General features: G+C 41.2%; 1 protein-coding gene and 1 long non-coding RNA gene across 7 annotated transcripts; both read left to right on the forward strand.

The window, feature by feature from the left end:
- Positions 1-17,139: 17,139 nt before the first annotated feature.
- On the forward strand, positions 17,140-38,787 carry pcdh10a (protocadherin 10a). Of its 5 annotated transcripts, XM_061769947.1 has the most exons (6): positions 17,140-20,208; positions 21,577-21,635; positions 22,248-22,354; positions 35,790-35,950; positions 36,019-36,173; positions 37,752-38,787. In XM_061769947.1, exons 1-5 carry the CDS (start codon positions 17,662-17,664, stop codon positions 36,136-36,138), a joined length of 2,994 nt encoding a protein of 997 aa, XP_061625931.1. In that variant the 5' UTR covers positions 17,140-17,661; the 3' UTR covers positions 36,139-36,173; positions 37,752-38,787. The 5 variants fall into 5 exon arrangements, with proteins under 5 accessions (XP_061625931.1, XP_061625929.1, XP_061625933.1 ...); XM_061769945.1 differs by having other exon boundaries at positions 35,790-36,173; XM_061769949.1 differs by lacking the exon at positions 36,019-36,173.
- Positions 38,788-54,467: 15,680 nt separating this feature from the next.
- Positions 54,468-58,375, forward strand: LOC133477341 (uncharacterized). Of its 2 annotated transcripts, none has more exons than XR_009788307.1 (3): positions 54,468-54,556; positions 55,544-56,016; positions 57,643-58,375. It is a non-coding gene; the product is annotated as an uncharacterized LOC133477341 (long non-coding RNA). The 2 variants fall into 2 exon arrangements; XR_009788308.1 differs by lacking the exon at positions 57,643-58,375 and adding an exon at positions 56,465-56,581.
- The last annotated feature ends 13,714 nt before the right edge of the window (positions 58,376-72,089 follow it).

Raw genomic sequence — 72,089 nt, forward strand, 5'->3', positions numbered from 1 at the left:
ACAGCTGATGGATCGCCCCCTTGTTGATTGTTGCTGTTGTGGCAATCAAGAGCACATACACGTGCAGACACGCTGAGCTGTGTGCGTTCAAACCGTGTTGAGAAGGACCAGGGTGTATCAGGGGCTAAATTGATCCGTTAATTGTGAAGCTAGCAGTGCAGAGAAGTGAGGATTAGATGTTCGTATATGTGCCGTGTGTATGTGTGCAATGCACACCAGGGTGCATGTGTGCATTAATTTTAAAAAGCTGCATTGTTGCTGATAGAACTGCTTTCTGTATCTCAGAAAATTCTAATTTAAAAAAAACTATATGGTCCTAGAATGTACTATGTGTGACTGTTCTACTTCTTGTACTTCCCACTTGTAAAATTGTGCCCTCCATCCGTTATCAACCTCCTTCATCCCAACCAGCCAACCAGAACTGCAGTGTGTCAGCTCCAGTTCATCATGTTTGGTCTCCCTTTAAAACATCCCACCACGATTGCTTTTCTTTCTAAAGCACACTGACAGCGTTGGCAAGGCACAAATTAGATGGGGGAGGGGGGGTGGGGCAGTAGATTATTTGGTCTTTTAGATTAATGTTAGCATACTGACTGGAAAAAATATATATAGTTCTCATTTCCATTAATACTTTGACCTTTTTGTCTTTACATTTGTTGCAATAAGAAAGCTTCCTACAATCATACTTAGTAGTCTTGCTAAAGAGAAAGAGCTTCAGCATACTATAGGAGTGGCTTATCTTTAAGGTGTATTTAATGCCAGAAATTCAAACTACTTTTCTTACTCTAAAAACTAGTTGAACATAGTTATTATAAGGAAAAGTATTGCCACTTTAATAGACTTTCATGTCGATAGTGAGGACCTACTCATAAGATTCCAGAACCATTTGAGTCTGTGTGGAGTTTGCATGTTTCCCCGTGTCTGGGTGGGTTTTCTCCGGGTACTCCGGTTTCCTCCCACATCCCAAAGACATGCAGGGTAGGTTAATTGAATACTCTAAATTGCCCGTAGGTGTGAATGTGAGTGCGAATGGTTGTTTGTTTCTGTGTGCCCTGCGATTGGCTGGCAACCAGTTCAGGGTGTACCCCGCCTCTCGCCCAAAGATTGCTGGGATAGGCTCCAGCACGCCCGCGACCCGAGTGAGGATAAGTGGAACGGTAGATGAATGAATGAATGTTGCTGTAATAAAGACGTTAATCCTTAAAACACATTCACTGCCATTGACGGCTTTAGAAGTCAAATATCCATGTTAACTGGGAAGGCTGGCAGTGAATGAGTTAATGGTCATGAACGATAAGGATTACGTAACATAAATAGTGTGTTTATGTTACCCGTAGTTTGTTGAATGTGTGTCTTATTTAACTCGCGTTACATTTATGTTGCACTTTGTTTTCATGAAACCCTGTCTTTTGGTTGTGTGCGACAGAGTGACATCCCAGTCAGTTCTTCTCCAAGCCAAAAGAGTAACTTACTGGCAACACTGTTGCCAGTAAGTTATTAGATGAGTGGGTGTGTGTCGGCAGAACTTCATCCTACACTCACAACAGCCATTTGCCTTCCGCCGAGGAATTTTCATTGAACGGACAACTCGTTTGATGTTTTTTTTATTTTGTTTTGCTTTGTTTTTTTTACAGCAGACAGTTCTGACTTCTTTTGCTACATTACAGAAAATCTAAAATCAGTAAATACTTTAATGCATAATACAGGATGGGTTAAAAAAAAATCTGCAAAGAGCTGAATTTGCGAAAGCCAAACCACAAATATGCACGGGTCAACTGTATGCACAGAAATCTGCAAATATTTCTTGTTATCTTTATTATGACACTCATTTCATTGTACACATTAGCAGCAGCATCAGTCAGCCTATTAAAATAACTTTTTGGGCTGAAAGATTAAAGTACCATTGACAAACTTAATTACAACTCAATAAGATTATCTTGGATAGTTTTGATATTATTGTTGGTATTATTTGTCTCAATATCTGGTAGATTACTGGGATGCAATACAATTCTGGATGAATGCCAAACTCTATTGTAGTGTACCTGTATAAAATCAATGTCATACAATTGAATCCAAGAATCTAATCTCTGGAGTATCATTTATGTTGCAGACTATGGAGTAAAAGGAAGCACTTGAGATAAAGAAGGTCTTTGACACATATTAGTGTTGCTTAGCCAGAATTCCCCCTGTAGACTGCATAAAGTTGTTTCTCAAGTGTGAAAGAATCAAGGACACTAATGGAAGAATTATTTGCTGCAATAGCACTGCCCAGACTCACCATTCATCACATCCCAGGGAGGGAAACACATTACGAAACACATTACAGCGGACTAAACACTCTCTATATGTATCGGCAAGAATCTAGTGGGGGAATGTGATGCCTTGTACTAATGGCTATGCAGAAACATATTTTTACACGTGCTCTTTTACAATCAATTAACTCAGAAATGTCAACATTAGGCGGCGTTGTGGACGACTGATAGAGCGTCTGCCTCACAGTTCTGAGGACCGGGGTTTAATCCCCGGCCCCGCCTGTGTGGAGTTTGCATGTTCTCCCCATCCCTGCGTGGGTTTTCTCCAGGCACTGCGGTTTCCTCCCACATCCCAAAAACATGCATGGTAGGTTGATTGAAGACTCTAAATTGTCTGTAGGTGTGAATGTGAGTGCGAATGGTTGTTTTTTTTTTTTAATGTGCCCTGCGATTGGCTGACAACCAGTTCAGGGTGTACCCCGCCTCCTGCCCGATGATAGCTGGGATAGGCTCCAGCACGCCCGCGACCCTAGTGAGGATAAGCGGCTCAGAAAATGGATGGATGGATGGATGTCAACATTAGCCTGGTCACATATTTTTGGTAAAGTTCAATATAAAGTTACAGTATATATAAATGCATAAGAGATGGTGTGATTATTGGACAAAGTGATTACGTAAAAGCCTGCCTTCATGTAAGCAACACAGACTATTCAGTCAAAAATGGTGGGACACTCATTTTTACTAGTGTACCAGTGTACACTCCTCTTGAAGGACTTTGTACAAGTGGAGTACATCTCCAGAAGAGCATTTGTGAGTTTGCAGATGTTGTACAAGAGGGTCTGTCTCACAATCTGTGTTTGATATTTGATGAGGATGACTCAGGTCATTTTCTTCCACACCATTTTCTTCACATTGAAAAAAAAGTCATTTTAATTGACTTAATTCGAAAATCTACATCGGTTTCACGATTAAAATGTGTTAAACTAACTATTATTTCATTATTTTTGAGGATAATAGGGGGAAATTATATAAGTTTACCACATTTTAATCATGTACAACCAAAAATTAAGTACTTTTTTTCATTGGCAGCATCAATTTTCAACAGATGTTTTGTGCCGCCCTACAAAATGCCACCCTGGGCGGCCGCCCATATCGCCACATCAGCCTAGAATGCATGGTTTTAGAATGTGGTTAGAAAGTACAGTCACTGATGCAGTGGTGCATTTGCCTGACTTAAGTGCTACCAGTGTGGGTTAAGTTCCCACTCAGTGGCGGTGTGAATGTTAGTGTGAATGGTTGTCTGTGTGCCCTACGACTGACTGGCAACCACTTTAGAGTGTAGTTTGCCTTCTGCTCGATGGATGGATGGATGGAAAAAGACTAGATTAATCAGAGAAAACCCATGCAAGCACAGGAGAAACAGAAAGTTCCAAGCAAATATTCAAACCCTCTCTGTGGTGGAAATACGGAAATGGTGGCGTAGATAATGCCTCCCCCAAACCCAATCTATAAGGTTGGAGGCATAGTATTGCCCTAAAAAATGTTTAAGACTGAAAAAATTACATTTGTGTTCATTAAAGGGTGACATGTATATCACCCTCTTCATCACCCTCTATTGGGACACAGCAGCATTTGCAGCGGACGGCTCATCTTAATACTGAGCGCTTCAGGAGATTCTTTGTCTCAACAGCAAGTAAACTGTTTAATGCCTCAGTTGAGTGCAGAGAATCCTGACTAGGGCCCATCCCATCCCCCATCCTTTCATCCTCACTCTGGCATTGTGCATTTAATGTACTTTTATTAGTTATCGTACTGCACCTAAAGAACACACTTTTATCATATTGGCTGACATTTTATTTATTTTTATCATTTTGACTCAGTGGTTGTTTACTGTCTGCCTGTGTTTGGTATATTATTCTGTATGTGTTTATGAATGAGCTTATCTATATATTGTTTCCCCCACCGTATATATATATCGATCTATCTATCTATCTATCTATCTATCTATCTATCTATCTATCTATCTATCTATCTATCTATCTATCTATCTATCTATCTATCTATCTATCTATCTATCTATCTATCTATCTATCTATCTAAAAGGTAGTCATTAACTAACTCACTAAGGTGTGTGTACCAGTACTTTTTTTCATATACTTTGGCTATTGTGGCAATTGCTTTCAGCTTCTTGGTACCAGTAGTTAAAACTGCAAAGACAATAACAACAACACAAATCAGTTGTTGAATTTTGACCTATGCTGGAATTACTGCATTGACAAGAATGATAGTATAGCACTCTCCAGCTTTTCTGCAGATGGCAGACTGATTATTTTGGCAAACATAAAAAATTACTTAAGGAATGATTAAGTACACTTGACAGACCTGAAAAGAGACCCATGACAGCACCGGTAGGCATAAATCAAGGGACAGATAAAGTACTCTAGCAAACTATAACTCTCAGCATACCTCTCCCGTGCAAACTCCTCTGAGCCTGAACCATACAAATTAACTTCACTTTTTCATCCAAACAAATACGAGAGGATTATGGAGTCACGACTTAAGAGATACCACCTGGAACAGCACTGAAACCATAATAATACATTGGTGTTTCCCTCTCTGTCTTGGGGGAATTGGCTTTGGAGCTAATTAGCTATAATACCAGCAAGCAAACCTTCCTCACTCCATTGACACACACAGCGTCCCCTAATTGACTGTCAGAATTTTTAGGCTTTAATACAGTGGAAAAAGAAAGCTGCATCTTGGTGATTGCGAGGTTTAGGTATATACTGAATTACACAGAACACTGCTACAAAACCAATCCAGTGTCGTGAACTTTGAATGCAACAATGCATAAATACACAAAGATATGCTCAAACATCCGAAAAAGCCCAAAGGAAAACGAAAGCATCCTCCAAAGCAGTTTGAAGTTGAAGCATTTCATATTCTGGTTGGTTCTTTTGAATGCCAAACTCTCTCTCTCTCTCTTGCACACGCGCACACACACACACACACGCACACACTTAAATGGTGTATATTGCCATAGTTTGACTATCAATTTTTCAGTGATAACAGTGGCAAGGGTGTCAGTTCACAGTTTCCTTTTGTCTATGATATTACCTGTATGTGGACATTCCTGAGCTAGAAGGTTTTCACAAACTCTCAATTGATCCTACATTCTTACGCCAAGCACATAACACAACAGCTTCAGGTTTTAATGTGGTTTAGATGGGTGGTAAGTGTTGTTGTAGGGTGAAAGGAAAACAGACTGTACTCACAATTAGTGGGGTTTTTTTTGCAATCCATTTGCAGCATATACATTATACATGCACAAATATTGATCATTTTACATTTGTTTCAGCATCTCTGCCATCTTTATTGCACTCAAGCTTTCATTGTTTCCAAGAGCAAGAGAGTGACAGAAAGAGTGTGGGAGGAATGTGATGGAGGGGGCCTCACCTAACCTTGGGGAGGAAAGGCCAGTGCATTAGACGGAGAACAAAGTTCCAGCTAAGATGAATATGAGCACAAAGATCAAGCTACTGTCTGGGGAGACTCGGAAAATGCAATTTTGTATATGCTGAAGCTGTGAGGCTTGGAGGCACAGAGGGAGGAGGGCCAGTGGAGGAGGCAATCACTGCATAATCAAACAGACCCCAGGCAGAGCACATCAGAGCCAGGGGCCAAACTGAGATATGCACAGATGGCTTACTGAGATGTTTCTAGAGTGGTGGTATTATCAACTGAAAAAGTATTGAATATCTTGTATCATCTAGATTGTGCTCTATCTTTGTGATGCAAACTGTGAAAGACAAACCATTGGGGGTTGATGATTACAACTGTAATTCTTACAGTAAATGTGTGTAAATCTACAGTATGTTCAGTTGAATAAATCGGATTTGGATTGTTGATCACTTGCTGTAAATTTCTTCCTCAATTTCCTTAAGTGTCATCATTATCATTGCTACGAGCACAGTGCACACAATTCTTCTGTGTGTGTAAGTCAGAAAAGGCACGTAATTGCGCGCTCTTCTGGCTGCGTGCATTCATCCGTCACATCTTTGATTTACGCACCCTCATGCCAGGTACACACTCTGGGTGGAGTTTAAAATGTGAGTGTTCCCTGTCAAATCTGGCCCTGATTCAGTTAACTCCCCACCGACTTCCTGCCAATGGCTGTCTCATGTTGACAATCTGGGACACACATGCCCCTTAATGCTCACCAAGGCTCACCGATTGCCCAACAGCCATAATATGTGATTATTCCAAGATGGCGCTTAAACGTGTGGTTGCATGCTCTCAAGTATTGTCTATGTTTTTGTGTTTTTCGTTTGTCTTTGGAGACATTACGCAACTCACTTACACAAGGGAATACTTGCTAAACATTAGGGAGTCTACCCCGGACTTTTTTACACCAACTTTCACAAATTTGCTCAGTTTTTTTCTCTAAGTTACTTACCGGAGCGGAAGCCGCGGTGTACGGAGCACGGGGGCGAAGACGACGCCATAGGGGAAAACGAGCCAGAGTGCAGGTCAAGCTCTGTAAGAGAGGATTCCGAATGCCGCTCCCATCGATTCACCTCACAAATCTACGCTCCCTACCCAACAAAATGGTCGAGCTTCATCTTCTCACAAAGACCAGTAAAGACTTCGGATCTGCTTGGATGTGTGGACGCGGAACGTTGGTCAGTAGCTGAGCCCGCTGCATGCATGTTCACGACTCACAACCGAAGCCGGGTGTTCAAGACCTTGCTGAGAGAGAAATAGGTAGGTGATAATTTAGCCAAAGTTTTTTTGTCTTTTTTAAAAATATTCTCCCCGCCTTTCCTAGTTTACAATACATGACAACAACAACACATAGTCCTTCGGTGAGCGTGTTGAGTGACTGTGAACCTTAGGGATGGATCATTAACTGAATGAGGAAGCACTTGAATGATTTTGTGAAAAAGAACTGAACGATTCGGTGAACAAATCTTTTGAACTAATCTTTTTAATGAACCGATTCACATGATTCAGTACACTCAAAAGAACTGCGGTGCCCATCACTAGAATGGACACGTTAAACGCTCGTGTTTTCCACTTTAGTCCAACACACGGTGTTCTATTTCCCTTTTTGTAAGACTATTTTGCTTCTTTTTATCAGTATTAGTGTTATTTTCTTTCTTTAGTTAGACCACTTTGTGTGTTTCCCTCTAGATCCCTTGTAGATGTCATTAAATATTCTATAAAATTCCACTCTTGGTTGTATTTTGTGTGTGTTCTGAGTTTAATTAAGCCTCTGTCATCAAGAACAGTGATTCCCAACGAGTGTGCCAGGGCACGTTAGTGTGCCGTGAGCGCTTTTCAGGTGTGCCGTGGGAAATATCAAATTTTACTTAATTGCTCAAAAATTCTTTTGCTTAATTGCTCAAAAATCAAACCTCCTGCAGTTTGACTACCGAGCAAACAGGTCTGTGAATGACGCAGTCAACAGGGGACTGCACTTCATCCTAGAACATCTCGACGGCGCAGGGACCTATGGGAGGATCCTGTTTGTGGACTTCAGCTCTGCATTCAACACCATAATTCCCAAACTCCTCTCCTTTAAGCTTCTCCAGCTCAGCGTCTCACCTGCCATCTGCTGACGGGCAGGACACAGCCTGTGAGGTTGGGGGACACCACCTCCTCCACATGCCCAACCAGTACTGGGGCGCCCCAAGGATGTGTCCTCCCTCCACTGCTCTTCTCTCTACATGAACAACTGCACCTCAACGCACCCGACTGCCAAACTCCTGAAGTTTGCAGACGACACCACAGTCATCCCCTCATCAAAGATGGTGACGAATCTGTGTATTGACTGGAGGTGGAGTGGCTGGAGCTGTGGTGCGGCTGACACAACCTGGAGCTGAACACGCTCAAGACTGTAGAGATGATCGTGGACTTCAGGAAGCATCCTTCGCCACAGCTGCCCCTCACACTGTCCAATTGCCCTGTGTCCACCGTCGAGACATTCAAGTTCCTGAGAATTACAGTCTCTCAGGACCTGAAGTGGGAGACCAACATCAACTCGATCCTCAAAAAGGCCCAGCAGAGGATGTACTTTCTGCGGCGTCTGAGGAAGCACGGCCTGCCACAGGAGCTGTTGAGGCAGTTCTACACACAGTATGGTTTGGTGCTGCCACACAAAAGGACAAACTCCGACTGCAACGGGCAATCAGGACTGCCAAAAATATCATCAGTTCCCCCTTGCCCACCCTTGAGGACATTCACACTGCCAGGACTAAGACAAGAGCCTGCAAAATCCTCTTGAACCCTCCACATCCTGGTTACCACCTCTTCCAGCTCCTTCCTTCAGGTAGGCGCTATCGATCAAAGCAAAATAAAACCAGCAGACATTCCAACAGCTTCTTCTCTTTCCATTAACTTCCTAAACAGTTAACTTACAATTCCATTGTAACATGCTGCCAATTTTGTCTTGAGATTGCTGTCACATCTCTGTCGGGACACTTCTACATTTCTCGTACACTCACTGTTGAAGTCTCGTCACTCTGCACTATTTGCATGTCTGTTGTTGACCAGTACTGACCACTCATGTGCTTGAGAACTATATGCACCTTTGGAAAAATTGTTACTGTTCCAGATTATTGCACTACTACTCACTTTAAACTGCTTAAATTTCTTGAAGACTTCACCATTTCACAATTGTCACTGTACCAGATTATTGGTCTTTTAGTCATTTCAAACTGCTCTAAATTGCTAGAGGACTCTCCATCATTTGCGCAATTGTCAACAAAAATAAATAAATGAAAAAAATGGTATCAGCATTACCACATTACTGGTCACCTTTCATTGCTCAGTGACTTGCCGTAGTGTGTTTTTATGTCTCAAAAGTACTTTTTGTCAAAATGGCTGTCTGTTGTACTAGAGCAGCTCCAACTACTGGAGACAAATTCCTGGTGTGTTTTTGACATATTTGGCAAAGAAAGATGATTCTGATTGTGATACACATGCATGTTTTGTCTGTCGTATGGGTATGCACAAGTACATAGTGTCACAACCAAAACAATAATGGCAGGGTATGGTGAGTCAAGGTTCCCCTCTATCACATATTTGGCAATGGAGGCTATTGAAAAGAAACACGTAAAAAGATTAAACAGACCTCACTCACCAAAACATTTCACATTCATATAACAAGAAAGGACCGCCATCAATGGTAAATAACGATCCTTGAGTGACGAATAATGAGTACACCAAATGCTCCTAAGAGGGGCCAGCTTTTGGGAAGTCAGCAGCATTTATGCAGGATGTCAAAGCAGCAGTAGCAGCTCCCTAGTGAATATGCTAAACACTTAGCAGGCCTAAGGTCCCTGTATTACATGGCAGCATGTTAGGTTAAGTATGACTGATAACAAATAGACTGCATACTGTACAAATCAGGCCACATAGGTTGTTTTAGAGAGGGAATGCATGGAGATAGATAGATTGATTGATAGATCGATAGATCGATAGATCGATAGAGAGAGAGAGAGAGAGAGAGAGAGCGAGAGAAACCAAGTATGGTAATTTATTGTGTATAATGTGCAATTTTCCCCAAAAAATTGTCATAAGTCAATAGTGCGCATTATACATAGGTATAGGGACAAATTGGGGGGAAAAATTCACATTTTATAAATGTATGCCGCCATCTAGAGGTTATGAAAAAGCTGTACACGTTCTTTCCAAAATGTCATCGCCACCTTGAGGTTATGAGAAAGCTGTACACTTTCATTCTAATATGCCACCGCCACCTAGTGGATATAAAAGGTGTAGTCTACACTTTCATTCCAATATGACAAGGTTAGGTATGACTCCATATATGTACAGTTGTTCTCATAAGTTTACATACCCTGGCAGAATTTGTGAAATATATATATATTTTTTTAATATGACTGATGACTGAACAACAAATATCATTAATTTTGTATGGTTATGTTTTGTTTAATGATAATGCTTTTCTGAAATGCTTGACCATTTAATTTGAATCCTACTAAAATAAAATTACATGTGGTTCGCCTGGTCGTTCATGTTTTCTTTAAAGAATTGTACCCATCTTACAAATTCCGCCTGGGTAATGAAATATATGAGCACAACTGTGTGTTTTATAATTTACTAAATGAAAGTAGGGCTGTGAATTTCAACATTTAGAGCGAGTAAATAAAAAAACGTATTACATGTTCCAATAAAGTGCTTAACTTCAGAATTATTCTTTAGAAAAACTAACAAAAAATACAGATAATATTTCATGTTTTGATCATATGGGTAGAAGCAAAATCATGCATTGTAAAAATGCATTATACATAGGTAGAAGGGTTTTCCAGAATTTTGAGGACAACTGTGGGGGTGCGTATTATACATGGGAGCGCATTGCACACGAGAAATTACGGAAAATCTTTTGTTATCTGCCTGATTTTGAAAATGTGTTAGTGAGCGACTAACATAACAGTGGGGCTAATTAACATTATAACCTCTCCCAAACCAAGCTTCTCCACCAAATGACATGATCAGATAGCCTGGACGAAGTTCCAAAGTACAAAAACAAAAACAAACAAAGCAAAAAAACACTTTGATCCGGCCATGAAGCACTCTCATGTCAATGCCGAAAGGCAAGCAGAGCTGCAGTGTAAACACAGATTAGCATTAGCTAACAGTGTTACCAGCATTAGCTTAGCATAATCTTTGGCAAATTGTTGACATGGGGGTAAGCAGTATGTGTTTGGCGATGTCATGCGCCACACTGCTACATTAATTGACAAGTGTAACTCTGTGGCTTGGTAATGAGACAGTGCCAACACCATTGAAGATGCAATGGAATCTCTACAGGCGCTTGAATTAACTTTGTGTGTGTGTGGGAGGGATATGGTTAAATTAGCAAAATTTCAATGTTAGCTTCTAATAAACACTACTTCCTTCATTGCTCCTTGAAGTTGTTGGCGAGGTGGGAGGCAGAAGGGTGTTTGTGTTTGGCATTGTGTGCATGTGCCTCAAAATGTTTTATTACCTTGGGCACTCGCTTATTTTACAAACTCTGGGCTCAGCTTCCACTATTAGAAGCATGCAGCTGGTTGCCATGAACACTCTCAGCTGAGTGACCCCGAAGGTGCCCACTGGTTGTCAATCTAACGACTGCTTGCTATTGGCCCAGCAGAATTTGGAACTGGATGAGGAATGCCACACTGCAGGATACAGATCAGCCCCTAAAATGAATCGATTTCACCATGGCAAGAAATATGCTATGAAAATATGTCTAAAATTTATTTGATAAACGCATGCCATTCACATGTTATTATGACACATGGGAACTGTTTTAAATTGTGAAAAAACGAAAGAAGTCTCTTTTATTACGGTGTTCTTCTCTTATCTTGCAGGCAACAGCAGAGTCAAAGGCACTAGCTACCACAGACTGGTAGAAATATATCCTTTGTTATATCAAATATATAATTAGGTTTGGGACGTGTATGCACACACACACAAATACTTAGTATTGCTGTGCTATTTCAATGTACTCACCCATGATTGTAATGTACTCACCCATGATTGTAACGGGCAGAGTGGCTGGGCAATGCTGAATCAATCATTGGAACCCTGCCACAACATTGCCTCAAAGCAGCTGCTCACTTCCATGCTCAAAAGGTGCAGATTTGCATGATATCTGGGGAATTCTCTATGCTGTAGGCAGCACTAAAGACCTCAGTTCTCCATTTTCTTGAGAATTTCATCTTACCATTAGCTCTCATCATTTGTAATTGCAATTTCTATATCCAAGTGATGTAGTAAGAAATGATCGGTACCACATGTACAGAACTTAAGATGATCCTTTGTGAAAACCAACCACTTCAAATAATGTCAGCTTCAGTTTGTGTCCTTCAAACCTTTTTTCCATTTCATGTCAGCACCATTCACTGTTGTCAAGCCCATCTCCCAGATTGCCATATCTTCACCACCTTTTCCTTCAACTCTCCTCCACGCACTTTAACACCTCAGCCTCCTGAGGCCCCTGTTCTTCCATTCACACCAACCATTCTCTCAGTCTGCCCTAATCTACAGTCCACGCCTTCCTTTGAGCCCCATCTATCCGGACTTCCTTTCTACCACATTTTGCAGTTTCTCACCACCACTCCTTTTGCTGTCCCTCCATCCATCAGCCTGAGTAATAGCCCCAAGGCCCAAGAGTCACCCCGCAATTGTGTGAGATAGACACTGATCACACACACAGTCACTTTGAGCTGAGGCTACAACCATCCATTTTGTACATGCTTCTATCCTGATCTGGGTGCACAGCACTCTCACTGGTAATCTCTAGTCGGGTATCAAATAGTTAAAAAGAAAACGATTATGCATGTTTGTTTGTTTGTTTTTATTATACGGCTGTATCTAATTTTCATCCAACAATTTATACATTTTTTTTTTACATCTATACTATGAAACTGAATATGTTTGCCTTGGTTATCCCAGTCTGTGAGGGATAAGTGTTCATCAACATTAGTTGTTTATTGACTCATCCTGTTCATTTTACAAACCCTCAAGCAGTTATGACCGTGGAACTTTAGAAAATCAATGTTTTCATCATAAAAGTTTACAAGATGTGTTTTGTTTGTTACAGATCAAAAAGGGAATTTCATCCGATTAACTTCGCTGACATTCAGTTTGAATGCAAACATTATGGACTCCAGTTCACAAAGGGACTATTGTTCCACTTTCTCCCATTACATAGACCCACAACTCAGTTCTATTGCACTCTCCAAAGTATCGTTTTCAACTGCAGCAAGGTACGAGCTTATTAGAGGGCTCTGTCATAAGCATGAGGTACTAACCCCCTTAATGATGTCATAATTGCCTTTTTGTTCATAATATGAAATTTTAATGCCCTTGTGAGGGTTAGCCAACAGACTGGCCACAGTTTGTTTGTTTGTCCCTTCCAAAATGTCTGGTTATGATATCATTTCTTTTATAAGCCATTTGTCACCACAAAAACTGAGTAGTGACCACTCATGACCAAATTATAAATTTGTGTGACATATGTGTATAGGAGTATGAAATGTTGGAGTAGTGGTGTAGAAATACATGAATTCAGATTTTTCAGTACAGAACATTTGATACAGTACAAGGCATATTGAATTCCAAAATATATTGGGTAATGGTTAGGAAGTGTAACTGCCTCGCGATCTAGCCACACCAGAGCTACATTATACCACAGCCTCTAGCTAGCAGATGTCATGGCTAGAGATATGTTTATGGTTGTAGTGTTTCCCTGCTATTTACTGCGATAAGCTGAGCCATGCCACAAAAGGCGAAAAATAAGCGCGTAATTGACGCTCCCCAAAAGGTTTAGAATTGCCTATAGATGCCACAAGATGGTGGCAAAGCGCTACTTTTGTCTAAATTAAGCTAATCAACACACTTCAACACAGTTCCCTCGCATCAAGATGTCACAGGATGCCGCGAAAGCAATATTTATTATTAGACACTGCTTCTTTTCAAGAGCACAAAAACATCCATCCATCGATTTTCTTTACCGCTTATCCTCACTAGGGTCACGGGCCGCTGGAGTCTATCCCAGCTATCTTCAGGCGGGAGGCGCGGTACATCCTGAACTGGTCGCCAGTCAATCGCAGGGCACATAGAAACAAACAACCATTCGCGCTCACATTCTCACCTACGGGCAATTTAAAGTCTTCAATCAACCGACTACGCATGTTTTTGGGATGTGGGAGGAAAGCGGACTGCCCGGAGAAAACCCACCCAGTCACGGGGAGAACATGCAAACTCCACAGAGGCGGGGCTGGGATTTGAATCCCGTTCCCCAGAAATGTGAGGCAGATGTGGCAACCAGTCTATCACCATGCCGGCAGCACAAAAACAGTGATTAGGTAATTTTTTCAACTAACAACAAAGGATAGGTTTCACAAAAAACCTGAAAATAGGTCAATCCATGATTCGCTGTACAGAGAACCTGTTAACTGATTTGAGTTACCGTGAATATCTTTGCTGCACGGAATAAAAAATCACACTCAACCTTAACACCCAGCTGCCATTTAAACAGGCATTTTCAGATTGAGCCAAGGCAACAACAAAATAAATTAGAAAATAGAAAAGATTTAAGATTGTAAATATTGTTTGACATAAACATGTTTTTATTGAATCCAATAGTGTGTTATTTGACAATATTTGTTTAATTTTTTTAATTTTTAACATAAATAAATCTGTTCAGCAAAACATTGCATTAAAGTTTTTTTTTTTCTTTTTTTTTTTTTTTTTTAAAGGAGCCAAATATAAGGCTTGCTCGACTGATTGTGAGCTAAAACTTGACCTTAAAGCCAAGGTAAATATCAAACTGATATTTTTGGGGTACGACTACAGCCCCAACTAAATGTTTTGATTATTTAATTTTTATGTAAAATATAATACACTATGCCAGCACGGTGCATGACTGGTTAGCACATCTGCCTCACAGTTCTGGGGACTGGAGTTCAAATCCCGGCCCCGCCTGTGTGGAGTTTGCATGTTCTCCCCGTGACTTGATGGGTTTTCTCCGGGCACTCCGGTTTCCTCCCACATCCCAAAAACATGCGTGGTAGGTTGATTGAGGACTCTAAATTGCCCGTAGGTGTGAATGTGAATCGTTCAATTTTAATAAAAATTTTAACTACATAAAAGTTTAAAAACACAGTTATCAAGACAAAATGCAAATTGATTGTACTAAAAAGTCAAATACAACTGAACTGTATTTAGAAACTGGTTCTTTCACCTACCACTAAAGGGAGCCCGCATCCAAATAACGGTACTAGTACCATACTTTCTGAATCACTGATGTACACAATCACGCCTCTTAGTTTGTTATTCATGCATCTACGAGTGCATTACAGTACTGTAAATTACAGTTATATGACTTTCAATGGTGCACTTGCCATTACTTTACCATGACGTCGACCACCGTTTATTGTCCTATCTCGTCTATGTCTGCTCGGGATTTAGTGATCTATCTATCTATCTATCTATCTATCTATCTAAAGTCACAAATTGCTGTCTATATGAGTACAAATGTTTTCTGAGCCTAAAAAGGGTACAGGTATGTTTCAAAGTCTCTCCTTATATATCATCATGTGCATGCACCCATGAAATGTTTGCCCTGCTTTTATCTCCTCACTGTAGAAAAGCCATTAGTGACACACTGTTATTTCGGGTCAATTCTGTCAGTATCTGTGTCCGCAGCATTTATTTTATTTCCTTCCATCTTAACCAGGACTTTGCTGAAGTGTTCGTGTGGCTCAAAGGAAAACTACGAGTTGAAAATAACTGGCGAAAAAAAATACTTGGATGGCGGACTTTCGGGGCTCCAGCTCGCCCGTGACCCTGGACTGAGTAAGTGGTCGAAAATGGATGGGAGAAAATGAGCAAACACAAGGGGGCGACGTTGGTCTCTACAATTGCTTGAGAGCGAGAGAGAGAGAGAGAGAGAAAGAGAGAGCGAGAGGGAGAGAGAGAGAGAGAGAGAGAGCGCGAGCGAGTGAGGGAGAGATAGCGAGAGCTTTGAGATCCTACTTCAGTGTCAGCTCGATTCAGTCACACAGCTCTGGCTCAGACATGGGTGAAAATTTATCGAACGTCTGTTCTTTGTTTCTTCTGACTTGCGTGGCTAGATGCAGAATCGTTGTTTAATCCACTCCACAATGGGCACGTCGCTTTGCATTATAGTCTATATTGTTGTGCGCCGTCTATTACATTTGGATTTAGAGACTTATGCTAATTAATTCCAATTACACCCATTTTCATCGTCTTTGTTATCGCCGTCTCAAAAAATGCGCACAAGTACCACCTCAATTATTTATGCCCCCATCGGAAACCACCCATTTAAAAAATTTGCATATTTAATCTATTCATTGTGAATTAAATTAGCACATGATGCAACTGCACATACAGTGAAGGCCAGCATGTGAGGAGACTTAATGATAAAAAAGTGGAAGATAGGGGAACTAATAGACTCCAAGCTATTAGCATCACGGTGGGACTAAAGCAGAATGCTTCATTAAACTGAATTAAAGCAACCCATGTGTGATCGTGTTCTGATGGGAAACCCGTTTGGTGACGACTCCCAAACAACATGCAATCGAACTTTATACAGAACATGTAACCATTGAGCCCTGAGTTATGGTCCCAAGAAGGGCAAAGGAGGCACTGTCTTCAGTCGGTGTGTGTGTGTGTGTGTGTGTGTGTGTGTGTGTGTGTGTGTGTGTGTGTGTGTATATATATATATATATATATATATATATATATATATATATATATATATATATATATATATATATATATATATATATGTGTGTGTGTGTGTGTGTGTGTGTGTGTGTGTGTGTGTGTGTATATATATATATATACTGTATGGCTCATGTAGCTATTAAGTTCCAGAGACCACTGCAATAAATACATTTTAAAAAAGAAAAGAAATGCTGGAATAATTGCACCGCTGGCTGCTGGTAACGTTCCAACGTCTTTTTGTAAAATTTTAAGCGACCGACAGTATAATTACAACAGGTAGCCAACATAACATTTTGGAGCAAAAAAAGCATTCCCTCGACAGAGTGCGTTCAGCCCCGTTGGTTCCTTCCAATCATCTCTATTATTGTAGTCTGTTATTTCAACGAATGTGTAAAACATTGAATTTCCCTGTTACCGCCGAGGCTTTGCCTGGAGGAGAAGAGGGGAAGAGATGAGGAGCGCAACTGCGCTTAACTGGTTTTGTTAAGAGGCTCGAGCGTGAGCGCTGGCTGGCATCGCGGAGCCCCAATCAGGGGGCATTACGCGCCGTCCTTGAGCTCACCATTGGCTGGTGGGGAAAGAAGCTGTGCGCAAAACCAACCCGCAGCTCACAGTCGCTTGACAGAAGCCGAGCAGAGAACAGCATCCGCTTTGAGCGCACGGACACACCGATTACATTCACGTAGAGAGGTTGAGGAAAAAGCCCTGCTATTCGTCACAGTCTAGAAATTGTAGATATTTTTCCTCTCCCCATCCCCTCTACAAGCCAGGACTTGCTTACTTTGTCGTGTGACGTTTTGTGAAGAAGGGGACAGTGGGTTTTTTTTCTGCGCACAGGAAGTGTTTGCTATGCACCCTGGCTCCAGCCCGACGCCAAAAACTTACAACCCGGTGCAGAATTGATTAAAACAGATGGCTGTGCTTCACACATCGCAAACGACTAGATGTTACACTTACCCAAGTCAAAGGAGGGGAATTTCACAAACGGAAACCTTTGTTTTCCTTTTAATCTTACTGCCATTTTTAAGGCAGATAACTTGGGAAATGCGCGCTGCTTGTAAAAAATAAGGAATAAGAGCTTTTTTTTTTTTTTAACTTTTTTTTTTTTTCTTGAAGTGCACTTCGCAGGGAGGGAGCAGACATGATTCGGTTGCTTTTTCTGGTCTCCATCCTGGATGGTGCGCTCTCTCAGCTCCGCTACTCCGTGGCAGAGGAGCAGGAGCCCGGGACCGTGGTTGGGAATATCGCGGAGGATTTGGGGCTGGACATGACCAAACTTTCCGCTCGCCGCTTCCAGACTGTGCCTAGTTCACGGACACCCTATCTAGAAATGAATTTAGAAAACGGCGCGCTCGTGGTGAGGGAGAAAATTGACCGAGAAGAAATCTGCAAGCAGACCATCCCGTGCCTAATGCACTTGGAAGTGTTTTTGGAGAACCCGTTGGAACTCTTTCGCGTGGAGATCGAAGTGCTGGACATCAACGACAATCCACCCAGTTTTCCCGAGCCGGACATTTCGGTGGAGATATCCGAGAGCGCCATCCCCGGGACGCGCTTCCCAGTGGAGAACGCCTTCGACCCGGACGTTGGCGCAAACGCTCTCAGCACATACGCCATCACCAATAATAACCATTTTTACCTGGACGTGCAGACTCAAAGCGACGGGAACAAGTTCGCCGAGCTCGTGCTGGAGAAGCCTCTGGACAGGGAGCAGCAAGCGGTTCACCGCTACGTGCTCACCGCCGTGGACGGGGGAAACCCGCAGCGCACCGGGACCGCGCTCCTGGTGGTGAAAGTTCTCGACTCCAACGACAACGCGCCCACATTCGACCAGTCCGTCTACACGGTGAACTTACGGGAAAACTCCCCCGTGGGCACCCAAGTCATTCAGCTCAACGCCACTGACGTCGACGAGGGGCAAAACGGGGAAATTATTTATTCATTCAGCAACCACAATACCCCGCGGATTAAAGACTTATTCAGCATCGATGCCAGGACGGGTAGGATAGAGGTGGCGGGTGTGGTGGACTACGAGGAGAGCAACACGCACCAGATTTACGTGCAAGCCAAAGATTTGGGGGCGAACGCCGTGCCCGCTCATTGCAAAGTGCTCGTGAAACTGCTGGACGCGAACGATAACACTCCAGAGATCGGCTTCAGCACTGTGACCGAGTCCGTGAGCGAGCAGGACGCCCCGGGCACAGTCATCGCACTTTTCAGCGTCTCGGATCGGGACTCGGGCGAGAACGGTTTAATGAGCTGCGAGATCCTGGGAGATGTCCCTTTCAAGCTGAAGTCGTCTTTCAAAAACTACTACACTATCGTGACGGACGGCCCGCTGGACCGAGAGACGACGGAGTCCTACACGATCACAGTGGTGGCGAAAGATAAGGGCCAGCCCGCTCTTGCCGCCAGCAAGTCCATTAAAGTGCACGTCTCTGATGACAATGACAACGCGCCCCGTTTTACGCAGGTGCTTTATGACGTGTATGTGACTGAGAATAATGTGCCCGGGGCTTTCATTCACGCTGTGAGCGCTTTAGACCCTGATATCGGCCAGAACGCTCTTATTACTTACTCCATATTGGAGTGTGACATCCAGGGCATGTCTGTGGACACTTATGTTTCCATAAATCAGGACACCGGTTACCTTTACGCACTGCGCTCTTTCGATTATGAGCAGCTCAAAGAGTTTAGCTTCATGGTCCAGGCTAAGGACACAGGAACACCTGAGCTTTTCTCAAATGCCACTGTGAATGTTATAATAGTGGACCAAAATGATAACGCCCCAACTGTCATAGCACCCATTGGTAAAAACGGCACGGCGAAGGAGCCCCTGCCACGCACTGCTGAGCCTGGCTACCTTGTGACACGCATCGTGGCCATGGATGCGGATGATGGCGAGAATGCACGGCTGTCTTACAGCATCTTGCGGGGCAACGAGATGGGCATGTTTCGTATGGACTGGAGGACAGGCGAGCTGAGGACCGCCCGCCGGATCGCTCTCAAGCGGGACTCTCAGGGCCATTATGACCTACTAATAGAAGTGAGGGACCACGGACAGCCCCCCCTGTCATCCTCGGCCAGTGTGAGTGTGATATTAGTGGACAGTGTGGTCGAAGGTCGCGGTGGGGATCGTGGCTCCGCCTCGAAGGCAAAGGAAACCTCTCTTGACCTGACGCTCATTCTGATCATAGCCCTCGGCTCCGTGTCCTTTATCTTCCTCTTGGCTATGATTGTCTTGGCCGTGCGCTGCCAAAAGGACAAGAAACTCAACCTGTACACCTGCCTGTTGGCCGGTGACTGTTGCATGTGTTGCAGCTCCTGCTGTAGCAGGCACGCTCGAGGCCGCAAGCAGAAGAAGCTCAGCAAGTCAGACATCATGTTGGTTCAGAGTACCAATGTGACATCAGGTGTTGGGCCTGTGGGGCAGGTGCCCGTGGAGGAGTCTGGAGTGGGGAGTGTGGGAGGGGGATTTGGCTCCCACCACCACCAGAACCAGAACTCGTACTGCTACCAAGTGTGTCTGACACCAGAGTCTGCCAAAACTGATCTGATGTTCCTAAAACCATGCAGTCCCTCCCGAAGCACTGATACGGATCACACCAACCCGTGTGGCGCCTTAGTTACTGGTTACAGCGACCAACAACCAGACATCATATCCAACGGCAGCATTCTTTCCAGTGAGGTAAAAAAACAAAACAAAACAAAAACAGCATGATTTTTCTTCCCACGACAAGACGCATGAAAATGTTAACATTTAACACTATCATATAGGCAGAAATAAATATCCAACCATGTGTTTCATGTTTTCTATTCAAGCCATGTCAAACCAAAGTCCTTCCACAGATGGAAATTGTATTGAATGACTGTTTAGCTTTGTGGCCTTTAATCATTGTCATGCCTAATGGTGATTAAACATGTCAATTGTTAACTCTCATGTGGCCGCAGACAAAGTTCATATGAGTATTTTTCCAGTCAGACTACATCTTTGAGTCTTTAAAGTATGGTTTATATTATTTTAAGTATCATTTTATTTGCTTTGATAGGAATGGTTTGACCTCCAATGCACAGACAGACCATGCATGTTTTGCGTATAGTGTGTATATATTGTGTAATTGCAAGGGCATTTGAAGTTAATTTGCAGTAGAGATCATCTACATAGTCAGTTTTATTCATAGAAATTACAGTACAGAGAATCTTCATTTCTTAGAATTTTTGTAGAAAAAAAAAAGCCAAGAACTAGACTCTCTGTGTGAAAGATGATATAGATCTAATAATGTCCGTTTCTTCAATCAGAATCAGAATCATCTTTATCATGTCCAAAAAACACACAAGGAATTTGTCTCCGGTAGTTGGAGCTGCTCTAGTACAACAACAGACAGTCAATTGACAGAGAACACTTTTGAGACATAAAGACATTGACAAAAAAAAAAACTGTCACTGAGCAGTAAAGGGCTGCTAGTTATCTGGTAATGCCGGTACATTTTTTTTTTTTTTTCAAGGAATGATTCATATACATATATATATATATGTATATATATATATAGATGACCAAAATATAATGAAGCGGCAAACATTAGGAGAAAAAAGATAAGTGAGTTGGTGGCCCCATTTTGTGCTCAGCCTGTACGTTTTGCACCGGAGAGCTTCGAGGACTTGAAGCTTTTTTGTTGATTGCAGTGTGGCTGGAGTTTTGCCAGACAGCCAGTCACAGTCTTGCCTTTGCTGTGCTTTAAGTATTCTCTGCACGACCCAGCATGGCAGCAGCGTGAACAAAGGTTGTTCAGTCCCAGCGTAGGTTGGCTCAATCATTTACACATTCAATCGCCTCCTAACCCACTCTCCACTGCTCTCTTCTCACCCAGTCATTAAGTGGATCTGTGCGTGCAAGTGGATGCATTCAACATCCGTCGTTTTTGTGCCACTGCAAAAATAGTTTTTAACTCTTCTACGCTAATGTATGCATTTAAACCTGTGTTTCTCGAATGGTTGTATTCACCTGTGTGTCTATTTGTAGTTGAGATGATCTGATTTGTTTTTATGGGTTTTCTAGAATAAACATCAACGCGCGGAACTCAGCTACCTGGTGGACAGACCAAGACGTGTTAACAGGTAGCGAAAAGCACACATTGTCTCTCTTGCGCACTTATACTCACTTTCACACACACACACACACACACACACACACACACACACACACTGGATATTAACAATATGCTGAGGTAGGCGAACCACATAACCATTCACTGTCAGAGGACCGCTAACATCCAGCTGGCCAACGGGAACCACACTCTATTCACAGATCTATAAAACTGAATACTACACCCATCAGTATTAGTCTTGTGGATTCTACATCATTAATTGTGGCTCTGAGAGGCTACATGGTTCCCAATGTGTCCGTAATGTAGCTCTTCAATTTGGCACCAGTCCCATAACTGGCAGAGCGGTGCCTATTAAAGCTCTAAGACTGGATTTCATTACATGCCATGTGTAACATCCAATTTAGAATCGTGATGGCCGCCGTGACGGTATTAATGCAGCTATGCGTTGGCGGGCTCTGATTCTCTTGTCGTCTCTCTCTCTCTTGCTCTCTCTCTCTCTCTCTTTCTCTCTCTCTCCCCCGACTTTGTTCTGTCACTTGCACTCTCCTGGCCTTTCAATTAATGAAATATTTTCGTTCTCCTATCCCTCTGTTACCAACTATATTCTGCCTCTCTCCTCCAGTTCGGCATTCCAAGAAGCAGACATCGTGAGCTCAAAAGACAGCGGTCACGGAGATAGCGAACAAGGCGACAGTGACCATGATGCCACGAACCGGGGCCACTCTGCCAGTGAGTTCTTCTAATCATAATCATAGATATCTTGCAGAATAATGTGTTTGTGCATGAGATGTGAATTGAGCTGACTGGGGACTTTTTAATATTTGACTAAGACTGCTCTGACTACATTGTTAGCTGGCTTCCAAGACCAGCGCCAAAAGGTGTTGATTGCATTCTGTATAGAAGGTGAAAAGAGAGATTATTTGGCAAAAGTTTTCTTTGCTTCCCCTCACTCCCCTCTGGTGTTCCGCTGAGTGGTACCGAAAGGACAGCGACTCATTGGTGAGGAAGTGAGGCCTGCAGTTCTTTCCTGGCATTAATCAATAAATTCACTCAAGTGAAAGGCAAAGGCACAGAAGATAAAGTGACATAATGAGATGCATTCAATCAGGTATATTAATTTTTGCATCCCATTTTTATATAAGTCAGCCAATCAACACTGTAAGAAATAGGATTATGGTCTATATCTTGTCCCTTGAATCGTTAAAAGAAAAACATGATTATGTTTGGGCCCCAAGGTAATTGTGGTTTTTTTTGGATAATTTTTAACTGATTGTAATCCCTCAGGGGGAAATTGAAACTCACACTCAGGTGTGTCTTTTTGTGTTGCGCACCACACATGGAACCAAATCACACACATGCAGGCATGCAAGGAGAGAGGTAATAATGTAAGGATGTTTGCAAACTGTGCTGCAGCACTTGAGCGGGCTTGCTCAAAGGCACCTTGGCTGTAGCTAGGAAACAGACGTGTGCAATATAAATAGACTAAGAAAATAAGGTAAAATAAGAAACGATTAGAAAAAAGATAAAAATACTTATTTGCAGTTGTGAATGTGTGCAAAGTTGCAAATGCAGCAAGGATTTGAATACAAATGCCAGAGGCTTGAATTGCACATAATATTTACATGATTTCCATGATCCTTTGTACTTGAAAAGTGTTCATCATGCAGGGATGAAGAGGCATGGGAGTGTGCGGGGTGATGCTGGGGCTACAGAGCACTGTTCAAGTTTAATTTGTATTATTTACAAAATAGATAAACATATTCCGATTTAATTTATTTACTGCCGCATCCCTTTTCTTTGGTTTACAGTGTTGAAGATTCATTTTTTGTAGACACAGCTTACCATAGCAGTCATCTTGTTTATGCAAACATTCGATTAGGTGTGTACCTGTTTATTGATCCAAGTGGAGTCAGACAAAAAGAGGAGCAACGGAAAATCAGATTTCATATTGAACTGCCCTCTTCCTTTGAGGTTTCACTTCACACAACTCATATTAGACCTCCGTCAAGACCTAAATCTGCCAAATATCATATCAGTGCTGGAAATATAAACTCGACTTCTTTGGATCTGTGTTGTGGGACAGTGAACAGTACTCATTAGGCTCTCTGGCATTCGACATTCTTTATCACCTGAGGCGATACAGAGAGCCATATATGCGCCACTGATAGTTTAAGTCTCAGCTCTTGCTTATCAAATATTTGAGGAAGGTCACACTGTGTAAACGAGAAAGGCAGCAGTTGAGATTTTAAATATTTGACACTTTATACAGCTGTCGACAGTTCTACTAAAAAAAGCAGGAAAAAAGAACTTCAGAAAAGGGATGACAGCATTTATGACATGCTGTCTTGATATGCATATTCAATGTTGATTAGGAAGACAGTTTTATCACTTTCCTGTTTGGAATGTTGAATGGCAACTAAAAGAGAGCTAAATTGTAAAGAAATTAGAGTATACTCAGCTCCAGTTTGGCTCTGACAATGTTCATTTGGCACTGGTCTGAGAACATACAGTACAGTTTCTTTACTCCGTATTTTATTTCATACATTAACACTTTTCCTTGTGTTAGATTTTTAAGTGAACAGATGACCACTCCAAGGGAGGTAATAGCACATTAGTGGTATTTTCAAATATGGAGGCAGTGTGTGTTTGTGGAGAGGTATGCCAATAAAATACCAGTAAGGTATATGTATTTTTTATTTCTTTATTTTATTTTATTTTTTGTATTTCATGTGTTATTTTATGTGTTATGCTCCCCATATAGTTATGTGGTCTATCCATCCTTCCAATCTCTTAACCGCTTATCCTCACTAGGGTCATGCGCGTGCTGGCGCCTGTCCCATCTGACTTCGGGCAAGAGGCGGTGTACACCCTGAATCGGTCGCCAGCCAACCACAGGGCACATAGAAACAAACAATAATTCGCACTCACATTCACACCTACGGGCAATTTAGAGTCTTCAATCAACCTACCACGCATGTTTTTGGGATGTGGGAGGAAACCGGAGTAGCCGGAGAAAACCCCCACAGGCATGGGGAGAACATGCAAACTTCGCACAAATGGAACCAAAACCAAGAAATTAAATAGGGAATTTAGGGAGTTTGATGTTTTTCCATGTATGGACCATGTAAGGCACATAAATCTAAGTTACTGTATTTTCACGACCATAAGGCACACTTAAAAGTCGTAAATTTTCTCCAAAATGGACGGGGTGCCTTGTAATGCGGCGCGCCTTATGTGTGCACCGAGTTCCAAAATCTATAAATGTTGTTGTGTGATGAGCGCTCCGCTTGACTGAGTGGGAGCATTTCCTGCCGACACGCTGCTTATACAGAGGTAAAGCGGCGTGTCTGAGGACAGCATGCGGACGTAAAGGGGGAAGGGTGCGCGTGAAGGAGGACGCTAAAGGCACGCCCCCAGTAGGTATATAGCGCCGGTCAAGCCAGCCTCCACTCGTAAAGTAGCAATCAAGCCAGCCGCCCCTAATTTTTGTTCGTACTAGGCATTACGGTAATAAATCGCCAACTCGCGGCGAAAGCCACCTTCAAAATAAAAGCTTCCCAATAATACGGACGGCAATGCTCTTCGGTTAAGGAATGCAACCAGCAAGGTAAATTTGAATATTGAGATGCATTAAAACATTTAGTTTTATTAGTTTTCGGAGACTTTTATTTTGAAATACAATATCAGATCTTCATCAAACCTCTTTTAGTGGAGTCGTTGGTGGTCTGTCACACAGATCTGGACTTGTCTTGCGATACCAATGGGATTATGTTAGGGTGGCTTTGGCTCAGTAGGTAGAACAGGTTCGAATCCCTGCTACGACTGTCCGCATGTCGAAGTGTCCTTGGTCAAGACACTGAACCCTAATTTGCTCCCAGTGGGCCTGGCAGTGCCTCGCATGGCAGCAGTCGCCCATTGGTTTATGAATGTGTGTGTGAATGTGAGGCTTTGTAAAGCGCTTTGGGCACTCTGATGATGTAGATAAAGTGCTATATATAAGTGCAGTCCATTTACCATTTATTTTTCAAAAGATATCAAATAAACAAAATTTTTTAACGTATCTCAAGATTCAAATTAACTTTGCTGGTTGCATTCCTTAACCGAAGAGCACTGACGTCCGTATTATTGGGAAGCTTTTATTTTGAAGGTGGCTTTCACTGCAAGTTGGTGACCTATTTCCATAATGCCTAGTACGAACAAATTTAGGGGCAGCTGGCTTGACTGCTACTTTACGAGTGGAGGCTGCCTTGACCGCAGTCGAAAACTGCACCGACGAAGAGACACGCTTACGAAGTACAATTTAAACTGCAAGCTATCAGTTACACGTAGAAAGATGGGAATCGAGCAGCCGCGAGAGAATTCAAGATCAACAAATCCATGGTTCGCAAGTGGAGGAAGCAGGAAAACGAGCTTCGCCAAGTCAAGAAGACGAAGCTGAGTTTCCGCGGAAAAAAAAGAACAACAAAACGCGGAAACAAGGCGAGGTGGCCCAAGTTGGAAGACCAACTCGAGCAATGGATTAATGAACTCCAACCGCTGGACATCGGTGTAAATAGGGCGTTCAAAGTGAAGTGAGCGGCGTGGGAGCGATGGATGACAGATGGCGAACACAGCTTTACTAAGACGAGGAGGCAGCGCCAGGCGAGTTACGCCACAATTTGTGAATGGATTGTGGATGCTTGGGCTAACGTGTCTGCTTGCACGGTTGTTCGAGCTTTCGTAAAAGCCGGCATCATTTCTGAGGAGGCGCACGGCAACGAGACTGACTCAAACCTGGCGTGTTTGATTGAAAACTTGTTAAATACTTCAATAAAGTACAACCGAACTCAGTTTTGCTCCCGCTGCCTTTTTAAAAACATTGTTTTCGCGTGCATGCGTGCTACCCTATGTTTTAAGATAGCGTATGTTTTACCATGCCTGCGCCCAATAATACGGTGCGCCTTATGCATGTGTTAAATACAGAAATAGACCCCGTAACTGAGACTCCGCCTTTTAATACGGTGCGCCCCAATGGTCGTGAAAATACGGTACTTTTATGTGAGTTTTTGCACTCTCTCAAGAGACAGTATGCAGGAATTAAAATGGAATTATCCTCTAAAAGGCATATATTTATTTTGTTGTCTTTGATATTGCCTGGAACTCTACATACTATACAGTGGACCCCTGCTATTCGTGGGGGAACCTGACTACGAATATCAATTGACGCTACCCTAAATGTGATCATAACTATGTTTTTTAATAGTTTAGATTACCATAAATATACTACAAACTGTGATCCCAAAATACTTTAATACCATTTAAGACACTTAGAAACATCTTAAAAAATTGCTGTAACCCTTATTAAAAAGAGTAAACTGCTTACAGCTAAGCATGCACAGTCACAGTCATGCACAGCAACACATTAAGCATTTCCGATGGAAAGGTTTGGATACGTACCAGTTTCCACTTGTCCGTATGTTCAAAGCTACTGGGACGTCATCTGATGGAAAAATAACCTCATTCTTTAAATGTGTGATAACGTGGGATTATGTAATTGGTATATTCAATAGTTCAGTGTTGGTACTTTTCAAGGTCAAAATTTCATCAAATGTTTTTACCTTTTAATTAAAGACGAAGGGATACTGTAGCTCCTCCCCCCAACACTGTGGTGTGCCACTGTGTTCCGCACCAACTCGATTTTGAGTTTCTAGATGTTTCCCATGTTGTCACTTTGTGTTTTAGCTTAGCTACCACACTTCCCACGCTGACTCTCAATCACAAATCTAGCATGGCTGCTGTTAGATTTCTAATTGGATGAGCAATTGTGTGCAGGCAAAATATTCGTCTAGACACACACCAGCCTTCGGCCGGGGATGACTGGTTAAACGGATGTTTGGTTCAGCGGACAACTAGTTTGATGGTTTTTTTTGGGTGTGGGTACAGCTAACAGTGTTTGTTGTCTCAGTTACAGAGATGCTACAATAAAATGTTTGTGAATCTCAGTAAGTCATTGGCTAGGAGCAGAGCGAAGGAACGTGTGTATAGGCATTATTCTGCCTTCTGCCTTCCACCGCGGAAGCTAGGTTGAGCGGACAACTAGTTTGATGTTTTTTGTGTGGTTACGGTCGACAGTAACAGCTTGCTGTCTCAATTAAAGAGATACTACAAAACATTAAATAGCAGGAATACTATAGACAGTATTTGGCCACGAAACTAAAAAACTGATGTTTTTTTCCACATGACAGAAAATCTTGAATAGGTGAGTTTTTACGCGAATAACATGATAGGTTAAAAAAAAGTCTGCAAATAGGTTAGGATTGGCAAAGAAAAACCCTTCGTAAAGGCAAGAGATACAATCGCATTGGTAGCAGACTAGACCATTGATACAAAATCCTCCAGGAATCCTTATATACATCGGTTGCAGGGCTGTGGACCGTATATCGTGTGGGTAGGAATCGGTTACCTGAGGCTTTATGAATTTCTTCTCGTAAAACAAGCGTGAGAGTTCTTGCGCTGTGCTCGGCAGGTAACGTTATGTTTACAACCAAACACAGCAGTGGTGGATACTAGCGACACTACTAGTTTAACTATATTTCTCCGTAGCGTCACTTTTTCAAAATCAAATAGATTTTCAGTATGTGAGCTCCTTTCGTGGTCACAGCAATAGCAAAGTAGCGTTCCCCCATCAGTTTTAAACATTGAATGCAACGTCACGTTACGGACCTTATATCAAGTCCGCCATCGACGAAATGTGCGCCGCAGATTTTTAACATGCAGACAATATGGCAAAGGTAGGTACATCTCTTGTAACTCACCAAACTAATGCTTCTTCTCGAGTCCTTGCGGTCTACTTATACGTACGTGTTGGTACTGTGTAACCCTAAAAAGAACCTTCTGAGAGGAGACAAATCCAGGTATGTCCCAAAGCTGACAACAATCACCAGTTAAATATTATTCGTGCAGAGTTTGCGAGGAGAAAAACTTTAAAATTGTTGTATTCTTGTGGTCTATTTAAATTATTATTAATAATAATAATTAAAAGAATATATACGAAAGTATATATATTACAGTGCCATAAAGCAACAATGCTCAGGATTAAGTGATCTTTTACATGTTTGAAAATAGGGTTAGACAAATGTCATTTTATAGAATTGGGTTAAGTCAAGTCAAGGTTCTTTATGATTAAGACGTGTGCAAATGCAAATTAACTATCACATTTTTTCTGGACCGAATCAAATCGAGAATCGTATCTAATTGTTCCGTCTGTAAATATATCGTTTTTGAATTGAATCGATACCCGGGTATCTAGATATGTATAGAATCAGCCTCATGCCAGAGGTTCCCAACTCCAGAATAGGTGAATTCATGAATGCTGAATTGCAAATATGTGATCGTCCAGTGTAATTTGCTTCTTGACCTTACATTGATCTTTTCATCTAAAGTGCTGAGTAAAGCTCAGTCAACAACAGTACTGTATACAATTACATCTACTTGTTTAATGTGGGCAGTGTGTGTTGGTTAACATCCTTTTGTGCTGAGCTAAAACCAGCATAGACCTCCCATCAGTTTTGTGTATTTCTCCAGAATTTGTCTGCTTAAGCAAATTTGCCAGTGTGTATACATCCAAACGGCTATATGACGCACATTTGTGGCAGAGTATCAGCCTTCATTCTGTTTTCCTCACACGTTGGATCTCCGCAACACTTGGCTGAGCAGTAATTCATTTCTGAAGCCTTTGCATAGAAATTATCAAAGGGGGTTTAGAGGCAGGTTGTCCTCATAGGACCGCACATCACAATGTCCCTTTTGGTATGTTTCAGATTAGTTAAAATCAGATGAAAACCATCTGCAGTTGGCATATTATCAACCAGACCTGTATTTGCTAATCGCTCAGCCACCCTTCTGACACGTTCGAAAATAAGGCAACTGATGTTGTTTTAAATCAAAGGGACTGTGCCTGTGAGGTTATCTCCAGATGCTTTTTATAAGTGTGCAAATAGCTTTCCTGAAAGCAGTGTGTCTGGAGTGAAACACTGCTTTGTCAGGATCCGAAGCACAAATGACTGACTGCCACACCCTTATCTAGCCCACACCCTCATTCAGGTTGTTTTATTCTAATAAGGTGCTGTCTTCTCTCTGCATTATGCCCCTTGTCTGCCTAATAGGAAATTGAGTGAACAAGCAAAAAAAAGGCATTTCAGACACGGATGCTGAGATCTGTGAGACGGTAGGGAGAGCAGAAATTATCGTCATGATGACATTTTCGTGAGAACAAATGCCATGACAAATGAGGCAATTAAATCATTGTGGCAGGGGTGTATGATGATTTGATGATTATGAATTAGTAGCAGGCATCATGTTTCCCTGTCAGTGATCTGTCAAAGGCATTTAGCAAACATACTTCTGTAACCACCTTTGCTCACACCCAGGACACAAATTCTCGTAGGGAATATAGGGAATAATATTGTAATATAAAAGTATATAGTGTTACTGTGGAATAGTAGTATTTTGCATGATATCTTTACAGCCATTTAGAGTAACCCAAAATCAGCTGGGATAGGCGCTAGCTCACCCCAACCCCAATGAGAGCAAGTGGTATAGAAAAAGGATGGATGGATAGTCGTTTAAAAAATCTTTAATTGAAAAGATAATTCTTATTTTGCAACAACTTGAGCTATGACAACTTTGGGAAAGTTGTATTGATTTCATTAAAAAGTATCCAGCACATGTTGCTGCATCCAAATAACACACAAACCAGAGATCAATAACCAGTGGTCACCCAGAGGCTGTACAGGAAGGTGGGATATTAATCAACCAGGCAGCGCATGGGCAAGCAGCCATCTCGACTCTCCATCAAAACATTTAGTAGCTGCCTCTGCGAGGCTCACAACAATTTCTGTGTCTGTCATTGCTGCGTAGGTGGCAGCCATCTTGCTCTGTTTTTGCCCTGGGAGGTCTGTGGTTTACTCATCAATGGGCAGCCCGTGCAAGGAAGCTTTGCTGTTCCCCTGCCATTTTAATCTGAGTATCCACACAGTGCATTGAAACATGTGTGTCATTTATCCCCTCACAATTTGTTTTCGCTCATTTTCTTCAGCCTCCACTTGCTGATTGTATGTCAGGCAGCACAATTAGTCAAATCACTCCAACATGGGATTTCTGAAACGTGCACCGATGTAATGAAAAACAAAACATTCAGGGGGGGAAATGTGCTGATGGCTTATTAGAAAGTGGATTGTGTTTTCCTTGTGTAGCATTGTTTACCCCCTTGCATGTGTTCGAGTTTGCATGCTTGTGTGTGTGTGTGTGTGTGTTTGCCTGCCGGATGAGGTCATGATGAGGGAGAGCGCTGTTGGCAGGGACTGTCATTGCCACTCACTGTTTTGGTTGTTGTTTGCTTCCTGCCCGAGGAAGTGAAGGTGCTTCATGAGGCTCAACAGCCACTGGGTGTCATGCGCACATGGTCCGTCTGTCTGTTCGCTTCCAAGCATTTACATAACTTGGCATATGAGTACTTTTAAGCCTGTGTGTTTGCAAACATATGTGTTGATGTCGCTGTTGGTTAAGCGCAAGCTGACAGGCAAAGACCTTTCTCAAGTTGCCGAGTCTTTGCAAACTATGTTTACCCATCTTCTCCAGAGTACAATACCCCATTGTTGCCTTTGATTTGATTAACACTGATGTACTTTAAGATGAATGAGCATTGTGACTGTCGACCACTTATTTTCACAATGACCCAGAGAAGATTAGAATACCGAAGAGCAACATAGGCAAATGTCAACAAATCATCAAAAGGCCAAATGCCAATCGTTACTTTAGTTGCCCCTGCATATATGTTTTTTTGCAGTAGCAGTGTTACAGGATTAAATAATAATAATAAGTAGTAATATTGAAAGGATAAAATTAAACTTCTAATATGTATGAAATTGTCATATATACATAGTAATATGGACAGTACTATTTTAATTATTTTAATGTTTTTTATGCAAATTAGATCATATTTGAAAACCAATAAAAGTGTATTTACTCGTATATAAACTTTCCACTTCTGTACAGTATGTATTTAACCACTTTTCTTGCTCCATCTGTGGTGTCCCCCTGTCAATTTTTTGGCCATTGCTCTCGCCATCTGTGTTTTCCGGGGTCCTTCTCTCTGCTCCTGCAGCTTCTCTGCCTTTGCTGCCCCGGAAATCTGTGCCTCGCATTTCTATTTGGCCCACGCTGTTGATTGTCTGGGAGCCTTGTGTCTCATCTGACTTCATGGTCACTGCGGTCGCATTGCCTGCCTTACTCCCGTTGTGTCCTGAATTAGAAGCATTATTACATCAACACAAGGCACACAAAAACAAGGGCCAGCTTCAGCTATGACCAGTTGATAGTGGTACTTACATGAGCATAGATGATATTTATAGTTGGAATTAGATTCAGATTTCATTTTAAATTTAAAAGTAACTCAAATTAAATGTTCAACGTTGTCATATAATGCTCATTGTCATGTGAGAGGTTACTTATGTGTAAAAAAATATCACAAATAGTGAGATGGAGATTATCAAAGCTAATGGTGGGACAAGAAGCAGGTCGCCAGTCAGTCACAGGGCTGACACATATATACATTCCCTCTACCATTCACATCTGTTGCCAATTTAGAAGCTTCAGTTAATCTAACATGCACATTTTTGAACTGTGGGAGGAAACCTGGATACTCGAAATAAACCCTCGCAAGCATGGGTAGACCAAGCGAAAAGGTCCGAGTTACCGCTGGATGTTTTTATATCACACACAAAAAATACATTTTGCTGCGCAATGTGAATTTAAGAAATAAAACAGTAGGTCATTCATTTTTAAGTGAAATGGCTTATATTTTCTTGTGTATTCATAATTTATCTTTAACTAAGCAAAAATGAAATTTGTCCGAATACCATTTTGGTAGGATAACCAAATATTGAAATATTCAAGAGCTGCAGCCCTAATAGTCAGTATATCAAATCCAAACTACGAACTATGAGTTTTCCACTTAACTGTGGGCCAAACTATCAAGCAACACATCAACAAAGAGATCCTGCGGTTTTTGCTTCAGTCAGTGCGCGAGAAGCGGGGAGAGTTGCGGCAGGAATACTCATGGCTGCTTTGCCATGACAACGTGCATGGATGACATCAAGATGGCCGTGACAACTGAGCTGCCGAGGAGCCCAGAAGAATCCTTCCTGGAGTGCTTCAAGGAGTGGCAGAGATGGCTGGGAAAGTGCGCGAGACTCCAGGTTGATTACTTCGAAGGGAAATTGGAATTTACTGTTTCTATTGTGACACCAGGCCTGGAACTCTGTTGCAAAAGCTTTTCCTTGTCATTTTCATTGTCGTGAATGACACATTATACAAACACAACAGAAACAATGACTTCTCTACTTTCGTAGTCTTTCAGCCCCCCCCCCCCAAAAAAAAAAAACACTCTTAACCAGAGGTGGGTAGTAACGTGTTACATTTACTCTGTTACATTTAGTCAAGTAACATTTTCGATAAACTGTACTTGTCAGAGTACTTTAAATGAACTGTACTTTTTACTTTTACTTGAGTATTTATGTGAAGAAGGATTGATACTTTTACTCCGTTACAATGATCGACATGCCATTCGCTACTTTTATTTATCCATTCTTGTGTGTGTTTTTAGACTTTTCTTTGACTTCCGCAATGGGCGCCCATTGCACCAATCAAACGAGATCACTTATGTCATTTGACTCTAATTCACCAATCAGACGACACAAGGCAGTCACATGACTGCGCACGTAGCCTTCGCGAGCCAATCAAAATGGCTCATTTTGGGGGGGGGGAAAAACAGCCGCACGACCAAAAAACAACAGCTTTGTCATGCAGCTCTTTAATTGTGACTGCCCAAACTTGGACATTTCAGCCCACTTCTAACTTGAGAAAACACTTTGTCGTAAGATGTTTTTGCTGTTGTTTTGATCGTGGATGTGGCAAAATTAGCACACACACAATCACTAAGTCTGTTCAGCAAACAGCTTCTTCATCAAGTCAATTGAAGTCAATAAAGCAAATAGTGTTTCTGTAGGTCCCAATGCATGTGTTTTTGTTTTTTTGGCAGTTAAAAATTTAAATGGTGGCAGGTGCGTGTCGACTACCATTTATAATTTTTTTTAATTTGATGTTCATGCTCTGATTTAAAAAATAAAATAAAATCTGAAGTTACTGACAAATTACTCTTTACTTGAGTAGTTTTTTCATTGAGTACTTTCTTATGCTTACTCAAGTAAATGTTTGGATGACTACTTTTTACTTTTACTTGAGTCATATTATTCTCAAGTAACGGTACTCTTACTTGAGTACAATATTTGGCTACTCTACCCACCTCTGCTCTTAACACACCATACCACAGGATAATTGGTCAAGATAATCTTTCAGTGACATTCAACAATCAGGCCTTTGCTGACTTTGATCAGAAAAGAGGAAAATTGCTCAAATTAAGCCCCATATGTGTGTGTTTACCCAGCTTTAGCTGTAATTTATTGTTAGACAGCAATGATTTGTTATTGTCTATTGTAATTTTTGAAGGTGAACCACACAACTCTTTATAGGTACCTGATTCTAAATGACACAAAATAACTGAAAGAATGTTTAAAATGGACAGAAAAACATAGTAGAGTACTGTATTAACCAACAAATTATGGAGGTAGGGTCAGACAAAAACAAAAACAAAAAAAAACTTTATGGAAAATATAAACACCCACAATGACGACACACATTGTCAGAAAAAGGGCAAAAAGATAGTGAGAGCACTGGTCTCAAGCACAACACTATCCTGAAATGTTCCCATCTCTTCACACAATAAAAATAATACAGTGCTTTTCCTGTCTGTTCTTATTCATTTATTACTGTTTAAAGGATATCAAATTGTTGTGATAGGTGCACAGCACACAATAGCAGTATTATCCTGTCTAAGTAAACATAAGTGAAATAGAAAATTTGACAAGGTGCATTTAATGACATATCCCGCTCTCTCTGTGCTTTCTTTGTTCATGTTGGGTAAATATAATTTACAGTAAGATGGTCAGATATTTTGAGAATCATTTTTTCTCCCCTCGCAAGAGGAAAGGTAAAGAGGAAAAACAAAAATTTTTAAAGTTACCCATTTATACCATCATGGTAATTTTTTGTTATTTACTTGATGTGTTAAGTCATTGTCTGACTATTTTACTTGTTATTGCCTAACATTTGGAGTACTCTGCTTGGTTTTATCTTATCACGCAAATATTTATTTTTATGCACTAACTGGTCAAACTATTAGGTACACCTGCACTGTGGATAATAATGCTATATACTAGAGGTCACTAGTCACATTGTTCACAAGGGTACATTTCTGCAACTGCGGGCTCTTTGACAGAAAGCCATTTTGGCCTTGGGGGAATGGCGAGTGGAAGGGTTGTAGATGGCCCCCTTTTCTTTCTCTCACTATCCCTTTGCCTTCCTCCTCCCTGATGTAAGCCCTCAACCTCCTGTCTCCTTCTTTGATCACACTATTCTATTGCTTTTCCACATTTAACCAGCTACATTGGAAAACATGAAGAAACATAAATCCAATCTGCACAGGAGAAAATTGGCTGCAGGGTGTAATTGTTATGATGGCTCTGTTCATGTTTCTTTTCCTTCATTTATTCCCTTTTATAATCTCGCTCATACACTTATCCCGCCATCCCCCTCTCTTTATTCTCTCTAAGAGAGTGCAATTAACATAACTGAAATCCCTTTCATGCATCTTCTTTTATTATATCATTTCCCATGTTAATATAATCTTTTTTTTATGTGGATGTTTTGTTTTTGGCAGTAACCCTATGTCAATTACAGACTGTCTGGTTGTATAGGGATGATTGACATTGAAGAGCAAGTCGGCAGTTATGTAAATACTTTGCTTTTCGTGTCACATTTCTTCAGATAATTGTAGTTTTTGTTTAAGGGTGGTAGTGCAGTTGTGTGTTTTAAGATGGTGATGCTTGGAGGGGTATATTTTTTAAATGCTGCCTCACTTTGATTGCACATTTAATACAAAATGAATGAGGTTTAGAGGCAAACTGTCCCTTTGAAGAATAGTTTTACTGCACTTTAACTTCTTGTGACATGAATGATAAATCATTTTCAGCTTACACTCTTCTATTTGTATTTTCACTGACTGCAGGTGCTGATCTGTTCTCCAACTGCACAGAGGAGTGCAAGGCCCTGGGTCATTCTGACCGCTGCTGGATGCCATCCTTTGTCCCATCTGATGCACGCCAGGGGCCAGACTACCGCAGCAACCTCCATGTCCCCGGAATGGACGCTACATTGCCAGACACTGAGGTACCCTCGTCTGTCAACCTCTCCGACCAAGTCGCCTTGACATCGTCCACCGCTTCGTCCAACGATAGGTCATTCTTCACCTTTGGCAAGGATGGTCAAAGGTCACAGTCACACAACAACCTTCACCATCACCTCCATCCCCAACAGCAGCAGTACAGCTCCAGCACGCTAGAGAGGAAAGAGTATGATAGGGGGACCCTTCCGTACAAATCCACTTTTTTCTGTGAGTATCAGTATGAAAAATCCAGAGGACCTTTTGACTTTGGTCAGGTCCAGTACAGATACTAAAAGAGGAACTGCTGAATATACCTCTTTCTGATCTGGACTATAAACTTTTAGTTCTCCTGTTTTTAAGGAGCTTCAAAGTGCAACTTTAGCTTGTTGTATTGTTCTTTTGTAATTTGTTTTTATCAAATGTAAAATGTAATCCATTATTGCTTTCCCCCATTTTCTCCAATATCGACTGAAATAGACTTCCCCAGTGCTCTTAAATACTGTCTGTAATTATGTGACATAAAAAAATAATAATAATTAAATAAAAAAGAATAAGAAGATGAATTGGACTCCCTGAATCTGCTGTGGCCCATTTGTCTCCCTCCCACCCTCTGTAAATTCCCCCTGTAAAAGTCTTGCCAAGCTATCTTCAATTTTTTTTAAATCTGATGCCCATACATATAAAGGTCATCAACATCAAGCTCACCTCATGATTTTATTTGTTTCATTGTCTCACACATCTATCCTAATGCTGTTTATTGTTTATTGATTCGAATCCATAGAAAGAATTAGCTGTACCACTTTATTCTGGAAAAGAATGAGTTCCGTGTGTAGACAAGCATGCTGACAAACATTAGTCAAAAATCTTAAATTAGGAAGGTTGAGCTGCATACATCATATTGATATCAATTGGAACAATAAAAGGGAATTTCCAGCTCCAAAGAGTTCTACAGCATTCATTAGGAGACGATAACAAATCATTTCCGCGCTCCCACATAGCATGAATAATCTATTAGCTCTAAGAGTAGAGAATGGATTCAACATACACTCAGTAGAGAGGTCATTTCCAATCAAGTCACGAGCATGTACACTGCCATCCTCCATGAAACTGCCTGCTGACTGTGGGCTGTCTCTCAGGTAAAGAATTGTTTGTGACTTACCAAAGTGTGCCAAGCAACTTCTCAACAGTACAACAATTGCCTGTGTGGAAAAATCATTGCTATTTAGCCTTAAGGTGCAATAACCTGCTCTTAATATAACAGGCTGCTCATCTCTTCTGCTTCACAGTGTAATGATAAATGTGCAATATAAAAATATATTTTATACCCTTTTGATTTGTGGTTTTATTTTAATTTTGGTCTTTTCAAATAAACGGGCTTCATTATGGCACAGCAGAAGTTGTGATGTTCAGCATGGTGCAAAGACAAGGGGAACAACTCCAGAGGTTGATGCTATGCTAAGATTGTGTCATAGCTAAAATAGCTTCATAGCTACGATACATCTAGCTTTATACTGTATATCGATATCATTTTTATTGACCCATTAATAGATAATGACACAATTTTTGTACTGTGTGTTTTCTACATAATGCAGACATCAAATTTTAAGTATTCATCGTCACCGTTTTTAAATCCCATTCCTTAGGTTTAGTATTACACACTGTGGAGGAGCGTTTATGGTGTATAAATATCTTCACAAACAGTCCTTTGTGGCATGTATCCTTCAACGAGCTGTATTTGTAGCCGTAATAGAAACGCCGCATGGGAAATAGTGTCATTTGTCTTAATGACTGTTCTCTGTCTTACAGCCCACAAGAGGATTTGCTAGCTCATTCCATGTGGACCTGTCAGAGACAGCGTGAAGTTCAGTAATAGACCACCAACACTGATGATAGAGACCTCAAACTAAGACTAAATAAACAGAAACCTGGACAACAACAACTTTGGATAAATGCCATTTTCTCGGGTGGCAAACTATAACAAAGCCTCGGCTTTGGTTGCCAAAAAGAGGTGAGGAGAATTAAATACTGAGTAGCTGTCAAACTTTCATTTTCTGAGGAGCATTCCAAGGCCTTATTCCTCTCAGCAGGACTGAGATCTGGGCTTGAAACAGTCTTGATCTTGTGGAGATTTTAAAGTTATCAGCAAAGGAAAGAGAAGTAGTGAAACAGGAATACAAGAGAGCATGAAGGACCTGTTCATCCACAGAGGTGGTTTTGGACTCTAGAGAGCTGTGTGTGCCTGTTTACATACATAAAGCGTTATCAACTTGGACCAATGTCATGTGGAGCCCTTTAGCTATTTCTATGGTAACCAGTGAGCCAACTGTACAGAAACTATGTGGGTATATATAATGAGTGACATACAATGTGAAATGTGTATAGCAGGTGCTATACAGGTACAGTAATTGATGGCACAGAAAAAAAGGACGCAGAGAACTGACTACAAATTCTGTATTTCTGTTTCTGACTGACTGTCTTATGTAACTTTTTCATTTCAGTTCTTTCTGTGTGGTTCACATGTGGAGAAATACAGTTGCATACGTATTACAACATATAGTTGCAAACAGTAACGTGGAGGGTCAGTCCTCTTCTGGATGGCTTTTTACTACAGAAAACGAGATGAAAGGTCATGTTTAGTATTACGAGAATGTTCTAACTTTTGAACCAGTAATGATTAATGAAAGTGAAGTGATAAATTACCAGGATGCGATTCTTTTAACGCCCTTGGCCTATACAGAAACAATCAGACAGATTCAGTGGTTTTTATCATGCGTGAAGTGTTTACTGTGCTATTTTAAAAAGCTTTTAAATTAATATATATCTATTCATGTAATAACTATATACATATATATATATATATATATATATATATATATATATATATATATATATATATATATATATATATATATATATATAATATATATAATATAAAACTATATTCAAACAAAGTTTTGTTTTCCCGAAAACTCTGTAACCACTGGTTTCTACACGTCATTCAATCAACCATTCCAAGTGCGACAAAATTGATTGTTTTTCTGATTGGAAAGGAGGAATGCTTTAACTAAAAACAATTTCAAAAAAAGCAAACCCCGTTCACGCCAACCAAGCCTTGGTTGACTTTCTTATTTGATTGTTATTTTCACCATGTCACCCAGATCTTGGTCGCCTGTGTATTTTTAGCTCAAGATATGATCATGTACAGCAAGGGGATGGGGTATTATTACTGAGCTATATTTCAAAGATTTCACAATCATATGCTCTCTCACACACACACACATACACAGGTCAAGTAATAAATAAACGGTGTTATTGAAGTTCTCTAATGTGTGTTTTGTCGGGAATAATTTGCCACAAGTCCACTGGGAAACCTGCTCTTTCCTTGGTTTTATCACAGAACACAATGACTGCTTTCGCTGTTATTTTTAGTGCTTGAATTTTAAGACACTGAGTTATCCCTGATGGTTCTTGTGGACTTAAAAGATGTATATAATCGCTATGGTTTTGCTCTACTTTCTTATGACCTCGAAAAAATACCTTCTGGTGCCTGTCACACTACACTTGCGCCTATCTTCCCCCCCCAAAAAATGAGTGGTGACAACACTTCAACTCTTGCATTGCAATCCCATCATCTCTTCACTTCAATGTGATTCTCACATGGTCTTGCAGATGTTCACAAGAGGAGAAAGAGCTCTTGAAGTCAGGGTCATGGAAGGGGTGGAGGGTTCCGTGAATTGGCTGGCTGCAAACAGAGATGATCTGTTTGTGTCCGTCACAAGATTCATGTGACTGCCGCATGTGAATGATCCGGTGGTTTCCTGCATGAATGAATGGCCTTCGGGTTTTGGATAAGAATCTCACCCAGAAACATTCTATCAAACCCGAATACATGAGACTGAAGATTGGAAGCAGATGGTTTATAGTTGATGTAAATAAAATAATAAGGATATATATATGTGGTATTTCACAATGTATTGCTTTTTATTGAACACATTTCTACTCCATGTGGTATATTAAATGCTATCTATTCTTTTTTTTCATTTGACATGAATGTCTGCATTCCTTTACTATGGAAACTGTTATTATCACCTTTGAATGTTGTTCCTGAATTAATGCCTTTCTGGTTGGGTTCAACTTTAAAGAAAAAAAAACCACCTAATCCTATAATCATTTGGCATGTCCATAATGTAAAATAAAATTCTATTTACAGAGAAACATGAACATGTTATGCTTTCAACATTGTGGGAACAGTTTGGGAAGGCCCTACTCTGTTCCAATGTCGCTTTTTCCAGTTGTACAACGCAAGATTCAAAAATGCATGGTTGGGTGAGTTTGGTGTCAAAGAACTTGACTGGCCCTTACAGAGCCATGACCTCAAACCACAACAAACACCTTGGAGATCAACTAGAACGCCTGAATCCATTAGGGGGGATACTAGTAATGAGTAATGAGACTTTCCAACTGTAATAGCAGACCTTTTTTTTAATCACAACTTAACTCTAACGACGTAGCAAACATCCAGTAATATAATATATTTACGCTACTACTAATATACTGTAATACATAGGTGATTACGCTACTACTAATATACTGTAATACATAGGTGCCAGCCGCTCCCTGATGACATTGTTGCTTAATAATGCACGTGAGGTTTATTTGAATCAGGTTGGTAATTTTATGACAAATCAAGTGCAGAATGCAGATTTTAAACAAGTATATTCATTCTTTTAATTATCAAAAACAAAAGCTCAAGCATACTAATTCATGCATACTTTTTACCAAGAAACACTGTGGCCCGAAATGGTCAAATGGAACTTTTAGCAAAATGCTCAACTCAACCAAAAGTTCAACTTCTCATAATATGTAATATGACATAATATGTAACATGACATGGTCATCAGAGTTAGTAGTGAACAATCACAATATTGAGTAGCTCATGATACGACTGTACAAGACAAGCTGGAACCAAAACCTTGGCACTGAGTCAAGAATAAACAAATCTAAGATTTAAACAGTCCTTTTATTCCAAAAATGTGCCAAAACCAGAAAACAGTCCAAACACATTTGACAAATGTGAGGCTAAAAAAGCATTGGTCAATACGAACAAAGGTCGAAACACGGGGATAAAAATGCTAACGGAACTAATGAGACAAAGCAAGGTAACGAACTGGCAAAGAACAGATGGGATCCAAGGGTATCAAAAAGAAGAGAAAGTAAGGCTGATGGGCTAGGCTAGATAATTACACAAGGGGAAGGAGACCGAAAGGAGAAACGTACAGGGACAAACCATGACCAAAATAAGACAACTAAACATGACAAAGGGCAGAAGAGAATGTAATCATTAAAGCCCAAACTAAATAAATAAAACGGTCAAGCCTAAAATAGGTTTACCTGTACTCTAAAGAAGTATGTATTCATTCTTAATTAGTTTTAGACACTGCAGTAGACCATTTGACTAATTGGGTCATATTAAACGTGACATTGTGGTGTGCATCTAATGATAATGTTTTTCAGAAGTGAGAAGGGTTGAATGATTTTTTTAAGCTGCATATTCTTTAAAATATAATTTGTGGTTTTTAACTAAAAATAATTAATTGAGCATAGTGGTTTTATGTACTAATTGGAAGGTAGGTGCTACATGTTTAACATGATTAGACCCTGGACACACAGACTCCGAAACCTTATAGAGAGACTCCACTTGCCTTTCAGTTTAGGTCCCAATTAATTTGTCCACATAGTACCTTTGAATAAAATTCTCGTTTTTTTTGGTTGAAAAGTAAAAGTTCAACATACTTCAGTTAAAACCCACCACAACTGGCATAACCGTAAAAAAAAAGGACGAGGTAAGCATCCTGCTTAGGCAAATACAGATGACCTTAAAGAGGAGAAGGACATTCTAATCAACGACCCAGGGTTGACCTGATCTTAAAGCGCCTCCATAGCAAACGAAGTCATTGCAGCTGAATCGTCGTGTCTATCTCACTTCTTCTCAATTTACAAGGTTGATTGAGGTGACCTAGCTGTCAGTCTGAGCCACCGAGCCTTTTCCTCATACTCATCCCTGGCAGATGCACTTCATTACTCTGGCTAAATAGACTTTCTAGAGACCCCATCAGCCCTATCACTTTTCAACACAGACACCTCATCAGACATACGTACTCTGCCATACGCATACACATGCGTAACATGACACACCCACGCAGACACACATGTACCACTCCCCCCTCTTCTACTGCCTTATCTTTTTACAGGCCCATCAGTCAACACACATGCACACCCTTTAAAATGCACACTGTTGGTTGACGTCAACTAGCCACCTCATCGGACCCCGGCAGACACCTATTACAGTGTGAGCTCAGATGCGCATTCATCCTCACATTCTTCTTCCACTTTGTCAGCTTGCAACAACCAATTGACCAGAGACAGACAATAATTTTGCTGCACTTTAAGACATGGACACACTTATACTTGTCTGGAAGATGTCACAATTTCACGTCAAATATAATTAGTCAGTGTAAAGTGGCCTCAGATCCCCAATTACCACAAAACCGCAAAGATCAAAACACTTCCTTCTAACTTCTTAACCTTGTTGCAGTGATACGAAGAGGCATAAATCCAAAGATTCATTTTTAATTAAATCAGTTCTCAAAATAACTGCCCGCATTGCATGTGAATACTTTCAAAGAACATTTTCATTACTCTTTTGATGAAATAAAACGTGGTTAATTAATCAGCTCTTGGAGTGGATACAAAGTTAACAGTATTCAAAGCAGAAGCTGCTTACATTAAGGTCTGCAGTTATCCCAGGTCTCATGAAAGATGCTGCTAGCAGTATCTTTTACTGTGATAGCTACACTACAATGTGGCTGAGGCCAAAATTAGCTTGATCTGCTTTTTCCTTATCTGTTCCTACAAAAAACATTGTCAGGTATTTTGGAGTTTGTAAAGAGGACCTCTAAATGAATGGGATCAACATTCTACCTTCAACTTTGTGTCACACTGTATGACACTCAAGTCTCATCAATATCCATCCATCCATTTTCTGTACCGCTTATCCTCACTCAGGTCGTGGGCGTGCTGGAGCCTATCCCAGCTATCTTCGGGCCATTCGCCCTCACATCCACATTCCAACCCCCGTCCTCAGAACTGTGAGGCAGATGTGCTAACCAGTCGTCCACCGTGCAACCCTTATTAATATCCATCCATTTTCTGAGCCGCTTCTCCTCACTAGGGTCGCGGGCGGGCTGGAGCCTATCCCAGCTGTCATCGGGCAGGAGGCGGGGTACACCCTGAACTGGTTGCCAGCCAATCCCCTTATTAATATCTTCAATCAAATATTGAAATACTATATATTTGTTTTGTTTTTACTAAAATAAACAATCACATAATGCAGAATTTCTCCTCTTGGCAAATTCATTATTCTTTCCATTTTACTCCAAGTGTTCCATCAGTACTATTGAGCTTTTTAATGTTTTTATTGCCTGATTCAGTGCCACCACCAGGGCTATAGTGGAAATTCATTTCATAAAGTATGGAGCTGTCTACATGCAACACAGATCTAAATATAATTCATGGAGGTCAACAGTTGCGGAGAAAGCTCTTCTAAAGCTAGAGCTACATTAATCCACTGTACATATCCTCTCCATGCACCTGCAAAATGAAAAACAGACCAATTTTGAAAAAGATTAACGCCAAAGAGGAACACTAATGCTTGCATTCATACCAGACACGAATTGGATATTTCAGGTAGTGTGATTACATGTAAAGTCAACGCAAAGAGCACGACTTGGCATGAAATGGCACCAGGAAAGACGTGTGACACGACATAAATTTGAGCCACACATATAGGGTCATTGCAAATGCGCAATTTTGCACAGGCAACTCAAAAGGCGTGTTTATCCACAACACCGGGGTGAACATGTAATTATTGAACCAGCTACAACATTAGATACACACTAATCTAATGAAATCCAATTGAATAACTGCACATATGGTATTTGGTTGTAATTTGCAGTACTGCAGAACTATTCCGTGTCATAATGAGAAATTTTATCATGCTTTAATTGACATTTTGCCTCTGGATATTGTGTGAGGTGTAAGGGTAAACATACAGTATATGCAGTAAATACCGGATCCAATTATTTAAATATCGTTGATCACTGTGAAAATTTGGATCCATCTAAGCTGTGCAATAATGCCACTTCAGGTAATACGTTTGACTTTCTTTAGGGTCTGCATTCTGATTTCAAAATGTTTTTTTTATTCGTTTCACAAAAAGTAGGATGTACAAAGAGCAACAAATCGCTTTTTCCTACATTTTTTTTCTCCCCAACCCGCATTTAAAAAAAAAATTAAAAATCCAGAAAAAAAGCAATAATAACAACGAAAACAACAAGGGAAACAAAAAACACTTCACCATATACAGTATATAGACAAACATTTCCATAAAAATATAAATATGCAAACCAACAAGATTATATGCTTGTTGACAAAGAACATTTTAAAAATAACATTTGTAACTTCTTTCCTTCTTACCATAAGCAAATAAGTATCCATAAAATAACAGCAAAACTTTGTAAAAAAGTGGGCTTTCCATTATCCCTGTAGTGTCTTGAATTTGGCTATGTGCTCAATCATGCAGCCCCAAACAGATTCAAATTTCGCAGGTAACCCCTCAGATTAAACTTCATTTTCTCCAGGTAAGTGTAACGAGAGGTCCTTGAACCATGGGGAGGCTTTAGGGGTGAAGGGCGACTCCCAGTCTAGTGAAATTCTTCACATGCTAATCAGGATGCAAAGGCAATAATGTTCTTAAACTGTTTCCTTGTTATTTGGAGGTTAGATAATACTCTAAAGATGGCCGTTTCCGCATATGGTCCAGTATTGAGGAAAATGGGGACAGGGACAAAAAATTAGTCATGTCTGCTGGCAACATGTCACATCTATTAGAAGTACCTTAAACTTTAGGATACATTTTGGAAAGTTTGGAATTGGTTCTTTAGGGTCTGCCTTCTCCGGAGTTATTTTGTTGATTCACATTTATTCATTCATTTTCCGTACCGCTTATCCTCATTAGGGTCGCAGGCGTGCTGGCTCTGGGTGAGAGGCGGGGTACACCCTGAACTGGTCGCCAGCCAATCACAAGGCACATATAGACAAACAACCATTCACACTCACTTTCGCACCTACAGACAATTTTGAGTCTTCAATCAACCTACCATGCAGGTGGGAGAAAACCGGAGTACCCGGAGAAAACCCAAACAGGCACGGTGAGAACATGCAAACTCCACACAGGCGAGGCCGGATTTGAACCCACGTTCTTAGAAGTGTGAGGCGGAGGTGCTAACCAGTCATCCACTGTTACACCGTTTATTCACATAAGAGTGGCAAAATATTGGTGACAGTTCTCAGTATGTTACAGTGCAATACAAACCTTAACCACAGTAATAAACATTTATTAAAATGTACGTTACTTGTATTAGTCATGACAGCATTATTTATATATTTTTTAAAAGGCATATATACTGTACCTCTTGTATTGGATCCCATTGAACTGCGCATATTTACTAAATGTGGTGTGTGTATGCAAAAATGACATGACATACTGTAAAATGGCAAGACTGAATATAGAAACAAGATCTGTCCCTCATCGGGGCTCAAGTCATGTTGTCCTACTTTACAATTACTCCCCTTTTCCAGAAAAAAAAGACACACACACACACACACACACACACACACACACACACACACACACATGCAGTCACCCTTTAGGCCTGAAACAGTTTGCCCTCAGCCACCATCCCTTCTTATTCTAATATTCTGGCTAGGAAGTGGTGAGTTGATAACCTGGGGTGACGGAATCAGGCCTCTGATTCATGCCCTGACCCCCCAAGTGGGGAACAACACAGGAGAGGACAGACCTCAGCCTCCAGCACAGAGCTAACGCAACATGATTGACAAAGACAAAACAGACTAAGTACACAGACACCACAAATGCTTTAAAGGAGCAAATCTTTCTGAGGCCAACAAATGCACGAAAAGAAAAATGAACCTTCTGTTACTAGATAATGTTTGAACACAAGCCTGGTATTTGATTATAATGTTCCTGCAGATTTGTTTACTTTCAGAGGTATGTTCCATTTCAGTTGGATGAATGAATAAATGAATAATGAAAGACATAATAGACTTAAAATACACATGAAACATGTATAAACACGATAGATAACATTGCCTGATAGCAAATTATTGTTATTTTGTAAAATATAAAATCGAGCAATGTAATCCCCCCTACCTCTGAGACACTGATAGCATTCTTCACGGGGAGGGGTTTGCACCAACAAAGGCATCCCTCTTGAGAGACGATTCTAAACTGATGCCCTTTAACCTCTCAAAGCTACAATGATACAGAGTGAGACACGGGAGCCGTAATTCTCTCTCAGAAGGAAAGCGCCTGGTCCAAAACTGAGAATGTGTTCACATGTTGCACAGGGGAGCTGTTGATCCAGTGATAGCTCTTGTGTCAGCATTTTTCTTCAAATCTCTTTCCACCTTTCTTCAACCCAGACTCTGTCGAGTTGTTTCCTTCTGTCTCTGTCTTCCTCTCCTTCTTTTGCACACTCAGCGATTTCACTGAGAAATGACAGCCAAGCCAGGGGGTTCTTCTACCTGGGGAGATAGTCAAGGGAGGTCAGATTCATAAAGCATTTTCCCATTAACAGACTCACACCACAGAAGCCAAAAAAGCCATATGTACTATATATAGTAATCCATTACTTGTGATCTTAAATAGAGAAACAAGTGATTGCAATCAAAACCCTGAGGTTGAGATAGCAGAATTATGTGTGCTATTTCACCCTCTGAAATTATTATTGTCATTATTCTTTTTTTTTTTGTGAAAAAATGTTTACATAGTTCTGTTGGTCCATTCTGTGTGGCACTCACTGAAATAGAGCAGTTTCCTCATAGGTGACAAATCATCTGTGATTGATCACATAAAGCTGGTACAGTATGTTAGGTCTTTTCACTGTCGCGCTTTTCTACCTCAAAGCGCTTTCAACAGTGTCTCCTCATTCACCTACTGAAAATGCAGGATCAGGAGCAACTGGGGGTTCAGTATCTTGCTCAAGGACATTGCTACATGGTCACAAGGCCTGAGGGTTGAACCCACAACCTTTGGGTCGGGAGATAACCACTCTACCACCTGAGCCATGAAATTCACTCAGTTTGCAGCCTCTTTTACACCTTACAGATATGCTGACAGCATAAAAGACACTGAATATGAACTTCCATAACTTCTTTCAGGCTCTGGGGTTTTAAGTTCAGTCCCTGTGCTTTGTAAGCAAGTAACTAGGCTACCTACTTGCATTATTGATAATAAAAGCCCTGTCCAAACTGATGTAATAATAATTATAATAGATGCTCCACAGCTGATCAAAGCTACTCTGCACCCTTGACATAATTCAAAGTGTCGTCAAATCAGGAAACACTGCAACTGAAAAAAAAATACCTTTGCAAAATACCTTGAGCATATTTATAGTGACATCCATCTCATGGCCAGTATTTAACGAATGCCCACAACATTAAAACCATGAAGACTAACTGACATCTATTAAAACTAAGCATTATTATATTTGTAGCTTCTGTAATGGCACATATGCAGAGTGATCCCCAGCCTATTTGTGATTTGCCATTTGCAAACTCACCTACTTGTTTTACTTAAAGATTTGCACTTGTATTTGTGCTCTTTCTGTAATTAAGCCCCATGAAGCTAATGAGAGTAAAACTGGAACCTAAAAAAATATATATTGTTCTCTCCTCTTTCTTGGCCACCTCAGCTTTGTTGGCCCATTTGTTGGCAAATGTGTAAAACAACTGAACTACTCAAAATGCGAGCCAACTGAGCCAGGATTGCTAAATCTGTACATTAGCGCCTTCCCTGTTCCATTTAAGATGATGATTACATTGTTGCTGTAGTCATCACATTCCTGGCTGTGGAATCAAATTGCTAATGTTAAAAACAACACACACATCTGTGCCAAAAACTCAAAAAAGAGATGCATACAACACCCTCTGTAAGCAGAGAAATAACTACCTCCATGCAGAAGCTTCCATCAGGACTGTAACACAAGCGGGTGCCCCACCACTCAATTTAACATTCAGTTTTGTGGACGCATGATGGACAGGAAAACACAGTACAGTATACTGTACAAGAATCACATGCAAGAACTACAAACACAACACAACTTTTGCTCCTTGTGTTGTAAATACTGTGTTCAGAGGAGTTTATGTGACTGACACTTTTCCTCTCATACCTTCATTCAGATTTAGTTTTGTTTATTTGTCCTATTTAATACCAAAAAATTAATATTCCTATTACCCACAAATGTGATATAACAAAGGTAAACAGCTAACAATAATCATAAATAATATCTATATTGCTTATAAATGACAAAGTGAACATCTATTACTTATTTTAAATATACTTATTTACTTGTTTTACCTTACATTTCCCAAGTTATATTGATTTTGAACTCAATGTATATAAATAGCATACCCCACATGAAAATATGATAGAAAGAGAGAAGTACAGTAATTCAATGTAAGGAATAATGCTGCTTTGAACCAAGAACAATAATATTATATTAAAAGTCCTCATTAAAATAACCATACTTCTCCTGCTTTATTCCTCAAGTTATAGAATATTACCATCACATTAATATTGTGTATCAGAAGCAGGTGTAAGGTGACAAGGCCAAAGAAGCTCAGTGAAGGAATTCTCTCTATTATTAGTCATAAATAAGGAAAAGGTTTTTTCATGTTAACTGTGTGTATCTGTGCATACGTGCGTGCTTGAGTGTGTGAGGCCTTGTCGTCTTTAATGAATACAAAACCTTTTTTTGTCATGGAATGGAAATTAAACTAATAACCTTTTGCCTTGTTCCTCTGATCTCTCTCTCCCGCAACTGTGACAAAACAATCCAACAAGTGTCTCCTTACCTTGGCGGCAGAATTAGAGCCACAAGCTTCAGCCTTTTAAATATAATCAAGCATTCTGGGTTTTATCGACAAAACATGGGAGCAACCCCGCAGGAGTGCTGAGAGCAAAAATGTCTTATCCATACAAAGGCAAGTCTCCAAGGTTGCATATTGTATTTAATCCCTTGAATCCCCCATTGACCTGATGCTGGAAGAATTTTGTTGATGTCTTGGCTTGTCCGTAATGAGTATATATATGTGTGCATTTGTGCATGTCCTTCCCCAGAGCCAGTTAAACCCCTGTGACATCTGCACCCATGTCATAATTCCCTACTACAAAGGTCCCATTGTAACACAGTGTGTCAGAGCAAGGCCGAGTTTCCTGGACAGTTACATGAGCAGTCACACAAACACGAAAAAATGAGAAAGAGCAAAAGAAGCACTTGCGAGCAAAATATATGCCTTTTAACCAAAATTGCCATATTCAATAAAACACTGTTGAGAAAATGAAGAGAAGTACTTAGAAAGAGGAAAGTACTTCATACGGTCACGTTCAGATGTATGCGTCGGCATTTTGAACGTTATCCAACAGGAATTTAGGAGACTTATGGAATGAATGGAAAATTGTGTATAATTTACACTGAGGTTTTCAAAGAGATTGCCATCCCACAAATGGCACAAACTAAGCTATCTTTGCCCCTTCACTCAGATTTACTCAACCGATTCCATCTTTTTTTTAAAGTATGGAACCTTAAGTAATAATGAGATCCTCTCAATTTTAAACTCATTTTGAGTTTGGCAGTTATCAGCTGGTTTTATGTCACTGCATTATTTAAGACTTAGTTAAGTGAGTCTAGATATTCAAAAGGTAATTTTTTTGCAAGACAGTTGTTACGGTTTGAAACCAAAGTTGTTTGATTGAACCCAAAAGAAAACTGAGACCGAAGAAGTCATGGGAAAGGGGTTTTATTGTGAGCTGTGCGAAATCCAGACTCAAGAGGCGTGCGGGTGGTCCATGGGAGCAGGAGAGTGCAGGAGGCTGACGAGTGAGCAGGTAAGTGAGCTTTGCAGTGTGGTAAAGGCGGGCGGCGTTGCAGGAGACACTGGAGGAGGAAGAGAAGACACGAGGGTAAATACGAGCACACAGAGTTAAATAACTTTCCTCAGTAAGCAATACTCAGGCAAAGAATCGGCTGGTGAGCCACGGAGGTGCGCGAATACTATGGCGCTGGAACACTGGGACTGCCAGGCTTAAGTACAGTCTGTGATGAGTGCTGATGGAAACCAGGTGCGCAGGCGAGGAGGTGACCAGTGCTGGAGAGGGAGGGAGAGAGAGGAGCAGAGTGCCACCCATCATCTGCAGAGGAGCTCAGAGTGCTGATCGCCACCCTCTTCAACGGACGCCCCCTGGCGTCCTCCGAGGCTTCCCAGGGTGCGCTGCATAAAAATCCTCAACAAGTGAGTCATCCAGGATGAGCTTACGCGAAATCCACAAACGTCCAAGAACGTTTTCCCTCCCAGTCTACGAGGAACTGAAACTCCTGTCCCTGGGGCCGTAGTCGACGACTCAGGGGCGTGGAGGGGGTACGGCCGGAGGGCTGAGAACACTGGTGGAGACAGGCTTGAGCAGAGACATATGAAACGTGGGATGGATCTTGAGAGACTGGTGGTAACTTTAACTGTACAGATGTGGGGTTGATAACAGGATAAGGTCCAATGAAGCGTGGTGTGAGCTTAAGTGACTTTGTCTGAAGAGGGAGGTCCTGGGAGGACAGCCACACCATCTGACCCACCTTTAACTCAGGTGTAGGGGAGCGAGGAAGAACAGCCAACCGCTTGTTTCTTTTTGGCAGAATGAGTGAGAGCTGCCCAGACGCTCCTCCATATCGCAGGTGCTCACTCACTGAAGGAACCGCCATTGGAGGCTCCTGCTGCATAAACAGAGGGGGTTGAAAACTATAGGATGCCATGAAGGCAGACATACCTGTGGCGGAGCTGGTGAGGAAGTTGTGGGCATATTCGACTCATGGGAGAAAGGTGGTCCAAGAGGCGGGATTGCATGTAGCAACGCAGCAAAGAGCAGACTCCAGATATTGCCGGCTCTGTCTGCCCATTGCTCTGTGGGTGGTAACCAGAAGACAGGCTGGCTGCTACGCCCACCGCTTTACAAAGCTCCTTCCAAATCTAGGAGGAGAACTGGGGGCCTCGGTCAGAAACAATGAGATCCAGAATCCAGAGGCGTGAGTGTGGTACGTGGGAGCAGGAGAGTGCAGCAGGCTGACGAGCGAGCAGGTAAGTGAGCTTGGCAGTGTGGTGGAGGCGGGCGACGTTGCAGGAGACACTGGAAGGCACTGGAGGAGGAGTAGAAGACACTAGGGTAAATATGAGCACAGGTAGTTAAATAATTTTTTTCAATAAGCATTACTCAGGCAAAGAGTTGGCTGGTGTACCACGGAGGTGCGAGAATACTCTGGCGCTGGATCACTGGGACTGCCAGGCTTAAGTGCAGGCTGTGATGAGTGCTGATGGAAATGAGGTGCGCAGGCGAGGAGGTGATCAGTGCTGGAGAGGGAGGGAGGGAGAGGAACAGAGCGCCGCCCATGCTCTGCAGACAAGGCTCAGAGTGCTGATCAGCACAACAGTGATAACACATTTATACAATGTGGCTACAAAATGCTTTTAAAAAATAATAATTTAATGGTGTAAACATGCTGATAGGTAGTTGTCATCTTCCATTGTCAGAACAAATTGAAATCCATTCCAACAGTTATTGCTCATTGTCTAATTTCAGATGATTCTATCATTCACTACTGTAAAAGGATTTCAGCATATTTAATGAGCGCATTTCAATATGTTATATGACGGTGTGGTGTGTGAAAGCATTTCACATCTGTATCCAAGGATTTCATAAGTGTATGAGAGGTATTTACATAACTTGAAAAGGAATTTATTTCGGTACCTACAAAAAACCAGGACAGCCTCTAACATTGTATAGCTGTGTATTATGTGAACTTCTATACATATATTAAACACACAAAAATAATAAAACGGGACAGCTGCCAACAGTCATCAAGTAGCCTGACTCAAGCAGGAGTGTTACGTGGTAATATAATGTACACTGTATACTATACTATATTCATCAGAGGAGAGTCGCTTTCATAAGCCGCAACAAAATTAGTGTGCTGTTACTGTACCAAAAATAGCATGTGCTAGACTCCAAGACTCCAAAGACTTGTATTTTATACTCCTCAGAGTTGACGTCGCAGCCATGCCACGCTCACTCTGCTCTATGTAAAATACACAATAGATATAACCTTTGTTACATGACCGCCGAGTGTGTATGACAGAGGTGGGTAGAGTAGCCAAATATTGTACTCAAGTTAGAGTACTGTTACTTTAGAATAATATGACTCAAGTAAAAAGTAGTCATCCAAATATTTACTTGAATAGGAGTAAGAAAGTACTCAATAAAAAAACTACTGAAGTAAAGAGTAAATTGTGAGTAACTTCTGATTTTTTTATTTGTTTTTTTTTAAATCAGACCATGAACATCCAATAAAATAAAATAAATAAATAAATAATATATGGGAGTCAACACAAATTTTTAACTGCCCAAAATCCAACAAAGCGGCACGGTGGTCGACTGGTTAGAGCGTCAGCCTCACAGTTCTGAGGACCCGGGTTCAATCCCCGGCCCCACCTGTGTAGAGTTTGCATCTTCTCCCCCTGCCTGCGTGGGTTTTCTCCGGGCACTCCGGTTTCCACCCACATCCCAAAAACATGCATTAATTGGAGACTCTAAATTGCCCATAGGCATGACTGTGAGTGCGAATGGTTGTTTGTTTGTATGTGCCCTGCGATTGGCTGGCAACCAGTTCAGGGTGTACCCCGCCTCCTGCCCGATGACAGCTGGGATAGGCTCCAGCACGCCCGCGACCCTAGTGAGGAGAAGTGGCTCAGAAAATGGATGGATGGAAAATCCAACAACACATGCATTGGGCCCAACAGAAACATTATTTGCTTAACTCGCTTAAATGACTTCATGAAGAAGCTGGTAGCTGAACAAACTTATTGATTGTGTCATCGTGTGTGACACCGGTAGGGATAGTGCTAATTTTGCCATATCCAGTGCCAAAACAACAATAGAAACATCTGCAACTTACCGAAAGGTGTTTTCTCAAGTTAGAAGGTGGCTGAAATATCCAAGTTTGGGCAGTCACAGTTTAAGAGCTGCATGACAAACCTATTGTTTTTTGGAGTCTGTAAAATAAACACAGTCGCGCGGCTGTTTTTTCCCCCCAAAATGAGTAATTTTGATTGCCTCATGAAGGCTATGTGCGCCGTCATGTGACTGCCTTGTGTTGTCTGATTGGTGAAAAATGAGTCATTTTGATTGGCTCGTGAAGGCTACGTGCGCGGTCATGTGACTCCCTTGTGTCGTCTGATTGGTGAATTGGAGTCAAATGACATTAGTGATCCCGTTTGATTGCCGCAACGGTCACCCTATGCGGAAGTCGAAGATGGAGTCTAATAATAGACGCGCACATGTAAGTATGAATAAATAAAAGTAGCGAACGCCATGTCGATCATTGTAACGGAGTAAAAGTATCGATCCTTCTTCACATAAATACTCAAGTAAAACTAAAAAGTACGGTGCATTTAAAGTACTCTGACAAGTACAATTTAAGGAAAATGTTACTTGAGTAAATGTAACAGAGTAAATGTAACGTGTTACTACCTACTTCTGGTGTATGAAAGCTTTTCACTAGAACAGTATGTATGAATGTGTTTCAGTAGTGTGTATAAGAGCGTTTCAATAGTAAGTGTGAGAGCTAATCCTGAATTATGTCCGCAACAGTCCCTCATATGATTATGTGTTGTATTCTCTCTATACGTGTTGAAGGCGATTCTCAAAGCAGTAAGAAATTAACACAGTGGGAGAAAACTTTCTAGCAGGTGTAAAAGGGCTCTAAAGAGTTTTGTAACGCATAGTTTCTGGATGGTATTTTATTTAAAAAAACAATTGATCCACATAAATCCTATGACCAAACAAGACTAGAAAAGATTCTGTATGAATTTAAAGTTGTATTTGTTTTAGTTTTAAACTACTTTCCACTAAATACAGACTACTGCTTTAATTTTAAATAAAGTAGCTTTGTCTTTATTTTTACACACTGAACATTATTCTGTTGAGATTTCATCTGAGTTGATTATTAGTACGATATTTTTTACCACCATTGATCAATAATGTCATGTCTTGAGAAAATTTTATCAAGACTCATCCAGCCATCTTTGGCCATTGTTTACACCCCAGCTACACGCACATATTACCTTAATTTTGACTTTTTAGTTCTTTAGTTTTTGGGGCAGCCTTTGTCAAGTGGTTTAAATCACCGCCTGCCATGTGAGGGACCCAGTTCAAGCTATTGACGAATGTGTGGAAAAAAACAAGTGTGGACAGACTGAGTTGAGGATGTGGCAATGAACCATGCATGCACAACATCCTCTGGTGTCCTTGAGCAAGACACCAATACCCTGAACTGCTCGGCGGGCACTAAAGTGCCCCCCTCCTACAGTGTGTGTCACTAAATGTTAGTGCTTGCTGCGTTCACTACTGTGATGGGTTCAAAGCAAAGGTAAAATTTCGTAAATATGCATGTATGTCGTGGCAATAAAGTTGATACTTGTTCTTCTTGATAAAGGAACAAAAGTTATTTAAAAAACTGCAACGCTGTCTGTACCTCCTGCTAGCTAAAACTCAGCATGTCCTCCTTGTAAAGTCACTTAATTTCATGCTACACTCTAGGTATTGGATTGGTGATCTGTACAGCCCTATATTGACAAATTCTCATCACCTCGCTGTAAAAAAAAAACGCATTGTGAAACATTCAAAGTCAAAACCATGATCGGTGCCTCACAACATTGTTTAAAATTACATAGCAGTCTAGCTTACGCCACATGTGAAAATAGCTTTCTGGAAATTGTTTTCTCTATAGCTCTCCCTCTGTTGTTTCTTGAGCCATAACAAATGTTGAACTAAAGCTGTTAGTCACGGAACACATTGTGCTTTTGGTTAACACTACACCTGCATGAATCCTTTTAGTTTCCATGTCCTAGGTCTGGAGATTGTAACAGGCCATGTGACAAACTAGAGATGAGTGAACATACAGTATATTCTAGTCCGAGTTGGAACAATTCAGCCTGAAAATGGGTTGAAATGAAAATGCATGACCAGTGATAAGATCAGTAAGTAGCATGCTGCACAGAATTTATTTAGACTGGAATCTTATGTATTGCCAGGTATAGAAAGTTATTTATTTATTACAAATAATGTATCATTTTTCAACTACATTATCTATGCCAGTGACGTACTCTATAGTCAGAGACAGAACAATGATATGCTCTTCCTTTAGATACAAGAAGGTACATAATGAACTTTATATCCACTTTTTGTGACATTTCTGTTTGGTGGTGAGGTTTTGTCTAATGTAAAATGGGCCCAGTCTCAATAAAGGTTGGGAAACACTCGTGTAGATGACCAGTGACAAGATATTTAATGTTCAAACTGATAACCTTTATTGCTTTTAGCAAATAATCAATAACTTTGAATTTTATGGCTGCAGCACATTCCAAAAAGCTGGGACAGGTGGCAAAAAAGACTGTGAAAGTTGAGGAATGCTCATCAGCATCAGGAATGCTGACCCAGTTGGAAGACCAACTCGAGCAATGGATTAATGAGCAAAGAATAACTCGGGGCTTTCCATCATTCCGGGAGGCTTGACGAACCGCTGGACATCGGTGTGAACAGGGCGTTCAAAGTGAAGTTGAGAGCGGCGTGGAAGCGATAGATGACAGATGGCGAACACAGCTTTACTAAGAATCGGAGGCAGCGCCAGGCGAGTTACGCCACAATTTGTGAATGGATTGTGGATGCTGGGCTAATGTGTCTGCTTGCACTGTTGTTTGAGCTTTCGCACGGCAACGAGACTGACTCGAACCTGGCGTGTTTGATTGAGAACTTGCCCAGCTGTTCATTTTGGACACAGAACACGAGGACTTTGATGGATTTGTGGATGAGGATTGATAAAAAAATAATGTGAGTACATTCTTAAATACTTCAATAAAGTACAACCGAACTCAGTTTTGCTCCCGCTGCCTTTGTTTTAGCATGCATGCATGCTACCTTATGTTTAACCGAGCGTATGTTTTACCATGCCTGCGCCCAATAATACGGTGCGTCTTATGTATGTGTTAAATACAGAAATAGACCCCGTAACTGAGACTGCGCCTTTTAATACAGTGCGCCCTATTGTCATGAAAATACGGTACATATATACGTAGATAGCTGGTCACCTTTCCTCAACATGCTAAATCTAGACTCTTGATTCCTTTGCCTGGGTAGAGTGCCATTTGACAATAACAAGACTAGTTTTTTCATAAGTGTGAAAGTAAACAATGGAATTCTGTATTCTTTGTTGTCGAGGCTGTTGTTGTTTTATTATTGTTCTATTTATTTATTTATTTTTATTCCCCCCCCATTTTAGATCGGTTCGCATGGTGAGAGGACACATGCACGGAGTGGGGATCTTCTCTTGTCCCTGTGTTTGCGGTTCCGGCGTCTGTGGGGGCGGGACTTTTTTCACTCCTTCCTGATCTCGGAGGTGGACGGGGGGGGGGGGGGGGGGGAACCACTGGGGAGACCTCCTGGGGAGTATTGGTGGTGTGATGGTGACTCGCCCATGTTCCGTGGGTGCTGGAGTGGTGCCAGCTGGCGCCCGCCTGGGTGCCTGCTTTGGGGCGGGGGTCCACCTCCCACACTCGGGGGCGGGTAGTGGGTGCTGGCGGGAATGTGGTTGGGGGGGGGGGGGGCTATCGGTGCTGCGGGTCTGGGTGGGGTAGTCCTCTTTGTCGGTGGTTGTCCGGCCTAATGGGCCCAACCTGCAGGAGCCATGCCTCTTAATCACTCACTTAGCACACACTCACTGTATATATTTTTCTCACTAATCACATCTGGGCACATATACATAACAAACGGTTCCTGGGGGACTGGTATGGGATTGGGAGGGTGTGGGTGTCGGAGAGGGTTTCAGCACGTCTGTGCTGTTTCCCGGTCCGTGCGACCCCCCCCCCCCTGGATTTTAAATGGATCACACACACACGCCCCACGTATTAATGCACCACATACACCGGGCTGCTCTCGGGTGGACCCCTGGGCCCGATCCCGCCCCTCGATTGATTGGGTGGGGTCCTCAGCCACCGCGGTTCGGGCACAGTAATTACAGAACACTTCTGTCAGTCTTTGTGAATGTAAAACGGTGTCAATTCACTTGCATGTGTCCGCAGGCACACACCCCTGGGACTCTTTCACTGGGTGTGGGGCCATTCACTTATTGCGACAAATAACTCATGAATATGCAAATTGCTTGTGTATCCCCTCACTTATACTGTTGTCCTCTCGACTTTTATAATTTACATAGTTAATCCCACCACACTTCAGTTCTACAGCCAGGTTCACGACCCTGGTCCTGCATGCTTCTTCTCCTGTCCTTGTCCTGTTCTATCTTGTCCTGTCCTTCCCTCACAGGGTGTAGCACTATAGCCCAATGCAACACTCATATTTAATGTTTCATTGTTGTAGATAGTGTAATGACTTACTTTTCTCATCCAGATCAATTTACAATTAGTGCTTTGTCTTTTGTTTTTGTTTCTGTCTCCCCTCTAGAAACTTTGTTCTGTTGGACTGATCGACTCTGATTCTCAATAATATTCAATTATAATATTAAGAAACCACGGCGGAAGCTTAAAAACTTCATCTTCCATTCTTTTTGACCTAACAGCCGAACAGGACCAAAAAAAAAAAAAAAAGGTAAGGAGCACAGGATGATCATACACAGCTGGGTTGCACTACATTGACTCCAGAAAAGCAAGAACGACGACGTCGCTCTCTTTGTACATACTGCGGACAAGAGGGTCACTTTGTCTCAAAGTGTCCAGTAAACGCCAAGTCTCACCCAGAGCGGGGAAGCTTTCGTGAGCCACAATCGACGTCCTTCTTCCCAACTGAGACCTCTTTTCCATGCAGTGGATGAACTGTAAACAAAAGCATCTTTTCTGCTTGAAAGGTGCATCTACCTGTTCTAATTTACTTCAATTTTAGGCTTAATTGGCCTGTTCAGTGTTACTTGAAATTTAGACCTGAGATGCCTTTACTGCTTTACTTCAAATGTTTGCCAGCCTTTCTTTTTTTCAGTTGCAGGCCACAAAATACAATTTGTACTAAAATGTAGGCCTGACATGTTTGTGCCAGTTTACTGGATGTAAGTTATTACTGTTCTTTGTATTTAAATGTTTGCTGTTTATATGTGTGTTTAAAAAAAGCACTTTGCATTTCTGTGCTTTTAGGAATACATTTAGTCATGTTTATGCATTGTTGTCCTTGAGTGAGATTAAATTAGTTTCAGGCATTAGTTTTTTCATTGACAACATAATATCCTATTTGCAAAACCTCAATAAATATTGTGAAAAGGAATAGGAAATGTTCTGTTTTGACTTCGTTTGATGGGTCTGCTATGCAAATTGAAACATTTTGATGTTCGGACCTTTGCCACGGGAAACCCCTCTGAATTTTTATGGAACATCCCTGGTATATAGTGTATCGCAGAACACATCCTCCTGGTCTCAACATCTCCTGTTGGTAGACTATACCCATAACTCACTCACCAGCTCTGCCACAGGATTATCCCCTGGACAAGCTCGCTCCTCTCTCCAATGCTCTGTGCACCACAACACCCATTTGGCGAACAGCAAATGTCCCACAGCCCCCACCTCTAAGGTTGAACAGAAGGTGTGGCTCTTCACTTGAGATTTTCCTCTCTGGGTGGAGTCCAGGAAGTTGGCACTCACATTTATTTCCCCATCCAGAGGGACATGAGTCGAATGGTGGTGATGGTTGAACTCCCATGCTCTATGTGCAGTCATCCTACATTCCACATGTCCAAGGTGAACCAGTCCATTAGAGTCTGCTGGCACCGGTAATCCATCTCACCTCATTGATAGGGGTCCAGCCTTCTCAGTGAGGCATTTAATCCCGTTGCAAGGGAGAGGTCTCCAGTACCTCGTGGACTGGGAATGCTATGGCCCAAAGGAAAGACCTTGATTATCGACCTGCCACATCCTAGAGCCAGAACTTCTATCGGTGTCACCCTAATCAGCACTCTAGCATAGCAGGACCTTTGAGGGTTCCATAACCTACATCTTTCAACTCTGCCCTGACTTCCATTCATGAGGAGGACACACCCACAGAGGGGTCATTTACAGTAATTCCAATGACTCCATTGACCCTGCCCATTTCAACCAAAATCGCTTGGGATGGACTCATGGGAGAGTGCTTCTTGCTACATTTCAGCTCATTAGATAACCAACCACGTTATGAGTAGACGCAGTCCACTTCAGCCTTGCCAGAATTTCATGGCTTAAAAAAGCAGGTTGGGGAGCAACAAACAATAACACACTAACCCTTTATATAAAGCATTTGACGTGCATTACTCAAAAGCAGTAAATAACATTGCCGACTAGCTTACTCTAAAACTGCCTGGCTTACATATATATACATACAGACATACGATACCTATGGCTTTGTCCTACTTCCTGGGTTCGGATTTGATGTTTACATGCTTCAATATATATATATATACACACACACACACCTATATATATATATATATATATATATATATATATATATATATATATATATATATATATATATATATATATATATATATATATATATATATATATATATATATATATATATATATATATATATATATATATATATATATACGGCACGGTGGACGACTGGTTAGAGCGTCAGCCTCACAGTTCTGAGGACCTGGGTTCAATCCCCAGCCCCGCCTGTGTGGAGTTTGCATGTTCTCCCCGTGCCTGCATGGTTTTCTCCGGGCACTCCGGTTTCCTCCCACATCCCAAAAACATGCATAAATTGAAGACTCTAAATTGCCCGTAGGTGTGAATGTGAGTGCGAATGGTTGTTTGTTTGTATGTGCCCTGCAATTGGCTGGCAAGCAGTTCAGGGTGTACCCTGCCTCCTGCCCGATGATAGCTGGGATAGGCTCCAGCACGGCCGCAACCCTAGTGAGGAGAAGCGGCTCAGAAAATGGATGGATGGATGGATATATATATATATATATATATATATATACACACAAGTATATGTAATTCCAAAATAAAGACGTCATTGTCCAACAAATGACAAAATCCAATTTGATTATTTGCAAAACTAACAATAGCCCCCTGGTTATGTCCTGGTCACAGGTTTTTTGGGGTTGCTGATTTTGTCATAACACCAGAAAGAGAATAAGGTGATGCATTTCCAGAAAAAAATGCTGTTTTAGTTTTAAAAAAACGGCTAACTTTAACCAGGATCGCTTCCCATATCATTGTTTGTTTTACGCCGGTCTCAGTGCTGTAGCTGGCTAGCTCTTGTCAATCATCTACCACGATGTGTTGAATGAATCTTGCTCAGCTTTATTAAATTCATCTGCCGCGGTCTGCCATGAACATCTGTGCAGCTCCTCGTGCACGGCCATTGAACACCTCGTTCCGGGGAGATTGTCTTGGAGGAGACAGCTTGATGATCCATGTGATAAAGACTACAATATCTAGCTGTACAACTGAACATATGAGCATGCGCAGTATGTCAAAATGGCGGCGGCTGTTAACAATGTATGTAAATGTGTAAATTCTTGTCAGAATAATAATCTCTCTCTCTCTCTCTCTCTCTCTCTCTCTCTCTCTCTCTCTCTCTCTCTCTCTCTCTATATATATATATACATAAAGGGACAGGTGAAAAAAAATCCCTGCTCTACAATTCAACAGATATGTGGAGTGAAAGCGGCTTCAGATATTGAGGCATACGTGCCATGTGCTGCCATTTGTGAAGATGTCGTAAATTATTGTAATTTGTGATCTAACCTTTAGGAACATGAGCAGGAGAATGTAATTAACAACGACATGCAATTATCAACTGTTGTCCCCAAAAGTAGGATTATTTTATCTCTAAAATCATCCGATTTGTCTGATCCAAGTCACTTGTGGAAACAAAAGTTCATGTCAGGTCTTAAAATCCTCCATGCTGTAGATGTTCCTATTATCTATAGTTAGGGTTCCTGCCACAAGCCTGGGGTAATTACTGAGGTTTGAGCAGTAAACAGAAATCAGGATCATCTCTTCCAAAGGTTATCTAAGTACAATCTTTGTACTTGACTGGTTGACCTGACTTGTACCCCCTTATGGGTCTAAAGAGGGACTAAGCTGTCTGGCTTCACCATATGTTGAACCCTGCCACTTAAAACCTATTCATTTTTAATTTTGTGTGTATGTCGGACCAATTAAAAGTATTTCCAATCATTTTTTTTAAATTAAGGAGTATTTCTTTATTGAAATAGAAAGAGTGTTTGGTGCCTTGCACATGGAACCTTGGCAGCGCTTAGGGGAAGTTTCATATGTAAGATTCCAGAGTCTGTCGCCACCCAAAGTAAAGTAAATAATTGTCATGAGCGTCTCAGCAGAGTGTCACAACAAAACAAGGCTTTTAACAAAGCTACATTTAATCGATCAGTAATTTGTTTAAATTAAAATTGAAATGCTCTGGGTTCAAATTGGGCCAGAAGTACCCTATAAGTCTGTAAGGACTTTGGCTTAGGAGTCACAGGACGGGTCGAGTTCCACTATGGACAAAAATGTAAAACAGTGGGAACTAGTTGGAGATGCTAGTCTGCTTTCTGGCTTCTTCGAGATCCCCTTGAGCAAGGCATCATCCCCACCACCCAGCTGAAGTGATGCAGTACTCTTTGTGCTTTAACGCTGAATCTCCCCTTGCATGCCTGCATGTTTTTGATCTGGCTCTTTGTGTGGTGTGCAACACAGAGTATCGATGGAGTGTGTAGATTTCCTGTTGAGGGACACCAATGAGTATAATAAACAAAATTGTAAAAAATCTTAGCTCAGGCCTAACTGTGTGGAGTTTGCATGTTCTTCCTGTGCTTGTAAGGGGTTGGATGAATGTTAGGTAAATTGAACAGTCCAAATTGTCCATGGTTGTTTGTTCCAGCCTCGCCTGTGTGTAGTTTGCTTGTTCTCCCCGTGCCTACGTGGGTACTCCGATTTCCTCCCACATCCCAAAAACATGCATATTAGGTTAATTGAGAACTTTTCATTGCCCGTAGGTGTGAATGTGAGTGCAAATGTTTTTTTTTTTTTTAATATGTGCCCTGCGATTGGCTGGCGACCAGTTCAGGGTGTACCCTGCCTCTTGCCCAAAGTCAGCTGGGATAGGCTCCAGCACGTCCGCGACCCTGGTGAGGATAAGCGGTTCGGAAAATGGATGTTTGTCTATATGATTGATTGACTGGCACCCAGTCCAGGGTTAACCCACCTATTGACAGTGTGGTGAATGATGTGTAAATCAGTGTGCTTTGTAAAATTTCTGACAGTACTTTTTAAGGGATGAAATGGGTTGTAGCTATGAAGAGGAAATATGTAAGTGTTTCACCTACTTATTGTTTATGTAAATGTAGGCTCTTCCATGTGGGATGGACAGATGGTTTCATTCACATTCTAACAATAGCATGCAAGAGCGCATCTTAGGCTCTTGCAAAAAAAAAAAATCACCTAAAGTGGTCTTTTGAAGTGGGTTCGAGATGCAAAATTGGACATCTGTGTGTGTCGGGGTGTGTGTGAATTGGGTTATGTCTTCTCATCTGGTCTTGCCATTTTGGAGTCAAGCTTGTTTTCTTTTATCTCCTCCATTGCCTCACTAGTTGCTCCTACCATCTGGCACCAGGCTTTGAAAACAAGGCCAAGTTTCTCCCACCAGAATGGCATGAAATTAAACGAAACCCAGCCATCCTGTCGCCCTCTCTCAAGTCAGATAAAAACTAAAGCAAAAGATAACAGACTTGTTGAGCTGAATGGAATACAAGGAACTCTTTGGTTCAGAGGAGACAAGATCTGGTTTCAGAATGACAAATTATATCTGAATACACATTTAGGCGCATTTGGAGTTTTTATTAAAAATCTGAGATCCTATTATAAAATTCCCCGAGGATTTTTCTGGTTAAAATTTAACAATCACTTACAGGCAACGAAAGTGAGGCAGAAAAAAGAAGAGATTGGGTTCAGAGCTCTAGTGACTTGTTTGCATAGTTAACTTTCTGCTCCTGACAGTGAGGAGAAATTCCATTGACTCTCCTCTGTTAGAGGCCATGGTCATTTGCATAACCTGTTCCCCTTCTCTCATTGTCAGTTTCTGCAGTGCCACTGCTTACACTCTGCAAGTGAGGCAATGTTGGATCACTGCACTGCTGTGCAATGTCACTTTCCCTCTTCATTGCTGTTCTTTAATTGCCTTGGTTTTATGATGGGTCAGCCCACTCCTTAGTAGGCCTCATTGTAGAAATAACCTTTACTCTCTGTCTTTCTCTCTCTCTCACCCTCTCTCTCTCTCTCTCTCTCTCTCTCTCTCTCTCTCTGTATGTGTGTGTATATATATATATATATATATATATATATATATATATATATACACACACACACACACAGTGGGTACGGAAAGTATTCAGACCCCCTTAAATCTTTCAGTCTTTTTTATATTGCAGCCATTTCGCTAAAATCATTTAAGTTCTTTTTTCTTTCTGATTAATGTACACACAGCACCCCATGTTGACAGAAAAAAACAGAATTGATGAAATTTTTGCAGATTTATTAAAAAAACTGAAATATTACACAGCCATAAGTATTCAGACCCATGGCTCAGTATTTAGTAGAAGCACCCTTTTGAGCTAATACAGCCATTAATCTTTTTGGGAATGATGTAACAAGTTTTTTGCACCTGGATTTGGGGATCCTCTGCCATTCCTCCTTGTAGATCCTCTCTAGTTCTGTCAGGTCGGATGGTGAACGTTGATGGACAGCGGCGGCCTTTGCACAATGGTCATTGCACCGGACTATTGCGAGATTACTCATTCGAACTGCTCTCAGTGCTAGAGGACTCTGCATCTTTTTGCACAATTGTCAAAAAAAATAAAAATAAAAAATTGTACCGGCATTACCAGATAACTAGCAACCCTTTATTGCTCAGTGACTGTTTTTCTCAATGTCTTTATGTCTCAAAAGTGTTCTCTGTCAATTGACTGTCTGTTGTCGTACTAGAGCGGCTCCAACTACCGGAGACAAATTCCTTGTGTGTTTTTTGGACATACTTGGCAAATAAAGATGATTCTGATTCTGATTCTGATTCTGATTTTCAGGTCTCTCCAGAGATGGTCTATTGGGTTTAAGTCAGGGCTCTGGCTGGGCCATTCAAGAACAGTCACAGAGTTGTTCTGAAGCAACTCATTTGTTATTTTAGCTGTGTACTTAGGGTCAATGTCTTGTTGGAAGGTGACCTTTCAGCCCAGTCTGAAGTCCTGAGCACTCTGGAAAAGGTTTTCGTACAGGATATCCCTGTACTTGGCCGCATTCATCTTTCCTTTGATTGCAACCAGTCGTCCTGTCACTGCAGCTGCAAAACACCCCCTCACCATGATGCTGCCACCAACATGCTTCACTGTTGGGACTGTATTGGACAGGTGATGAGCAGTGCCTGCTTTTTTCCACACATACCGCTTAGATTAAGGCCAAAAAGTTCTATGTTGGTCTCATCAGACCAGAGAATCATATTTCTCATCATCTTGGAGTCCTTCAGGTTTTTTTTAGCAAACTCCATACAGGCCTTCATGTGTCTTGCACTGAGGAGAGGCTTCCGTCGGGCCACACTGCCATAAAGCCCAGACTGGTGGAGGACTGCAGTGATGGTTGACTTTCTAGAACTTTCGCCGATCTCCAGCTGGAGCTCTGGAGCTCAGCCACAGTGATCGTTGGGTTCTTCTTTACCTCTCTCACCAAGTCTCTTCTCCCCCGATTGCTCAGTTTGGTCGGATGGCTAGCTCTAGGAAGGGCTCTTAGGAACCTTAAGTGCAGCAGAATTTTTTTTGTAACCCTGGCCAGATCTGTGCCTTGCCAAAATTCTTTCTCTGAGCTCTTTAGGCAGTTCCTTTGACCTCATGATTCTCATTTTAATCTGACATGCACTGAGCTGTAAGGTCTTATATGGACAGGTGTGTGGCATTCCTAATCAAGTCCAATCAGTATAATCAAACACAGCTGGACTCCAATGAAGGTGTAGAACCATTTCCAGGATGATCAGAGGAAATGGACAGCACCAGAGTTAAATATATGAGTGTCACAGCAAAGGGTATACAGGTACTTTACTTACTCTAGGGTGATGTGCAGAGTTGTGGGAACTTTAGAGGAATAATGTTGATGAGCCACACAATGAAGTTCTGAAAAAGAGTCGTGGAGGCTAGACTCAGGACAGGAAGGAGTATTTGTGAGCAACATTATGGTTTCATGCATAGGTGTCTATGAGGGGAAGGTTTATAAGGCAGTGGCCAGCTATTAGAGACAGTGTCACTGAAGAGACAACAGGAAGCAGACTTGGTGGAAATTAACATGTTTAGGATCTCTTTAGAGGTGACCAGGATGGATTTGATTAGAAATTAGCTAATCAGAGGGACGGCCGAGGTTAGGCGTTTTAGAGACAAAGTTAGAGTGAGCAGTAAAATTATGGTTTTGGACAGGGACAGAGAGACAGTGAGTATATTGGTAGAAGGATGATGAGGATGGAGCTGCCACTCAAGAGAGGTAAAGCAAGATGGCCAGTTGTCGGGGCTCCTCGGTGGGGCCAGTGGACCGCCCTGGGTCCCTTGGTGTGGGACGTGTCCCGTCCACTGGGCTGCTTTCGGGTGGACCCCTGGGCCCAATCCCGCCCCTCGTTTGATTGGGTGAGTTCCTCAGCCTCCGCGGTGCGGGCACAGCAATTAAAGGACACTTCTGTCAGTCTGTGCATGTAAAATTCACTTGCATGTGTCCGGAGGCACACCCCTGGGACTCTTTCACTGGGTGTGGAGCCACTCATTTATTGCGACAAATAACTCATGAATTTGCAAATTGCTTGTGTATCCCCTCACTCATACTCTCGTCCTATTGACTTTTATCTTTTACAGTCAATCCCAACACATTTCAGTTGTACAGCCGGGTTCACGACATTTGTTCTGCATGCTTCTTCTCCTGTCCTTGTCTTGTTCTAGCTTGTCCGGTCCTTCTCTCACAGGGTGTAGCACTACAGTCCCATGCAACACTCATATTTAATGTTTCATTGTTGTAGATAATGTAATGACTTACTTCTCTCATCCTGTTTACAATTAGTGGTTTGTCTTTTGTCTTTGTTTCTCTCTCCTCTCTAGAAACTTTGTTCTGTTCGACGGATCGACTCTGATTCTCAATGAACCTTAATTATAATACTAAGAAACCACAGCGGAAGCTTAAAAACTCCACTGTGACACAGTAAAACTGTTCTGGCATAAAAGCAATACAGATCCTCCATTCTGCTTGACCTAACAGGCGAACAGGACAAAAAAGAAAGAAAAAAAAAGAAACTAATCAAGCAAAAATTGTATGCCTATTTTGGGACACGACAGCTGTACAAACAGAACTAAAACATTTTTTTTAAATCTATAACTGACCAGAGATAGAGTCTGCTGAACATACAAAAATTAAGAAATAAACAAAACAAAGGGACTAAATTGACTGAGACTAACCAAAAGACAAGGTAAAGCTTGGGTTGACACCGGCTGGAAAGAAGCTTTACTGAGCCAAGATGACTGCATCATTGATGAGACCAAGTAAAACTACATGAGAACAAGCTAGCATTACACCCCCCCCCCCCCCCCCATTTTTTTTTTTCATTCATACGTAGCTACAAAAACACCTTTGAAACAGAACGGGTTGTCAGGGAACTTTGATGTACTGTATTTCTGTACAAGCATTATTGGAAAGATGTAAAAATATATTAGTAAATAGTAACTTTTTAAGAACTTTGTACAGTGTTGAGTTTTTTTCCAGATTATATCGCTTACTGCATTTGAAAGGGAAAGTTTAACAAATTGTCGTGGAGTGTTTGTTTGACGGTCATCCAGTTAAGTGCTGTTGCAGTTAGTTTCTATGATATCTTTTTATTTGTTTCACACATTCTCTGCATTGTTTTGTCAATACCAATGACTTTCGAGGTTGCATAATATTGTTTATAATACTGCCAGCAAGAGGATTCTCTCCCTTCTTTGAGATATTTTAATCGAAGAAGTTATGAATCAAACATTAAATTAGTAAATTACTGCTGCACAGTATTTTGAGTCAATTACTATCTATGGGAGCTCACATATCGTCCACATTGCTCACAGCCAAAACCATGTGTGCACAAATGACACTAAAGTGTTTCCAATGCTTTCAATGAAAATATTCAACTCCTACAGAGGCTGAATCAGTACTATCGGTTGGGTGGCTTTGTCAACATCATAATTGTCTTTGATTGGTCTATCATTGCCATAGCGAGCGTAACAGATGCTGCCTCATCACTCATACGGTCTTCAGTACACACTCATCCACACATGCAGGAAGGGAATGTAATAGACCATTTGGTACTTTGTTTGTCCTTTGGATCAAAATTACGTGTTTTATTGACTTTTTGTGTGTCCACAAAAACATGCACTATTAGCTGCTTTTGGGTGAGCCAATGCTGTTAAACTGTTAATACTGAATTACATTTCCAGTTTATTTTTGTTTATATAACACAAAATCAGAAGGCTAATAGAAAATATTTACAGCTTTCCATCAATTCCCCCCAAATCAGAAGCCACTGGCAACTATGGTCGGGAACATTTCTTTTTAAATTGAGCAAAGCTCAGAGGAGAGCCAAAACAAGGTGGGTGTACCATAGTCCACAGAAAAAAACAGTCAAATTCCCCATTTACATTTTTAGTGAGCCTTCTACCTGTTGCAATTCTGTTACCAACATTTGTAAAAGATTCTTTGCAAGTTGGCCTTGCCTTGTACAACTATTTTAAAGTCACCTGGGATAGGCACCAGCATACCTGTCATCCTAGTGAGGATAAGCGTGATAGAAGATGGTTGCACGTATGGAGTTTGAGAACTGGAGAAGTGGAATAAAATGTACAAAATAACAAAATAACTACCGTATTTTCACTACCACAAGGCGCACTTAAAAGTCTTAAATCGAGCAATGGATTAATGAGCAAAGAACAGCCGGGAGAAGCATCTCTACAGTCACCATTCGACTGAGTGCAATAACGGAGCTTGCCATCATTCCGGAAGGCTTGACGAAGGTACTCCAACCGCTGGACATCTGTGTAAACAGGGCGTTCAAAGTGAAGTTGTGAGCGGCGTGGGAGCGATGGATGACAGATGGTGAACACTAAGACTAGGAGGCAGCGCCAGGCGAGTTACGCCACAATATATGAATGGATTGTGGATGTTTGGGCTAACGTGTCTGCTTGCACTGTTGTTCGAGCTTTCGTAAAAGCTGGCATAATTTCTGAGGAGCCGCATGGCAATGAGACTGACTCCGATGACGACGAGAGGGAACCTGGCGTGTTTGATGGAGAACTTGCCCAGCTGTTAATTTTGGATACAGAACATGAGGACTTTGATGGATTTGTGGATGAGGATTGATAAAAAAATAACGTGAGTACATTGTTAAATACTTCAATAAAGTACAACCAAACTCAGTTTTGCTCTCACTGCCTTTTTAAAACATTGTTTTAGCGTGCATGCACGCTACCGTATGTTTAAATACTACGATGCACCTTATGTATGTGTTAAATACAGAAATAGACCCCGTAACTGAGACTGCGCCTTTTAATATGGTGCGCCTTGTGGTCGTGAAAATACGGTAGTTTAGAAATGTAGTTTAGAAACTAAATTAAACGGGAAACAAGTCTGTCGGTTCCCGTGTGTATATTCAATGGTGTGGGCTGCATTAATTCAGAAAAACGGCAGATTAAAGGTCAGATGACAAAGATGTTTTGGGGTCAGTTAAAATGAGGTTTTTATGACGCATATTGAGTCCTCCCCGAAGATACCCGAAGCTCAAGGCACCGGGGTTTGGTTACTCTATCCACCACAAGAGCTACCAGAAGTGACGTTGCAATTGCCAAACACAGCGCGTTACACTCTATACGCAATGGCGAGCAACGTGTTGGAATATGTGGGGGAGGAGGATTTCGACGTACAGAAGCACCTGACTGAACTTGGCAATCGTCAAAGCGTACATGTTTGAGCCGATCATGAGATCGGAACCTGACAGTGACAACGATGAGCAGCCAAGTAGCAGCTGTACAACAGAAAAAGAGAGTGGCCTCTGGCTCGATGTGACTGTATGTCAAAAGCATGTCTTTTTTATACACTCATGGCTTGAAATAATGGCACCCCAGGGTATATCTATACTATACGTATTATATATTCATATATGTTTCAGTGACACGGCACAAGCTTTTCCATAGGATGCAGTATTCCTATATATTGTGTGCCCCTCGCTCGAGTTGCGTTATAACACGCCGCACACAAAGTCTTTGCCGTGTGTCTGTTGGCTTGTCATATTGGCAAAAGTACAGACGACAGTACTGAAAAGTACTGTTTGAGTCTTTTTTTTCCGACTCCCCATTGCATAGTATCGATAACAGAGTTGTAGGTATATACAAGGAAATGCTCAGCTCTTGTCTGCGCCGCTTTGGTGCGAGATCTTGCTGGCTGTTGAGGTCCCGGTGGCCATAGGAAAAATAGTTGGCACCGCAGCTCGTTTCAGCCTCTGCCTAACTACACCTGTGTATCCAATGCTTTCTAAAAACACGCCGGTTCAAAGTGATCGGCACAGAGTTAGGAATGCTAGGCACCCATAGCTGACAACGTTTCTTCCCCTGTCGAGTGACTTTCACTATCCACTGGTCACGTATTCCGTCTTCACTTGGAGAGCCAAAAAAAAACAAAAAAACTCTTGCTGCTGCCTGAACCATTTGTAAAAAAATTCTAGAGATGTTAGAAAGATACATTGAAAATCCAAACTACAAGTTTTCCCCTTCAAAGTAATCTCCCTGGAATATGTATATAACTATGACCTCAGATACAAGGACACACACTGTATGAATTGCTACCCACTTACCTTCCCACACACACACGCACACACACACACACACACACACTGGTATTGTCGCCAGTGTTGGCAAAGTTAATTTTCTACGCGAACTAGATCAAAGTTCAATTCGCCGTTCCAAAAATGAATTAGTTGAGTTCATAGTTCACAATTCAAAATTGGGATTGGAAAATTAACTGGTTCATAGTTCTTTTCTGTTTTGCTGAGGAGCTATTCCCCTGAAAATACTGGCATTGTCCCGTTGTTGCCATCCATTCAATCCATACTAGTAGCCAACTGCAGTGTTCACCCTACAATCTCAAAAACATGAGGAAAAACTTGATGTTTGAATGGTCTTTTTTTAATGAGGAATTAAAACAAAAACAGGACTTTTGTTCTTAATGTGCAAACAAAAACACACAACAGGAATGATGGGGAAAGGACATTGATAACTTTGCATTCCTTGCAGCTCTGGCTGACTATATTAACAAAATATTTTATCTATTATTATATTACAAAACAAAATAAATTCCATATCATGAGAGTTTGATCGTACAGAGTTTTAACTAGAGCATTTTGATCCAAATTATATTTTTCCTAGTCGGCCTAATAAATTTTTACAATTATCTACTGTATTACAAATGAACCACTGAAGAACACATTTACTCCCATTTATCCATCTCGCGTTCTCAGGCAGCAGCGACACGCCTGCCAAAAATGGCGGCTGTGGCCGCACTGAATCGGTTGACAAATACAGCATTTATACGCCGACATATGAAGGCTCATATATACTGGGCTCAGATGGCTTTTTCCTGGAAGTTACTACCAAAACTCTTGAATGAAAATGAACTTTCGTTCAAAAACGCCTGAATGCGTGCATTCTCAATTACAGTCATCAGGCAGAAGTGAACTAAGTTCATATTCACGTTCGCACAAAATATGAATTTGTTCATGAAATGTTCATTGAACTTGTTCAGGTACAACACTGGTTGTCGCATACACAAAAGTTATTTGTTGCAAGTCAATATCTGTTTCCATGCACCTAAACATCAGTGTATCACAAACACACACCCACACACACTTATACACACACACACACATCTACAGATACACACACGCACACACAAAAAAAACTCTGTATTGTTGCATATACTATAGGTGTTAGCTGATTGTAAATTACTGTTTCCATCAACCTAAACATTAGTGCTCATACACACAGGCATGCACACACACATACAGACAGACACACACAAGCACACACAAACACTCGCCCCTCCCGTTGGAAACAGGGCAACCAGAGGATAATGGATTAGTATAGATTTAAGAAGATTCCAGTGTTTGCTAAGCTCTAAGCTAAGGGTTTTTCTGTCCTATATCGAGCACAAGCCATCGTTTTGATACAAAAAAGATTTCCATGTATATATATATATATATATATATATATATATATATATATATATATATATATTTTTTTTTTTTTTTTAATGGAAATGACTTGAGATGGAGGGTAGTGTGTGTTTTCGCTGCTTCTGTCGGTTTATCAATTTGCCCCATACTTCAGATTTCAATCTGAAGGAAAGTGCTCATACTAAAGAGGTATTTGCTTCTGCTTTCTTTGTATTATTAGTCCCTTTACTGTTATATAGAATTGATGTGGTCTGGCATTTTTCAGAGTATCTCCATTTGGAGGTGAGATCTGGAAACCCAGACGAAATCATATGGCTGGGTCAAAGCTTAATGGAGGTTATTTGGGATTTGTATCACAAGTCAATAATGGATGTAGTAAAATTCACTGAAAAGGCTAATTTAATGTGAACACAATTTCTTTCCCACGGTCATGCTTCAGCTAGAAATCATTTCTCTTTGTTGATGGTTTCATGACTTTCTCCTATAACCCTACTAAGTACAAAATATATTTTCTTGCACACGACCGCAAATATCTGTTTCTTCCTTTCCAGACGTCTTTGCCTTGACCCAAAGCCCCTTCTCCTTGTAACCCCACTATCACAACTGGCACGACTGTATCCATCCCTCCCACTCTCGGTGACCTGAACATCTGTGAC

The sequence above is a fragment of the Phyllopteryx taeniolatus genome, chromosome 4 (genome assembly GCF_024500385.1).
Source record: "Phyllopteryx taeniolatus isolate TA_2022b chromosome 4, UOR_Ptae_1.2, whole genome shotgun sequence".
Taxonomy (NCBI): Eukaryota; Metazoa; Chordata; class Actinopteri; order Syngnathiformes; family Syngnathidae; genus Phyllopteryx; species Phyllopteryx taeniolatus.

Coding starts and splice junctions, on each gene's coding strand:
- pcdh10a (XM_061769944.1), top strand. CDS start 17,662: ATGATTCGGTTGCTTTTTCTGGTCTCCATCCTGGATGGTGCGCTCTCT. Junction 20,209..21,576: donor GCAGCATTCTTTCCAGTGAG/GTAAAAAAACAA, acceptor TGGGTTTTCTAG/AATAAACATCAACGCGCGGA. Junction 21,636..22,247: donor AGACCAAGACGTGTTAACAG/GTAGCGAAAAGC, acceptor TCTCTCCTCCAG/TTCGGCATTCCAAGAAGCAG.